Raw genomic sequence first — 69,839 nt, 5'->3', positions numbered from 1 at the left:
AAATTCTGGCTAAAACAACGTAATCTTAATTTTAATTTATATTTATATACATTTTTGCATAAAATCAAACATTTAAATAATTTATTTTCAAACTTTCACAAACACAATATTTAAATATTTATATCAATTTTTACCCAATTAATTTAATTTATATAATTATTCGAATAATTATTTATTATAATATAATTATTCTCAGAATCTTTGTGCCTTAGTCTCAGCCTAATTCTAGTCTTCTTGAGCACCTTTGATAATAACTTCTAGCTATTTCAACTTAGCCTGCTAGAGTCTCTAATTTTTATGCATCAGTATTTACACTAGTTTAGCATTTTATCCCTATTACATTTATGTAACTTATTAAATAAAATTTATTTTAGCAATTGTTTGAATCGAGAAATTTTAGCCACTATTTTACAACCAGCTTTTCTTTATCTTTGCATATATTATAACTTTGGCGTCTTGTTGTGCACCTTCCTAGTTTTGCTGGTTGTTCTGCCACTACTTATACTCTAATTCAGCCTACTCTAGCCATTTCTCTAATTTAGCCTTCTCAAGCTATTTCTTTGTGTCCTCTGTTAGTGCAAAAAATTTACATAGGTTATTTACTTTTTATATTTATACAATCTTATAATTTTATGTATGGATAATGGGTCTTAGGACCTTTTGATACTTAAAATATAGATAGATAGATATACCTTTATGATTATATAAAGGTACACTACAATCTGTTTATTGCAACAACTCATTTTAATAAATTCAAAATCCCATGAGTGTGCTGTTAGTGCTTTTCACTTTATATAAAATTGTTTTTTTCACTTTTTGCTATGGCGCGCCAAAGCGGAAATAAATACTATCTCTCATTTCGCGACACTACCTTTCATTTCACGACACTATCTTTCATCTCGCGACACTATCTTTTATTTCGCGACACTATCTTTTATTTCGCGACACTATCTTTCATTTCGCGACACTATCTTTTATTTCGCGACACTATCTTTATTAAAACGACACTATCTTTTTTAAAACGATACTATCTTTCCAAAAAAAAAATTATCTTAATTGAAACAATACTATCTTTTTTACGGATACTATCTTTTTTATGGACGCCGAGAAGTGCCATCGACAAAAATATATTTAATTTCAGAAAAAAATAATTAATTTTAGAATAAAAGAATATTTAATTTTAGAAAAATATATTTGAATTCAAAAGTTCGAAAATCGGCCTAAAGTGCCTAATTCAGAGAAAAATATTTGATTTTAGAAAAACGATTTAAATTTAGAAACAAAATATTTAATTTCAGAAAAATAAATTTAAATTGGGAAAAAAATATTAAAACCTTAAAAATTAGTAAAAAAAATAAAACTTAGAAAAATTATCAATTTAGAGAAAAAAATTTAATTTTACTTTAGAAAAAAAAAATTAAAACCTTAAAACATACCTTATCAATTGGAACTACTTCTCGCGGGTTTTAATTTTAGCGCTTTTCGCGGTTTGTCATGTACATTAATTTTTGTTACCGAAATCTAACGCAACCGTTAACTACCTATTTATGATACTCTACTTTTATGCAAAAAATCAGAAATTTTTTTACCTACGTTGTTATTTATGGGTAAAAATGTCAGCGGAAAGTGACGAAAATTTTGAAGGGTTGACGAAATTTTTCCCCAACAAAATTTATTCCCAACATTTCATCACCTGACCAAAACTTTTTTTACCCGATTTTTTTACTCCCGACCAAAAACTTTTACTCAATTTTTCCCCCAACCAAACTTCAAATCCAAATTTTTTACACCTTTATTAACCGAAATTAGTGTTTTATAAACGTCGAATTACAAGATCTATTTTCGAGCTAAGTGAAGAAAACCATTTCATTTGGACAGTTTAGTCATGTGAAAGTGACTAACTAAATTGTAAATTTGGTTGGGGAAAAGTGACGAATTTGAAATTTTGGTCGGGAGAAAGTGAAGAAAATACCTCTTCTAGGTGACGATTTTTTTCCCTGACGAAATAAAACTTCGACATTTTTTCCCCAATAAATAAAAGGTATTAAATATTGAGCATAATATCGGTTCTGTCAACTTGAATTGTTTGTGGATTGACATCTATGTGATGTGCAAAAAAATAATCTGGTCTGAACAAAAGTCAAATCCAAAAACAAATCCAGGAAGTATGAAAACGAAAGTTGTAAGTAAGTGTGTGGCCCGGGAGGAATCAGGCCAAAAAGTTTTGATGCTGGTCAAAAATAGAGGGGGTCTTTGTGACATTTTTGTCGAGGTTTACATTTTGCCCCATAAAATGTGCTAAGTTTGAGGTTGACAACTGAAATTTTAGTATGGTTAGGCTAAATAATTTTGCTTTCTAGACATATAAGTATCTTTTTATGAGGTTTACCCTAACTCGAGATATGCTTTTTTGAAGTAGGAGCAAAAGTTGAGGGTAACATGGACTGAGGTTGACACTGTTAGGGTTCTTTGACTCCCTGTAAGTTGACTTTTGAATTAGATTTTGGATATGTTATAGCTCTGAAAAATATCTCAAAGGGTTGAAAATTGCTATGAAGGGTGTTATTTGAGGTTGACATTTATTAAATGGATCCAAAAATGAGGTTGACATTAGTTTTGTGCATAATTTTGACAAAGATAGATCAATATGATGACTTTGGCTTACAAAATATCATTATTGACCATCTAAAAATCTTTTCCCAAGGAAATGTCTGTTATTTGAGCAAGTTTTGAGGTTGACAACAACTTTTATTTCAATGCAAGGTAAAGTGCCTTTTGATGGAAACAACCAGAAGCTCTTTTAAAATCATTTGTAAACCTCAATTCTATTTGTTTTTAAGACAGAAAGACTATGGAATAGGATTCGAATGGTTATTGAAGAGTTTTTTGAGGTTGACACCCCAAAAAGCCTTTTTTGTCCAATTTTGACTCAATACAGACTTTTCCGGCTTGTCAACCTCAAAAACAGCTCATTTAATGGGTTTTGTTGGAAATTGTGTCTTTGCTTAGCACTTTTGCATTACTTAAAACATATTGTAATGTTCTAAGTCCAAATTTTGAGGTTTACAGTGCATTTTAATAACATCGATTTTGTCAACCTCAAATTAGGTAATATAACAGGAAATCTTGGTTCTTTTAACACTTTTTGTCCTGTATAACTATCCAGGGAGCTATTCTCACCAATTTTTGCATTTCCTTTTTAGTTCCCTTTTCTGAGGATGACATTTCCTTGAAATAGTCATTTTCGGCCTGTCAACCTCAAACTGGGTCGAATAAGGGAAATACTTATATCTATGTCTTTGTCTTCATTAGCTCTATCACCTCTTGAAATCTTATTTCAGGATACCAAGTTTTGAGAAAGATATTAACAAAATTCTAAATTTGGTGGTTTTTTTGAGAAATAAAAATGTCACACTATTTTTGACCAGCATCTTTTTCTTTTTTCAAATTTTTTACAGACGGTGGACTTTTGGTGTAAGCATGCACGGAATCAGGCTCTCCCAAAAAAAAACTTTTTTCTAAAAACAGTTTTTTCTGAAGTGAATTTAATTTTTTCTCTAAATTGATATTTTTTCTAAATTTAATTTTTCTTACTAAAATTAAATATTTTTTTTCTAAAATTAAATATTTTTTCTTGATGGCACTTCTCGGCTTCCATAATAAAGATAGTATCTTAACTTGTGAAAAAGATAGTATTGTTTCAATTAAGGTAATGTTTTTTTGAGAAAATAGTGTCGCGAACTGAAAGATAGTGTCGCGAATTGAAAGATAGTGTCGCGAACTGAAAGATAGTGCCGCAAAATGAAAGATAGTGCCGCGGAATGAAAGATAGTGCCACGAAATGAAAGATAGTGCCGCGAAATGAAAGATAGTGCCGCGAAATGAAAGATAGTGCCGCGAAATGAAAGATAGTGTCGCAAAATGATAGATAGTATTTATTTCCGCTTTGGCGCGCCATATTTTGCTGTGAATTGTTTGTTCGCGTAAATTTAATTTTGTGAAAGAGCAATGCAAAACGATTTCGCAAAAATGCCGAAAATTCGCGAAAACGCGTAAATTATATTTTGTCCGAATTTCGTAAAAACAGGTGGAATTTTTCAATTTTGTTTCAAGGGGACTAAATAAAATTAGTTTTAACGATTTTTAGTGGGAAAGCAATATTGTTTTCGGTGAGAGAAAAAAATGACGAAAGATTTTTTTATGCAAACAACATTTTTACAATATTTTCGCCAAAACGTAAAAAGGTCCATCAAGTATATGGCACCGATTACCATTAGAACCCGGATAGAAACCGAATGGCAATTTATCTTTACCCCTAGCTAGTGACTCCAGAAGTCATGCAACTTTCGTTGACGTCAAACCAAATGTTTCATTTTTCCGTGAACTTTGAACCCTTGGAACTTTTTTTCTATGTATCCTAAAGCGTTACGGTTTTTACTAAATGAAAGCCCGTGATCTTAGCTTTCCAGCGGTATATAACACTGTGGACACAGGCTAGACGGCAAATTGATAAAATGCCGAATGTTTTGCAACATTTTGAAAATTGTTTGCCAACGGGAGAAAAAAAATTTGCAACTATCGAAGAACAAATGTGTCTGGAAACGGAGGAAAATGTGTTTGGAGGCTGAAACTTTGTATATGTTTATCAGAAAAAGGGTGAGGAATTCAAAAATCACAATCGCTAATTCTAGTTCTTTCATTTTCATGTAGTTTTTTTTAACTTTTTTGCTTCTTTAGCATGGGAATGTCCCAAAAAAAGTTTTTATTTCTGTTGAAATGGATTTTCTTTTCATTTGGGTTTCTCCTTTCAGGAAAACTTATTCTTTACTCTTAAGTTTTTGTTCCTCCATTTCCAGAGGCCCCTTGAAAATGGGTCCTACCACCTTTTTTGACTCATTTCATTTCAACCTTTTCCAAGCTATTTTTTCTTCAAAAACAAAAATAAAACAATGCAATGCAATGTCTTCTTTTTCAAAAAAAGATATATCTTTCGTTAATTTTGATAAATATACTAAATATTTTACAAATATTTTTATTTATACAATAATATTTTAACACCATCAAAGAATTCTCCCTCCAAATTTGAGGTCTCTCTAGCTACACTAGAAAAAGAGATATGCAAAATTTAAGAAGCATGACTGGAAAATTTCTTTTTTTTCTTTTTTGACACATTTTTCGAATTTTTCCAAGCTATTTTTCTAACCTTTTTTTGACATTTTTAGTCAATTTTTGACACTAAAATTTGAATATCTTTACAACCACTAATCCTCTGGAGGCCTATGACCCCTCATTTTCTTTCTTTTTCAAAGCTCTACAAGATAGGATAGATTTTGAAAAAAAAATTAAAACTTGAAAAATCTTCTGGAGTTGCTACAAGAGCAGCCACCAGCTAGAAAATATGAAATATCTGTTCTTGAGGTCCCTTTCTCCTGGAAAAAACGAACTGTTTTGTATTCTGGACTCTCCTAGAATATACCATCTGTTCTGGAGGAAAACGGGACTCCTGGAAAATGTATATCTGTTCTCTAGAAAGATTATGCTCCTGGAAAAATATAACATCTATTCCCTAAGAAAGTTACAATGTTCCTAGAAAATGAGACTGTTTATTAATAAAGTTACGAAGTTCCCTTGGAAAAAAAATCTGGCATCTGGTTGTGTTTTTCACAATTTAGCTCCTGGGTTTGTTGAGCAGATTGTCTGCTGGAAAATTACACGCTGACATGTGTTTTTCCGTAACATGTGCTCCTGGATTTTAAGAGCAGATGTTTTTAAGGCGACTCTTGGATTTTAACTGGGTGTTAACTGTGCCGTTTGCATTCGTTTCCACTAATTTCCCACCCGTTTCGGTGTTTAGTATAGACCTTTTTTCAAAGAGGATGTCCTGTTGAATAATTATGTAGTCTAGCCATAAAAACAATGATAGAGCCATGCATAATTACTGTATCATGCATATTGTAATAATTATGCATGGTTTTATCATTGTTTTTCTGCTGGACTACATAATTATTCAACAGGGTGGCCTCTTTGAAAAAAGGTCTATAGTATAGTCCCTTTCTCGCCCCCAGTTGCAGTAGATGTTTTGGCGTGGCCAACGCGACAGTCTTTTGGATAACTAATTACTCCACATACACTATAGCGTAGATAGACCTTTTTTCAAAGAGGCCACCCTGTTGAATAATTATGTAGTCCAGCAGAAAAACAATGATAAAACCATGCATAATTATTACAATATGCATGATACAGTAATTATGCATGGGTCTATCATTGTTTTTATGGCTGGACTACATAATTATTCAAGCAACAGGACGTTCTCTTTGAAAAAAGGTCTATGGAAGTGGAACGACTCCTTGCTTACCTTTTTATCCTTGCTTGTCCCAGCTTGAGTGATGTTGATTTATACCTAAGCAGTGTGCAGGTAGCTATGATAAAGAGGTATATAGATGATTTCTTTGTCAGCAGGTCAGTCTTAAAAAACTTCGGAAAAACCAAACCAAAAACTGCCAAAAAACGTTTAGTGTATTTTTGTGAAGCACGAAAAACGATTGTTATGTTATTACATTGTCTCGTTGAGGTCCGCATTAGGAAAATAGCCAATCAAACTGTAGTTATGTATTCAATCCTGTAAACACAGAATAAGTCCGGCTAAAATCTGACTTTTTGCCGTGTTTAGAGGCTAGAAAACATTTTCAGATATTGAATATAAAGAATTGCACAATTTTATTCAAACTTGTCCATTTTATGGGATTCCCATTTTATGCATGTGCCTGCTCGTGCTGCCATGCTTTATGCTAAAACGTTTGAACTGTTAAAGGTTTTAAAGAGATCTTTTCAACTTTTAAGTTTGGATGACAAGATTGTTTGCAAAGGTGAGTAAAGTCTTGAAGATTTGATTCTTGCATATCACCCAGGCGCCAGGCCAGGTTAGTTTTTTTTATTGTTTGGTTCCCGTCACCCGACCGACCGTGATTTCTACTGAAAGATTAGAGTCGGAGAGTTGGAAACCATTCTTCCTGACAGCTGAAACTCCACCATCACCCTCCATGTTTTCTTTTTTGAGAGAAAGAGCAAACGCTAATCTCGCAAAAAAAACTATTCAAAACCCGTTAATTCCGTTTTTCCCCGATTTTCAAGACCGATTTTTCCTTGCGGACGATATGGTAGTCTACACAATAGACAGATCCAGGCTTTTAGGCCTTACTCTTGGTCTATAGGCACTGCTATAGGCAGTGTGGCTGGAACTTCGATTTTTGAGGATTACGATTTTACCAGTTTTTTAGCAATTTTTGCCTCGCTAGCCCAAATCTCGCAACCTCTTTACCTTAAGGAAGATTGAAATTAGAGTTTTTCAGCGTTCCGAAAAAAACTCATAGCAGAAAGTTTTTCATCTTCACAGGATCGATTCTCAACAACAAAATACATCTTTTGGTCTTTGGGTTTGTTTCTGACGTTTTTCCTTCAAAGAATATCGATCACTTTCCTTTTCCCCTTGAGCGCGCGAGAAAAAAATGATTAGCCCGTTTCCGTGCGGGTGAATAAAGATGAGGCGGCAGTCTTGCACTGAGGGTGCTACTTAGTTTCCGCCCTATTTTGCGCCCACGATAGAATGGTCCAAACACGTGGGTAGTCCAAATGATAAACTATGTCGTTCTGTGAGTGTTTATTTGCTGAGAGATACAAATATATAGTATATTTTGAATATTATTAACTTATTTATTAAAGTATTTTTGAGCGCAAATTTAAATATAGGGTTGAATAAAAAACGAATGATAACAGTTCTGTTTATTCCTCAAACCCCCGAGAAAAGTTTTTTTGCCGACTTAGCTATTTTACAAATCTCAGAAAAGAACTCCCATAGGAATTCCGATACCTAACCCGATTGGTTAATTTTGCCCGGAACGGCTTCAAGAAAGTCATAATGGCAGATAATTTTAAAAGTTTCTGATAGTAGGGGCCACTATGTCGCGAAAAAGCTTCCCGTGTGCAGCAGCTTGTGCAAAGGGATTTTATGATTGAATATTGTTCCTTGAATGTAGAAGATCAAAATTTGAGAGGTGGAGCCGGGTGTGACCACCCGTTGCCATGGAAACTGACGTCATTGGTTACTATGGCAACCAAAATAAAAAGTCATCAAAATTGAGAAATTTTAGTTCCATTCGAAAGAGCATGAAAAACTGATAAAGAAAAAGGTCCCAACCTATATCTGAAAATGAATATATCAGGAGATATTAAAGAAATAAGGCAAAATGACGTCATAAAACGATGACGTCATCGAAAAATAAAAATTTACCAAAACTCGAAAAATTTTGGTTTTTTGGAAAGAAGACCCTCCAGTGAACATAAAATATTATTACGAAAACGTTTGAAAATTCGTTAAAAAAAGTCTATTGGCCAAAATTGACATTTTAAATGTCAAAGGTTGGAGCTTGGGGTAGCGCAGCCCAGCACATTACAGGCAAAATTTAAAAATATCAATTTTGGCTAATAGACTTCTTAAAAAGGATTTTCAGACTTTTTCGTAATAATATTTTATGTTCACTGGACCAAAAATTTTCGAATTTTGGCAAATTTTTATTTTTCGATGACGTCATCGTTTTACGACGTCATTTTGCCTTATTTCTTTAATATCTCCTAATATATTCATTTTCAGATATTCAGGTTGTGACCTTTTTCTTTATCAGTTTTTCATGCTCTTTCGAATGGAACAACAAAATTTCAATTTTGACGATTTTTTATCTTGGTTGCCATAGTAACCAATGACGTCAGTTTCCATGGCAACGGGTGGGCACACTCGGCCCCACCTCTCAAATTTTGATCTTCTACATTCAAGGAACAATATTCAATCATAAAATCCCTTTGCACAAGCCGCTGCACACGGGAAGACATAGTGGCCTCTACTATGAGGGAATGTGTGTAATTTATCGATGTTGATGGCTTGTTGATTCTTTAAAGAAAGAAGATAACAGGTATAGCTTTTTCTAATCCTGGAATATCGAGGTTCCAGCTACACTGATAGGCGGCCACTAGTGGCCCCCACCAGGAATTGCTTATTAATAGGTTTAAACATAATAGAAAACATTCACAAAAGATGTTTATCAATAGAGATTTTAAATAAAAGAATGTTTAAAACACAGCTGATTGGCTTAAGTTGCGAAACTCTCTATTATTTCATTAAAACCTCAGTGCGCATGCGATTTATCTGGAGAATTTCAATATTCAAAACAAGAGCAGTGCTCATAGCCCGAAGAGTAGGAGTTTTACGCTCGAAACGAAGGAAGATATGACGTAGCCTAACCATATGGAAGCATCGAAACAAACCTTATTTAGGACTTTTTTAGTCTCCTACTCTCGGGTACCTAATAGCCATGGGGATTGGAATAAGCGGGGGGTTTGGAAAAATCTCAAAACTTAATAAGTGGGGGGTTGGAATAAAAAAGTCCTGGGTGGAAAATTTTTCAAAAGGAGGCTAATACAGCTGAATTGGAACAAAAGAGGGAACTTTCAAAAAGAATTTTCCCAAAAATTAATAAGCAGGGGGTTAGAATAAGAATGTCCTGGGTGGAAAATTTTCGAAAAATTAATTAGTTAATTTTTAAAATTTGAGTGAATGCGTGAATTTCAAAAAAAAATTGCATGATTGCGTGAATTGAGGGTCCGCTGGTGGGGCCTCTATAATGTTTTATAAAAACCTCGTGTGCATGCAATGTACTATCTGTGGAAAAATTCAATATTCAAAACAAGAGCAGTGAGCATATCCTGAAGTATAAGTTTTACGCTCGAAAGAAAGGAAGATATGACATAGCCTAGTCCATCATTAAAATTTTACAACTTTGGGGCAAATTGTTTCGCTTACACTTTTGCCACTTTTGCCCTTGTTCCCACTTCTGCCACCATCATGTTGAAACATTTTTAAAAAGTGTGAAAAGTGGCTCCTTCAGCTAACTTGTGTCAGGCAATGTGTAAAAAAGAGACCATGTTCCTTCTAATACGGGCCCGAAACAGTGGTCCTTCTAGGTAAAATTCCGACGGCAACAGAGCCTTATTCTAGGTCTTTATATTACATTTTCAATCAGTACAACATAAATTATGCCTTCTGCCATCTTTGAATAAATTTATTCTCTAGTTACATAGCTACGGATAATTAATGCAAAATTAAAATCAAATTTATGCATTTGAAAGCTGCCATTTTGTTTACCACTTTTCACACAAACTGCGCGAAACAAAACAAATTTGTTTTTTGCTTGGTGGAGATTGAGAATTTACCACTTTTAACACAAAGGTACGGTGGCCGAGAACTGCACAAATACTATTTTTCGATACACAGGTTCAAAAAATACGCAAAAAAAATAAAAAGTACGCAAAAAAATAAAAAAGTACGCAAAAAAAATAAAAAGTACGCAACGAAAATAAAAAGTACGCAACAAAAATAAAAAGTACGCAAAAAAATAAAAAAGTACGTAAAAAAAATAAAAAGTACGCAACAAAAATAAAAAGTACGCAACAAAAATAAAATCTACGCACAAAAAATAACAAGTACGCAAAAAAAATAAAAACAAAAAAGTACACAAAAAAAATCTTTCAGCCGGCCGTCGTGAGGGCCGGAGAGGTCCAAGAGGCCCCCCCAGCGGTTTGCGTGATGGCGTGATTGGGACTTTTTTCTTGCGTGATGGCGTGATTAGAGATCTTTTTTGGCGTGATGGCGTGATCAAGATTTTGGCGTGATGCGTGATAGGGCAAAGATTTGAAGCGTGATGCGTGATTTGGGCTCTTCCCCCTGGACACGCTTTTTACCCCCGGACAAGCATCAAATCGACCCCCTGCACACTAAAATTTACCCCTGGACATTAAGAGATAATAGACGATATCGGATTTAGATAAATACAATGCATTCTGGTTTCTAGGGACTCTCAAAGGAATTATAACAGATCAATTATAATAGATTATAATTCATTTGAGAGTCCCTAGAAACCAGAATGCATTGCATTTATCTAAATCCGATATCGTCTATTCTATTACCCTTTTCTCCATATTCCTATGATCCTATATTCCCTTTCTTCCCATATTCCAATATACCCCCATTTCCTTTCTTCCCTTCATTCCCTTCCTCCCCATATTACCTTTCCTCCCCATATTCTTTTCATTTTAACGTTCCCTTCATTACCTTCCTCCCCACATTCCCTTCATTCTCAAACCCTTCCCTTCATTCCCTTCCTCCCCACATTCCCTTCATTCTCACATTCCCTTCATTCTTTGATTTCATTTGATTTCAAGAACGCGTGGGTACGAGGTTGCGTGTATACGTTTATTGAGGCACGACTGGCTAATAACGCCGTAGTAAAAAGAAAATAATTGATTAGGTATGGGTACGAGGTTGCGTGAATACGTTGATTGAGGTTCGACTGGAGGCTTCGTTCTAGGAATGAAAATTTTGAAATAATTACTCAACAGATCGAATTTTCCAGGAATACTATCTAACTGGGGGGGGTTAGAAATCGTACTTCTGTAAATAGGGGTAGGGGGTAGAGTAACTTTTTTGGGGGGTATCTTCAGATCTTCTTCGCCTAGTGCTTTTTCTGTTCCATATAATGAAAGAAGACATATAAAAAAATTTTTGCCTGAAAAATGGCTCTTAGCAGGGATTTTATTTCCATAATGGGGGACATAGACGCATCCCAGACCCAAATAATGTTGATTTCCCTGTAGTATCTTCAGAGTACTATCACTGCAAAAAAAAATTTCAATCAGCATTTAAACTCAGTTTGTAGAAGCTTGCCTTAGAAAATGCTATATTTTGATAAATCTGATTTTTTTTGCTAAAAAGCGATTTTTGAAAACGCCATTATTATATTTTGAAAAAAGTGAAAATCTTGAAATTCATTTTGCTTAAAGACTTTACTGAAGACTTCCATCTCTGAAATTTTCAGACGTGTGAATCAATTAGTTTAAAGTTTATGAACTTGCAAAATTGGCCTTAAAAAGCATTTTGCTACACAAAATCGGCTTAACACAGCTCGTTTAGCGCTCCAACGGGCACAATTTTCAATCCAATATGATTATTTTGTTTTTTCTTAATAAAATTTAGTACAGCAAGTGAAAAAATAAGATTTGCAATAGTTTTGACATATTTACAGGGCTGAAAAGGCCAGAAAATGCCATTTTTTTCCAATTCTTGCCTGTAGTGCAAATCAGTACCCCCAGGGTGGTTCGGCCAATTTTGGACTTCTGACCTTAAAAATTGCCCAGAATGCATCACAATAGGTTAAATTTTCATAAAAACACACTACATCTTGAATTTGAGCAAGTTTTGGAAGAGATATGAAGAATAAACCTCAAAATAGCTGATTTTTTGGTAAAAAAGCCCCCCCCCCCCCCCTTCTTGGCTGGAATTCGTCAAAAATACATAAAATTAAAAAAAAAAATTTTTAAATGTCTTCTTTCATTATATGGAACAGAAAAAGCACCAGGCGAAGAAGATCTGAAGATACCCCCTCAATCAACGTATTCACGCAACCTTGTACCCATACCTAATCAATTATTTTCTTTTTACTACGGCGTTATTAGCCAGTCGTGCCTCAATAAACGTATACACGCAACCTCGTACCCACGCGTTCTTGAAATCAAATGAAATCAAAGAATGAAGGGAATGTGAGAATGAAGGGAATGTGAGAGTGAAGGGAATGTGGGGAGGAAGGGAATGAAGGGAAGGGTGTGAGAATGAAGGGAATGTGGGGAGGAAGGTAATGAAGGGAACGTTAAAATGAAAAGAATATGGGGAGGAAAGGTAATATGGGGAGGAAGGGAATGAAGGGAAGAAAGGAAATGGGGGTATATTGGAATATGGGAAGAAAGGGAATATAGGATCATAGGAATATGGAGAAAAGGGTAATAGAATTATCTCCTAATGTCCAGGGGTAAATTTTAGTGTCCAGGGGGTCGATTTGATGCTTGTCCGGGGGTAAAAAGCGTGTCCATGGGGAATAGCCCAAATCACGCATCACGCCTCAAATCTTTGCCCTATCACGCATCACGCCAAAATCTTGATCACGCTATCACGCCAAAAAGATCCCTAATCACGCCATCACGCAAGAAAAACGTCCCAATCACGCGATCACGCAAACCGCTGGGGGGGGGCCTCTTGGACTTCTTCGGCCCTCACGACGGCCGGCTGAAAGATTTTTTTGTGTACTTTTTTGTTTTTATTTTTTTCGCGTACTTGTTATTTTTGTTGCGTACTTTTTATTTTTGTTGCGTACTTTTTATTTTTTTTGCGTACTTTTTTATTTTTTTGGGTACTTTTTAATTTTTTTTGCGTACTTTTTATTTTTGTTGCGTACTTTTTATTTTTGTTGCGTACTTTTTATTTTTGTTGCGTACTTTTTATTTTTGTTGCGTACTTTTTATTTTTGTTGCGTACTTTTTATTTTTGTTGCGTACTTTTTATTTTTGTTGCGTACTATTTATTTTTTTTGCGTACTTTTTTATTTTTTTTGCGTACTTTTTATTTTTGTTGCGTATTTTTTGAACCTGTGTATCAAAAAATAGTATTTGTGCAGTTCTCGGCCACCGTACAAAGGACACAAACGATCATTTGGAATTAGGTGGCAAAAAATGTAAGCACTTTTGCCACTTTTAGACACATTTTGTAGAAACAATTTGGAACCTGGTGGCACTTGGGGCAAAGATGTGAAAAATAGCAGCGAAACAATTTGCCCCTTTACACTTCAGGTCACGTGATAAAAATAATCCACGCGCTTAGTCGACCTGGTTTCCCTGCCTTATTATTTATCACAAGCACACGCTTTAGGTGCTAAGAGGCCTCATGCACATGAGACTTCCTATTTTTTATTTCAATCATCATGATGGCAGGGCAGAGTTGGTTGGCAGTATGGCGGTGACACATTTTTAAATTCAAAAGGAAACTAGATTCTTTTTTTTTTGGTTCATGATAAAAAGGCCTACTAAAATTCCTTGTGTTCAAATACCGGGTGACCCACGAAAAAGTTCGGACCTTTCTCGGCGTCTTGAGACCGAACAAATGTCACAAAGTGCTCGGAGTTTTGGTATTTAAAAAGTAGATATCCTAACTTAAAATTTGAGCTATCACTTTTTAAATTTGACCAACTAGTTCTCTACTTATGACCTTTTAAACTCAAAATTCACTTTTCGGAAAGTGTAAAAAATACGTAAAAAAGAGGTATTAAATTAATGCAATCAATTAGAAAATCTCTTATAAATTGACTTATTTAACGAGTTTTATGACATTAATAATTATCAAAAACACCTTTGAAAGTAGTTTTTGTTTAAAACAAGACTAGTTTTTATCAAAACTGGCACTTTCAAGGAATATTCTCAAAAACTGTATATCAAAAACGTCTAAAAATACCTAATTTGATACCCCCTTTTTACCTGTTTTTTACACTTTCCGAAAAGTGAATTTTGAGTTCAAAAGCTCATAACTAGGGAACTTGTGCGTCAAATTTAAAAAGTAATGGCTAGGATTTTAAGTTAGGATATCTACTTTCTAAATAATAAAACTCCAAGCACTTTGGGACATTTGTTCGGCCTCAAGACGCCGAGAAACGTCCGAACTTTTTCGTGGGTCACCCGGTACTTGTTTTGATTTTGATATCTTCGTACAGAAAGCATGCTCAGTTACTTTTTTAGCAATGAATTTTTTCTTTTTGAAAAAATTACTTCACATTTTTTATATATCAGCACTGTGACGTGATAGGAAGGAAGAGCAAAATTTAGTGATTGATTGTTTGGTAACTTTGGTTTGTGTTTGTTTATGTTTGATTTTTTGTTTTGAGGACCTGCCTACAGCTATGTTGAGTTTAGGCTGCGCGCATCCCCAGAATTTATATTGTTATAGGGGATGCGTATCGTGTATGAAATTCTCATCCGAGGTAACATTGAGGTAACAAAAATTTGCATAAATTTACATTTACAATTTCGTCACATCCAATCAAAGAAAGAAAAAAATGAAGTCATTATGCTGTTGTTTTCATAATTATCAATTTTCATTCATTGAACAAAGAAAAAAAGAAGTCATTGTATTGCTATGACGCATAATCAAAAAAGAAAAAAGAAAAGACGGGGGTAAGTTGGGACAGAAATATTTTAGACGATACGCATCCCCTATATCAAATCATATCAGAGGGGATGCGTGCAGCCTATGTTGAGTTTGAAGGAGGGTCGTTGTATTAGCAATTGCATGGGTGGTAGAAAATTTTTTACTTAAGAAAAAAACCCCTGTCTACGCGTGAATTATATGATGATGTTTCAGAGACATTTTGTTGTCCCAGTCCTTGTCTTAACTGGCTTCTGTCAAATGGTTCTAATGAAAACATTTCTGGCAATTTTTCATTAAATTCTGTTGCAATATAATCTGTAGCAAATACAAAAAAGACTGGAATTTTTTATAGAATTCTAATTACTAGATAAGGCTATTGTGCTTGTTGAAAAGAGTGGAGTGGAATATTATCAAAAAGAAAAAATTAAAAAGATCAGAAAATGAAGAAGAAGAAAATCAACTTTTTGAATAATTGTACTGTAATTATCATTTTCACACGAGTGGTTCTTTTATTATATTATAGAACATAAGTGAAAAACTTTTTCAAAAAAATTCATTCAATTGAAGATACATATCATTGACTTAAAAAACCATCAAAAAATAATAAAAACAAGTCCTTTTTTTGAGTTATAGTTACAGCTTTATCCGTCTCCACTGCAGGTTATTTTGAGACAGACTTTACAGTTTTATTTCAAATGAATGGAAAACAGTGAAACGTAAAAATGATTGGCTGAGGCTAAACTTACCAGGTAAACAAATACCACAGCTTATAGTTATAGATTGCGAGGACATAGTATAAGTTTAATAGAAGATACCAAAAAAATCCTTGTGATTTCAGCTTGCTTTCTTCAATTTCATATATCTGAAAACTTCCTCTTTTAGCGTTTTAAACATGATGTCAAAAGTAAATGAGTATTATTTTTTTATAGAAATATTTTTGAAAGTGATAAAGATATAAAAATATAAAATGGCTGTACCAAATATGAGTCAAGCGAGTATGCAAACTCTTGCTGAACTAGAAGTTGAAATGATGACAGATATGTACAATAGGTAGGTGTAAACATAATAATACATGATTCCATATCTTTTCCGTGGTATAAAAACACTTTTCTTTGCATTTGTCCTTTTCGCCAATCTAGTTCTTTTTCACATATAATTTCTTTCGCTTTGCTAGGAATTTCCATTTCCAATTTTAATTGTTCATGCGAACTGGATTTTACAAAAGTGAAAACTTGCAAAACTTCGATGAGAGGGTCATTGAAGTTTTTAATAAAGGAAGTGGGCACAAATCTTGGACAACGCCATGTTAGTTTCTATCCATTGCTTTCTACAGATTAACAGGTGCATGTCAGAAGAAATGTATCGCTACAAAATATAAAGAGGGTGAACTGACGAAGGGAGAATCAGTATGTTTGGACCGATGTGTTGCCAAATATTTGGACATTCATGAGAGGATTGGTAAGAAACTCACCAACATGTCAATGCAAGATGAAAAACTCATGCAGAAATTCCAGCAACAGAATCAACAATAAGATTTAGAGAGAAATATTGAGACTTCTGTGGAAATTTGTCAGAGTTAGAAGTAGTATAAAAAGAGAGGTAACACGTGGAAAGAATAAAGTAAGTCATTCATTTTCGAATTCTTTGTTACTCTCCATTTTTGCTACCACCTCACAATGAGCTGATTTTACCTAGATGCATAATTTTTTATAAAAATGTATCTTGAGCAAGGTATTTTATGAAATATTTTCACTTTTTTTGTGGAATCTAGTTTTTGTTTGGATAGAATTTATTGAATTTTATTAACTTCAGAATTCCTGTATGTTTGACTGTACATATCATGATATTTTTTAAAGAGGAAAAAATATATTTTGTGAATTCTCAAATTACATTGCTTTTTCTTAAATGATAAAATACCGGGTGCGCCACAAAAAGGTTTCTCTCTTTCAAATGAATTTTCTCTCTAAAAATTTTAAAAGAACGAATTCTTTTCCATTGAGAAGAAAAATGATTAACTTAAATTTTGTAGGGTCATTTATTAAATTTGGTTCATTAGATCAAAACTTATACTACATTGAATGAATAGTGGAACGTGCGCACTACACTGGGCTCAACTTCAGATATTTTGTTATTCGAAAGCCCAATTGTAACATTTCAAATATTAAGTATTAGGTAGCAAATATTATAACTTTGTCCGTTTTGGCTGAAATTTGGTACACTTGTTCCTTGGGTTTTTTTCCACTTTCAAGATATTATGCACCACTCATATTAACTAAAATGATAGCATATTCACTCGGTGAAACTCGCCCCCAGGCCCCAAAAATCAAATTTTTTTGAAAAATGAAAAAGACACCCTCAGATATTCACCCAAGGAGCAAGTGAGCAAAATTTCAGCCAAATCGAACAATTTTTGAAGTCTCCAGGCTGCCCCAAGTTTTAGCCTCGTTTTGGCGAAAAACTCGTCACTAGGCCACAAAAATTAAAATTTTTGAAAAATGAAAAAAGTCCCCCAGATATTCACCCAAGGAACAAGTGTGCAAAATTTCAGCCAAATCGAACAATTTTTGAAGTCTCCAAGCTGCCCCAAAGTTTTCGGACGAACATACAGACATACAGACATTGTCAGATTCTAGCTCAACTGAAGTTGAGAAAAAGCTACATTCAAAAAGTGTGCTTGAAAACGTTTTAAATCAGCCTACCAAATTAAACAGAAGCATAATCACATGATACATTCTGTATTGTTGTTTTAGGCATCAAAAATTATAATTAGCTGTCAAAGGGACCTTTTGTTATATAAAGGAAAGTTGAATTTCAACTTAAGGAAAAAATTAAGCCTTACTTTGACTATCTAGTCTAGAACCAAAAATCTGAAGATAAACTCGATAAAACAAATGAAAGTGATTTTGATGAAGATTTTTAACCCTTTCTAGGCCAAAGTTCTAAGATTTATGTACTTAATCACAATGAAATGCTCTTATTTGTACAATAGCTATCGCGACTGCGATAGTTATAAAACTCGAGAAAATCAAGTTCAAAGAAGGAAACATTTTTGTGGTGCATCTGGTACTTTAGTGGTTTTTGTAAGGTAAAGAATCTTTTCCTTATTTTGTATCATGGGATGGTAGCATTTTTTGTAATTTTGGCGAGAACTTAATTTGGAGAATGACCTAAAAAATAATTTTGGTGGGAACTAAATTTGGCGAATTTCGAGTTCGCTCGCTAATTTCGCCAAAATTAGTCCTCGCAAAAATAAATCCCCTTAAGGTAGGTTCTGACAAAAATTTGAATCACGTGCAAGAAAACATTATTCTTCAACAATTTATTTTTCCAAAGCAAGCAAGCAAGATTCTACAGAGAATCTGCTAAAAGTTTTCAATCAAGTTTCTTTCTCATGTTTTGCTTTAACCAAACGAAGTATTGATAAAACAAGAAACTGCATAATATTTCGTATCACTGGAAATAGCAACAGTACAATTTCTTATTTACGCTGCCTCTTGAACGAATACCATCATAAACTACAGTACCTTTTTACCGCTTTGTACAAGCAGGCAAATAATTATATGTAATAATTCTTTCCCTTTTTTTCATATATTGTTAATTATGCTACATTAGTTGTTTTCACCAAACTATACTAAGCCTTGTTGAGACTTTGTTTCATTCGACTCATCACAGATGGTGATTGTTTAAAAGGTAAAATTTGGTTGATCATACATTAATCGTACCCTAACAACCATGAGAGGATTGGGTTGGACTTTACCAGGTTTTTAATGACGTCAAAAGTTCCTGTATCTTTGAGTCGTATGTCGTATACGATGGTTTCAGAAATTCGACCTTGATTGACCCTAGAAAACTTAAATCCGATCCCCTTGGACAGTTTTTTTAAGATAGGTTGATATGTTTGTAATTCATTTGAATCCAATACATAGTTCCAGGAAGTAAAGTGGATGCATTCATAAGACTCAATCTCACTTACTCAATTTCACTGCCATCTCAATAAAGATCCGAAATGTAAAATCCACGTTCTGTTAGTAGTTCCAGCTAATACAATATTATTTTTTATGAAGCAACCACGATCAAATCTGGTGGTTGGCTGGTGTTACACGTATCACTGGAGCTTCCACAACCATCCTTAATTGTTGCGATATCCATCCAACATAAAGGACATTTTTTCTGTTCAGCAAGCCATTTGACTATACACAAAACATGAAAGAAATGATTACATTTAAACGAGCAGATTTGTTTATTAGTATCGAAAGGTTCTTTACAAATTACACATTCATCCATTGCAGTTTTGGTAACAGCCGTCTGGAAACTGATCACATTTATCTTGTCGTAAAACTTGATTATATCTGCCGAACGGTCGTTGGCACTCCAGCAACAGTATAATATAAAGTCGCAAAATTTAACAGTTAATCCTGAATCGAGTGTCACGACAATGTCACCGTTTAAATGTTTTGATTTGCGGAAGACCTTGTATCGACATCTCCCAAGTATCCATAGAACCACTAGTATAACGGAAAATACAAGGACCAGTGGTATCAAGAAGTTTTTGAATTCCATTGTAGATGCATTGACCATATTATTTCTGCCACCAAAATGTTTATATTATGAGGTGTTTGAATTTTTTATATAGTTTTTAAAGCTCTCTTTATTTTATTTGTTTTTATTTTCTCATTTTCTGTCAAGAAGATTTATTTAGGAGTAAGGGAAAAATATTTTTAACAGAAACTATTTTTCATTTCTCCTTTTTTCCGGACTGTGAAGTACTCGCTTCAAACACCACGGTTCCATATTGTTTTAGGATTAATAATCTGATTCATTAAATCATGAAACAATATAGAACCGTGGTGTTTGAAGCTAGTAATCTACAGTGTGTCCGGAAAAAAGGAGAAATGAAAAATAGTTTCTGTTAAAAATAATTCAACCACCCGGATACAGACTTTGAAGAATTTTAGTATTTTTATTGAGATTAATGAACGCTTGTGAAAGCAACACTTCCTCTCACAGTGTGAATTGATTTGAAACCCGACAAACTCCCACTCCACCATTATTTCAATCATTTCAGATTCACGACTACCTTCCAAAACTATTATCTTATTTATAATAAACAAGCTCCGCAAGCTAAGGAAATTTGAAAGTTTGACAAAATTTACTATGCTGCCAGTCCTTGTTACAATAAATCCTTCATAATTATAATGCCTATTTTTTATAATGAAAAAAAAGTTCTGTAATTCGAACAAATTATAGACTTTTCGTTTGCGACTTTGAATCAGCGAAAGTTAACTCAGATATAATTTGCACCGAAACTCATAATACTAGCAGAATGAAACTTATGTTATATTATGTTTGTTACAACTTTCTTTTTCACTCAATGTTTGTCTGTGTTTATAAATAGCGTCCTCTAGTTTTTTTTTGTATTTGGTCCACTATCGTTCAGTTCTATATACTCTTTTTAATTATTTTTACCAATTTTTTTGCTCTTTTTCTTCTTTTTTTAACAATTTATCTCAATTTTGTCTACCTATGTCTGTTGATGAAAAATTTATTTTTCCCTTTTTCTTTCTTCACTGTGTACTTCAACTTCTTTCCATTCTTCTCGCTAAGAACTAAGAAGATGATGAGAATTTTTTTCACATTTGTTTTCTATATTTTTCGCTTTCTCTCTTTTTTTCCAATATGCTCCAACTACTGTATACAACATGAAACTCCATGATTTTTTTTATTAGAGGTCGTTGTTCTGTTCCATCTTTTAAACTTCCTTGTTTGAAATAGAAGAAAATGGCTATAAGAAGTATTGAGGGAAAGATTAAGTCAAAAGTCACAATTCAGCATATCATTATTTGAAATTTTAAAATTACAATTATGACCGTCACATACAGTTCTAACTATTCCTTTTTGACGCTTATAAAAAAGAGATTTATAAAATGAAAAATTCTTAACAAAGACAAAACACGAGAAGCGCTTCTTCTAATTCTGTTTAAGGGCAAAAATTTAGAAAATAGAAGCTTTGATAAATGATTGATAAGCTCTCGAACATTTCTCTTCTATTACGCTCTTTAACTGCTCTTTAGTCTTTAGTCTTCACCACAATTTTGCAATACCACCGTACAGTATCATTACTTGGCAATCTCTAAGAAGACCGTATAAAAAAAGTTTTAAAACTAAAGGGAATTTTACATTATCATAAATAAAGCAAAGAAAGGATAAGGTATCTTCATAAAACTTGGATAAGAATCTTCATAATCAAGATTAGTTTTTTTGAGCTGGTCTTATAGTTTATAGGTTATAGACAACACGGTTGCGTAATTTAGAAATTTTGGATCAGATTAAAATGTACAACTTGAAAAAACAGAGATAGTTTCAGTTTCTTTTTTATAAGCAAGTGTTCTTCCCCATCAGACTCGTATTATGCTTAGCATTCTATTGTACAGTCTGTTCTTCTAAAGAATTCTGCATTGTAACACGCATGCCTGATTTGTCATTCTTTAATTCCCGTGATAACCAAAGGAGAATTAATACGTAAGTGTGCTACAGTCACTTTCGGGCGGGGTTATGGACGGCGAAATTTGTCGTTCTTAATGAAATTTGTCGTTCTTTTTTTGTCTGTCTATTTTTAGTAATCCAGGATTCTTTAGATAAACTCCCTCGTATTCAAACAATAGAGCCATTGTTTAGGTACACAAAACTGAGCCTGCATATGCTTTTAAACGTTGTGCTTACATAAAAAACATGTATCTCAAGGGGAGGGTAAAAGGCTTACGAGGATGTCTATAGCAACTGTTTTGGTTTGGAGTAAAATAGAAATATAAATGTAAATTTCAAAATAACGAATATAGCACCCCCCCCCCCGCCCAATAAACAATCGAATTTGCTTCGGATGCTGAGACGCTAAATCCTCCTTCTTAACCTTATAACATCGTATTGAGTTAAAATATTTCAAATTATTATTTCAAAAAGCAATATCAGCTCAAAGTATAGACGGATAAAACATTTAGGATTTTCAAATTAATTAAAAACATTAAAATAATATATAACTGAACCAATACTGTACTCCAATGATTAATCCTAACCAAGTAACTACAGGGTGGAAAATGAAAAAAGTCCTTTTTAGAAATGGTAGCGATAAATGTTCAATAATTATTATAATAGCTGGAATTCCAAAATTCATACATATCTGTCTGATTTTACTCAACTTGAGTTTCTTCATTCCCTAACAGGATCCTGAAAACCCTTTTTATAATGAAGGAAACACAACGTTGTTTTGACGTTCATCTAATGTTGTGGATCTTATGGTTCACAGCGTCCCTTTAACATTTTGTGCCTCTTTGGTAGACGTGTTAAGTCGGTGTTTTTTACACTTTTGGCGAAAACGTGACATTGAATTTTCTAAAAAACGGTTTTTCTTGAATAATATAAGTTTCAACAAGGATTTTGGGATGAAATCTTCCAAAAAGGTGGAGCACACGAGCTTAGAGCTTTGGTTTTGGTCCCAGGAGCGAAGAAGGATTCAATATTCCAAAATATTAGATTTTATGAACTTTGGAATTATGAGAGTTACGTGGCTCTTGGATTTATTCTGATGGTCTCAACATGTCACACGATCTCCATATTTTATGAAACAATTATGAAGAGCTCTTTTGGATCCGAAATTCCATCCGGAAAACATCTCTGAACTTGAACAATTATAAAAGATACATTTCATCGTTAAAATGGGCTGATTACAATCTAAAATCAATCAAAAGTCAATTGCACTTTACGTTAAAACATTCTCAGATACCAAAAAGTGCGGTTTCACGAGCGTTTTAGGATTAAAAACTCCAATTTAAAGCGATTGAAGTGGTGCACCCAACCCCAGCCCCAACTTTTCGCAAAATGGAATTATTAATCCTTTGGGGCTCTATCTGAGCTTATTTTAAGGCATTGACGTAACGACATATCACGTATAGCGTAAAAAAATCAGTTTAGAGCCTTGTAGGATATTTCATTCCAGACTAATATGCTCATTTTGGATAAGACAAAGTATGCTTCTTTCAATGAAGGATTCCATAATCCTTGGATGCTCTATTCTAGTGGAAAATTTTATTTTCGTGGTCTTAGGGACCCAAACCTTCCAAATAGTTAAATTCGAACTACTTAATGTCAAATAAACATACTCCAATCCTCAGTTCAAAAAGACTCAAACTCAAAAAGAAATCAGGAATAAGTAATTCCAAACTGCTCCCAGCTGATTTGTGATACAATCCTGTATCAAACTCCCCAAACCTTTGTTAGCAAAAAGTTCCTGTAGGGTACCATATACTGACTGACTAAATAATATCTCGGCAATAAGAGTTCGTGAGAAATTTTTGAATCGTAAGAATACCCTCTAGGGTGAATTTCACATTTTGATAAGAATACAGTCATTGTGTATTTGGTTAACAGAAAAAAACTGCTTCCTTTGTTAGAGAAGGATTGAAGTTTTGAGGAAGAAATGTAATTTTAACCCAAATATTCACTCAAAAGTCCAAAACTTTCAAATTGATCATTTCTCATGTTTGTAAAAAAGTCGAGTCTAAAAAAGTAAGAATACGTTAAGAATATTTCACCCTCAATTTTGGCACTTTCTTAAGAATACTTGACCCTCATCCAAAGTACACTATTCTTATAAAAAAACGTCTATACTTTCCATGAATTAAAATGTTTAGCAAATGAGTAACATTAGTAACTCGCGATGCAACAGCTTGCCCTAAACTTTCACTAAAACATCATCCACTGAACATTATTTCTGACATTTTAATTTGTATTCTTTTGAAATTATATTCAATTCTGATAAAATACACTGTAATTGTCATCATCTCGCTGATTTTTCGATTAGGATTTTAAAAAGATGGAACATACGTCAAACTATGTCAACAAGACCATTCTGCAGTACTGTTTAACCATTCAATATTCTATCAATGACTCAGTAACCTTGACAAATTAATGTTACTTTGTTTGAAGCTAGAGGACTTTGGGGTTTGTAGAATTTCATTACTGTAACAATAATCCTGAACTTTGCGACTGACAGGGAATTCCCCTTCTTAAGTTTTAAAAAGATTACCCCTGTCATGAACCAACTTTAAACAAAAATTTGACTCTATCAGGCAGGTTTAATAACAGACAGAACTTTCTTTCTGTTTCTAAAACGCACCCTAAAAAACGTGATGGAAAGGCGATAATAACAAAATGTAGTGTTTCCGGAATGCGGGTGAAGGATAAAAGCTCTCATCCGGCCGGCCGAAAAGTTGGTTTTTTCGCGTGGATTAATGTTCGCGGTTTTCGCGAATTTTGGCCATTTTCGCGAAATTTAGTCCATGCGAAAATTTTGAAGGCCTTTGATTCGCGAAAATTAGTCCACGCGAAATTATTTAGAATTTTACAATCGCGAAAATTAAAGTTCGCGAAATCCAGATAACATTTTACAATTAAAAAAAAATATGAGTTCAACTTTTGAAAGCATTTGAGTGAATTTGTATGCCTTTGTTCAATTAAAAAAGACATTTCTTTTCTAGTTACAATTTATATAGTGGTGAAATGAAATAAAGAAGGCCATTTTCGCGAAATTTAGTGCACGCGAAAATTTTAAAGACCCTTGGTTTGCGAAATTTAATCGACGCGAAATCTTTAAATTCTCGTCTCGCGAAAATTAGTCCACGCGAGATCATTGAAATAGAACTTTAAAGGTAACTTTTATTTACAAACAGTATGAACTAAGCCCTGAATACTAATGCATCGACTACTAACAAACAAAACTTGATTTACAAGCGGGAATATCTAACCAAACGACGTTTGATAGCTTTATTGGTCAACTTGATTTTCTTTATGATGAACTATTTAGTTGAACCCATAGTCTGCGGCCGGGTCAGAAAAAAAAATTCACCCGGACGGTTTCCGGAAACACTACATTTTTTTTATTTTCGCCTAATAATGACAAATAAAAGACATACAAATATCAAAATTTAGTGAATTTGCAGCCATGTCAGATATTTTCACGAGCTTAGAAAAGGCTTGTGGCGGGGGAGTGACCCCGACTCCTCGGTTTAACTGTTCGATAATGTTTACTTGCTACTACTGAGCATTAATCTTCTTGTTGCTTTTTCAAGGTTTTAAGTATTTTTACATAAGTGTTTCTGTTTCATATCAAACACATATTTCATATCAGGACAGTGTCTTCCTGTTGTTGATATGAACAAAAAATGTTTTTTCTTTTCCTGACCAATCTTGCTCCACATCTGTGTCAATCCAATGTGAAAAGGCTCGTGAATTAAAATTGATGAGTAAGCAAACGATGTCACTCTTATTTAGAAACGAAACCTATAATAAATTCGTATTCGTAAATAAGTTCTTGATTTCCAACAAACTGTGTAGTTTTTTAAGGTGGTTTATTTTTAAACTATTTTATATACAGTATGTTTATCTTGTCATCAGAGGTTAGATACTGTGTTGTTGTTACTTTTGTAAAATATTTTACTAGCCCACAAGATTAACGCAAAGAAGTATTATTTTAATGAGTTATATTTTGCATTTTATTATTTACAATAAAAATATTTTGATTTAGTCGCTATTCTCACTAAAAAGTTTAAGATTATAATAAATTTAGTCACCATCCTTTTTTAATTTTTCTTATAAGATTATATCATAGCGATAAAATAAATAATAGTTATCACACGGTACCGAGTACAATATGGGATATATTTTTGAGTTCAGATCTTTCGTCTTTAAGCGAGGAAAATATAGAAAACTCTAAACGAGAAAAATATATCCTATATTGTACGAGTAAAAGTGTGATCATCAACTTGAAAAATATCAACAAACTTTTCTCTCTCCATTTTGTCTCTTCTTCTTTGTTTTGTTTTTCTCTTCCAATATTTCTTCTTTTACTTTTATTTAGATGAAATCGACATTAAAAAATTCGAAAAAGAATCGAATTGTCATTAAAAAGATTCTTTCGATCAGGTGTTGTGTATTGGAAGCGAAGAGAAAATATTTAAAAAAATTTTAAGAAAATAAAAATATTTCTAATCATAAAATTGTACGAAATATGAATTTTCGCTTACCAGGCCCTCTTTTTTGAACGCGGTCTTGTATTTGTGTACGTCTTGTATCTGTATTAAATACAGCATTTATGTACGCGTTTTTAACCAATCAGATTGCTCATATTTTTCATGTTGATAATTAAAATTACTTTGAAGGTCTTATATGTGATTTAACATTTCAAAGAATTAATTTTAATACAGGTCCTTTCATTTTTTACGAATTATCAACTAACAAATTTTAGATGATACTTACAATATAAAATTAATTTTAGAAAAAACTTTCATTACCTACATAATAAAATTTTAATTATATTAGACGCAGTTTTAGACGCAGTTTAAATTTATTCTGAAACGGCGAGCGTGAAGAGTACATGTTTTTTTTATAAGCAAGTGTCTGTTCCTATATCAGGCTCGCATTATGCTTAGCATTCTATTGTTCTCAAACAATAGAGCCATTATTTAGGTACCAAAAGCTGAGCCTGCGTATGCTTGTGAACGTTATGCTTATAAAAGTAAAAATATATAGTTAAAATGCTCTTTCTAAATTGACTTAGCTATATTTAGTTTTGACAAGGATTAAATTCGGAGACTTAAGTCTTAGGTAAAATACAAAATTTCAAAAAACTGCCAATATTTCAACACAATCTCTCAAATATAACATATTGACATTTTTATAAAAATCTTTTAATAACTACAGTATACCTACGAAGTGATTTAGAAAAAGCATTTCAAAAACTTTCTCATCCGCCTAATTAAATCTGAGTAAGATTTAAAAATTCTACACGTTTTTGGTTATGAACATCTAAAATTTTCTTAACCTTTGAATTTAAGCCTAAAATCGTTTTTAACGTCCTTATTTTCACCATTTTGTGAGTATTTCTAAGGAATAGGATGTTCTAGTGTTCACAAAGCCTTAAAATGTTCTTAACTTGTTCTTAATATTATGGCCATCAAAGCCTGTTCTTGTATAGTTTCTATTTAAAAACAAACGTGTATCTTCCAATGAAGTTTAAAACCGAATGGCTATAATCGTATCTTTAACCTTTCTCAAGCAAGAAAAAGTGAAGCGTTAAAATATGCGCCGTATTTTTAACGATGGATTGAATCTAGCGACTCCTTTGTTTTCGAGTGTATTTTTCGACATTTAGGTGTAAATTTTAGTTTGAATCTGTCATTTGTGTAAAAACAGTCGGACTGCGCTAGGCCGCGCAACTTTGGTAGGATTTGATAGGCTTCAAATCCTACCAAGGAGACTCATTTCATTGATATCTTCGCTATCGTGCATATTTCATAACAACAACAAGGATTATGATTAGTACGATGCTTCCAACAACTCCAAACAACATAATCTTTTTCTATCAAGAAAGAGAAATATAACCAGATATCACAAAACATACATACATGTTATTTTACTATATTCATGATATTCATGACGTAATGTTTTCTATGGAAATACCCCGGTTTTAGCCAGTAGTGGCAGATTTAAACTAGACAAAAGTTGTATCAAAATTGCCACTTCTGGCAACAACCGGCGTCTTTCCGTAGAAAACATTACGTCGTGAATATCATGAACTGGTATTAAATTTCTCGTAGATTGAGGGGTCATCCACAAAACTAAGTCGAAAATTATAATATTTTGCTTTTAATGTTTTAGCTGGCAACGAGAAAATACCATAAAATGCTTATAATGCGTATTTAAAAGATCAACATACATAACTTGGAAGTAAAAGGTACAAAATAAATCAAATTGTTATCTATCAGTAGCAAAATACAGATATAGAATTATTACTACATGCAGCTACATTGTACCCTGTTTGCTTTGTTTTTATATCGAACAGCAGCATGAATCTTCGGTATGGCACTCGCAATATATTCTGTTGCATTTTCTACATTCGTCTCGATATGATCTATCAAATCACCCTGAAATCGAAAACAAACACTGCTATGAAAACTTTTCGCTACTTCAGGAGCTTCAAAAGCTAAAATTGACGTCAAAAAATCGAACGTTTAGAGCCCGAAAACGAAAAATATTCGAAACAGTGGAATAGACGTTAATTGTGTAGAAAAAACGCGGGTGACGTCTAGTATAGGCTAATGAAAAGCGTGTACCTCATAAGTTTGATACGGGTAGGATATTAATAGAATAGCAACCGTAGTGTAGTGGAAGAGCATCAGGCCTCTGCCTGCTCATACCAAAGATTCGTACTTAGTACAAATATGGTACTTGATACTCAGCAATTAAGAGAAGGATCGAGGGTAAGTGGAGCAATCCAGGGAGAATAAGTGGCGCCCTCCCCTACCTTCGGGTAGATAACTTATCCCTATTCCGTAGCCAGTAGCAGTAGTTAAAATCTGGTCATTATTCTTTAGAGCAACTATCCCCTATTTGTTTAATTATTTGATTTTAATTAGTTTTGAGTTATTCTAATGATATTTTATATATTTACTACTCCTGGACATTCTGCAATTCCAAGTCATACTCTTGTGTCACTCTTACATCCCTCGTCAATCGTATTTACTCTACTAATTTCCTAGATATAACAGCCTACCTAGCGTCCTGGTCTGGTCGTACTTTATTTTACTGTCCATGGAGGAATTAGTTCTATTAGTTGTTATCAATAGTTGTATCAATTTTGTAGTATTTCATAGCTTAATCTAAATTCAAACTTTGGTTTTACACCGGATTTGCACAAGCCACTAGCACTACGTTCACTCAGTCTACTTTTGCCAAGCTCATATTACTCTACAACGGTATTTGATCGAACGTACTTGGCTTTACCAACTTTTAGCCTTCTAGTCTCTAGTTACAACCGGTCTCAGTATTTTTAATGAACATCATATTTTTTATACGCTACATATATATTAATCATACTCAATTTCCAGGTGAAGAGCCAATTGTAAAACTTTGGAGATACTGTGAAATATATCGTTGTTATTATTATCGACCGCCGGAGGCGGTTTCTTTCATAGTGGTACGCTAATCTCGTTTTGCCTTGGCTCATTACTTTGTCTACCATTTACTTTCGGGTTTTTTAACTAGATTACCCAGGTGATTCTCTTTTTTTTCCCTGAATGTCTTCTATTCGGAATTGAATAATCGAGACGTGAAAAATGACTATATTGTATTCTGCTTTCAATGAATAATCTAAAATGTACTGGAGATGACATGTAGGCGTTAAACGTGCACGCGCTTTTTCGCGTGATGCGTGATGCGTGATGGAAGGCGGTCGTTTCAGTGTGGTTTAGATCCACGCTGTGACCTAGTTATTATTATCTATATATTAATAGCGGTATTCTGTATGTCGTTTTGTTTGTTTGTCTGTCTGTTATACTTTCGTTTTCGCACGCAATGTTTTTGTTCTTCCAAAAGATAACTTTTAGTTCTTGCTCCACAAATGTGTTAAATCAGATTCGCGCCGTTTTATAAAGACTTTGTTTTGATTGATAGATTAGACTTTTTCTTTTTTTTTCTTTCTTTTCTTTTGTTTTATGTTTTCGAATGTAATTAACGACCTTATTTGATTTGAGACATTCGAATTCTTTTCAAAACAAAACAAAACAAAACAAAAGAAAATCTTCAAACAAAATCTGTTATAGAAAAGAACAAATTTAAAACATTTAAAACATAAGAATCACAAGACAAGTTTGTTGGAACAACTAAACAGCAACATTAACAATACATTCGAAAGGCGGTATAAACAAGAGATCTTTCTTCGTAAAAAGGGACTTATAAACATGTCGATAATTATATTGCTGTAAATCTAAGTCATTCATTGTTAAATTCAAAAAGTTATGACGAAGGTTTATAAAAAGCAACATAAAAATTCGCTATCACGCTTTTCTAGCTGCGTGTCCTAGCTGCCTGACTTTCGGCCCTCGGACCCTTAGCGAGACTAAAGAGAAAGAAATTAGACTAGAGAGAAATTTTGCGAAGTTTACTTCCCTTATTGGGACTAATTTGATTAAATTTCTATCTTTCTGGGGGTAAAAAGTTGAATTTTTTTCCCTATTTTTACCGACTCTTAGTGGGACTGAAGTTTGATTTTCCGATTTTTCGAACTGCCATGTTTCAAAAAAGGCACCCTTAAGGCCGGCACATACCCATACCCATACCCTTCTCTTGCCTAAATACCCCCCCCCCGGGCTGCTTTTTTTCGACGAATCGCGTGTCATATCTATTACTTCACTCCGCTTATCTTGACATCAAAGTTTTCCTAAACATCAAAAACTACGGCAAATATAACGCAAGCGAAGCGAGAAAAAAAATCTAATTGCAGAGCCGTCTCGGACGTCGCTGGTCGCCGGTATGGTGTAATTTGGGAATGACGCCCTTTCTGTTTTCTGATCATTTTTGCCACAAAAATCTTTTTCAAAATATGGTTAAAAGTTACGTCACCCGGGAGGGATAGAGTCAAACTTTGAAGAGAATTCTTTCCTTTAATTTTGATTTCATCGTGTTTAAGCCACCTTCCCAACATCTCAAAGGACTTTAAATGCGTTCAGCAAACAGCTAAACCGACGCCGGGTACCGGCTAGTTGTTATTATTATGATAGCTATATCGTTCGGTTCGCCTCCGATTGCGGTAGCAGACTAGTAGTGTCAGTTTGTGTGTTCGAGTCAAAATTGCTTCCCCTCAGGGAATCATCGAAATGGGCAACAACTCGAATTATCGTCATGAAGCCTGAGTAATAATATACTGCTTACCTGCTTATCGATAAGAATTGAAATATCTTTAAAAATTGAGTGCAATTCCTGTAAAAAAAATAAGAAACGCATAAAATTTCAATCTAAATATCTATTTCTTCTCTTTCAGGGATTTGCCAGTTGCCATCATATATATGATGTGGGACAAAGCTATAGATTGCGTAAGTTTACCAAGATTGAATGACGTCAAATGTTTGAAATAATTATATTCGTGGTCACAGATGTACATAAATTTGACATCATACCACCCTGCTAGAACAACTCAATTCATGTTTGGGTTAATTGATAAGAGTATACTTTAGACGTACAAACTTTCGTGAGCAGAAACTTTCGCTATTTTCGCGAATATTGGTCTTTTTCGCGAAAGTAAATGTCTTTGAAAATTCTTAACATGGTAATTCGCGAAATTTTATACTCGAGAAAAATTCTCAAAAAAATTGGAAATCTATAAAACCTCGAAATCGTAGTAAATATCCAATTTTCGGCATATTATTATTCTTTAATGCCTTTTTAAAGTCGGAGAGCAACCGTCTGTAGTGGATTTAAGAAATATTTTTCACTGTTAAGGCAATTTTTATTCGAAATTTCGGGGAAATTCTCATTTTTATCCAATGATTTGCGAAAGTTTATGCTCGCGAAAAACATTTTTTCCTCAAATTCACGAAAGTTTCTGCTCGTGAAAGTTTGCACGCCTAAAGTATTTGCTTCGTCCACTTCCTCGGAAAAGGATAATTACAAGGTCTCAAAAGAAGGTTGTCTATTGCTCATTCCGACATTTTAAATTTTCCGGGGGTTTTGTTGTTTGGAATTGAATAAGTAACAGTTAGGTAGGGTCAGGGTTGCTAGTAACGGCTTGTCACTGTGCCGGGTGCATACTCGGCGCCTTGGGCCCCGCAGGGTTGCTAGTAACGGCTCGAATTTCAGTCAGGTTATAAGTCGATGTCGGAATGAGCAGTAGACAACCTTCTTTTGAGACCTTGTAATTATCCTCTCCCCACTTCCTCTTCATGAAGATAGATGACCGACACTGCTGAAATCGTCTGATATAAAGTCATAAAAGAAGGAGATCGGTGCAAAGGATACGCACGTTGCTGCAAAATTCATAACACGGTGAGTGAAGATTATTTAAAATTAGCAAAAAAAGCTCTAAGTTTGCTCTCACTGTCATATTCTAAATTTATTCCTGGATATGCGCCCATACTCTCTGCTACCTAATAAGCCTCCCCTTGCTAATTAATTTTTCGAAAATTTCCCACCCAGGATATTTTTATTCCAACCTCCATCCGCCTCGCCGCTTATTAAGTTTTGAGAATTTTTCCACCCAACCCGCTTATTAAGTTTTGAGAATTTTTCCACCCAACCTGCTTATTAAGTTTTGAGAATTTTTCCACCCAGCCCGCATATTAAGCTTTGAGAATTTTTCCACCCAACCCGCTTATTCCAAACCCCCTGTTTATTAGGTATATTCCCGAGAGTACTTTCGACACTTTCTGGACCATCAAATTCAAAACAAAAGAACGACTTTTTTTCTCCCACGCGAGTAAAGATTTCCTTGATTTCTAATGTTAGTTATGCTTCTAAACATAAAGATACTATATTTAATTTTTAAAACTCCTGAGGGGCATCTATAACAGATTACATGCTTTTATAACCATTTGAATATGTAGAGTCCATTACGATCTAGATGAAAAATCACATTACATTATCATTTTTTTCTTATGCATAGGGTTCATATTAGATGAGGCCGACTAGCTAGCAAGTATTTTTCCACTGAACCAAATTTTTCATTTGTTAAAACGCATTAAAAAACGGTTTTCATTTAAGTGGTACGTTTAAGATACCGACCTGTACACTCTTTTCTAGTTTAATGATATCATTATGCCGATCTTCGACTTCTTTCAGTCTTCGTTTTGCATCATCTGTATCTGTGACTATCTAAATAAAAGATAATAGAACTCTAGAATCGTAAATTTTGGACCTACCCCGGTAGGTTCGTTCGTTCGTTCGTTCGTTCGTTCGTTCGTTCGTTCGTTCGTTCGTTCGTTCGTTCGTTCGTTCGTTCGTTCGTTCGTTCGTTCGTTCGTCGTTCGTTCGTTCGTTTCGTTCGTTTCGTTCGTTTCGTTCGTTCGTTCGTTCGTTCGTTCGTTCGTTCGTTCGTTCGTTCGTTCGTTCGTTCGTTCGTTCGTTCGTTCGTTCGTTCGTTCGTTCGTTCGTTCGTTCGTTCGTTTCGTTCGTTCGTTCGTTCGTTCGTTCGTTCGTTCGTTCGTTCGTTCGTTCGTTCGTTCGTTCGTTCGTTCGTTCGTTCGTTCGTTCGTTCGTTTCGTTCGTTCGTTCGTTCGTTCGTTCGTTCGTTCGTTCGTTCGTTCGTTCGTTCGTTCGTTCGGGATTGGCTCATTAGTTTTTTTCTGATTTTTTGCACGGTGATGCAAAATTGCAATTCCCAAAATGTGACGGAGCCCGATTTTGAATTTTTTTGTTGGGCAAACTTGGGCCAAAAAGTCTCTAAAAATGGGGTTTTTGGACTAAGTGTGAAATTGCTTTATTATTTTTTTTTTTGATTTTTGGGACTACTCACTACACTTTCTTACTCTCTTGCTATTTGTCCTATTTTTATATGTTAATATCTGATCATCATCAGGTAGGTATATTCAGCATGTTGCTTGTTATATTTTAGATCAGTGAAAACTTTGGCTGGGGGTCGGTTATTCTTATTTGTATTGTAATTTTCAGGCTTCTTAAAGGTAGTATGTTGGGTTACTTCATTTGTTGGCGAAAAAGGGCCTTGGGTTGACCATTCCTAAAATATTAGGCTGAGATTGTTTTTTAAGTATTGGCCTCTATGTTATTATTTTATAAGATTGTTGTTAATGAAAAAGGGTGTTTTATTGGGTCATTCTATTTTATATTCCACAGGTGCTGGACGAACAATTGTTCAAGGGGGTGATTCGAGCAGAATTTTCAGGGGCTAAAACATTATTTCAAAATTTCCAGGGGGTAAAAGACTCACTTTCATGTATGAAAAGAATTTTCCAAGGCTTTTTTTTGCAATTTTTGCCATTTTTCAGGGGGGACCAAGACGTATCTAAGAAATATTTTGAATTGAAAAGGCTCGCTCAAATCCCCCTCTTCCCTCAAACAACAGAAATTTAATGAAATGGCCCATCTTAATACTTGGACTCAACTCATTTAATAATAGAAAAAAACAATTCTAATTTTCGAGTACACTTCCACTTAATTTGGAAAATATTATTTTGCTAAAAGTTGCTTACGCCTTGTGTAAAAATGTTGATGGGTTCTTTATTTTCCAGCATTTCTTCGAGCTCTTCATCACTGACCTCTGTCTTTTTCGCTGAAAACAAGAATAAAGAAAACGTGTAAGAAGGTCAAGATGTGCGATCGATACCGATTTGAGAAATTATTGTGGCGACATCTGGTATGTTAATTCTTTTTCTCCACCATAAATGCCCAACTGGAACATAGATGAACGTTGAAACAACATGTTTTGTTCCAGCTCGGCAGCAATTTTTTCCTATTGCAATTTTCCTACGAGGACTGTTTCTTAAACTTTAAGACCCTTTTCGAGGTATATCTGACAGCATAATGTTGAAATTTCTAAGTGATTGAATTATGAAGCTTCAGGATAAAAAAAACTCACTAATATTTAGCTGACGCTTGATACGACTTTTTGATTTTGCTCGAAAAAGTTCCTGGATGGCATTGTATCTCGTCATATTGTCCATAAACTCCAATGAAAGTGCATTAAACTGAAGTGAATAGAAAAAATATTTCCAGTCGTTACGTTGAAATCAGATGCCTCATTTAGACTGGGTTGGATGTCAAGAAATTTTTGTATATGGGTATGCTCCACTTGTAGAAAACGCAATATTCTTGGACTATCTTTTTCGGGGTTATCCAGAGAGCTGAATTGTCCGGTATCTCGGGGGTGCTACCTTTGCTGACGGACGGGGATGTTCCGCGAACTTGGTTTTTGAAAATTCTAACCAAATTTGCGAAAAAATTACCCTTAATGGGACTGAATACCAAAATTTTCTCAAAATTGTTCACCTTTTTCCCAAAATTATACAAATTTTCCCCATATTCTCCCGAAAAGATGCTCTACGAGGGACTGATTTTTCTATGTTGGTTTTTTTCGACCCTTCCCTGGAACTCATTGGGGTGAGAAAGGTACCCTGACCAGCAGCACATCCCCGGCTCCCTTTCTGTTCAAGAACCCCCCTGGTCTGGTATATCCTGGTATACACGCTTTTTTTATAAGAATAGTGTACTTTGGATGAGGGTCAAGTATTCTTAAGAAATTGCCAAATTTGAGGGTGAAATATTCTTAACGTATTCTTACTTTTTCAGACTTTTGAATGAACATTTTGAGCTAAATTACATTTCTGCCTCAAAGTTAAGTCTAACAAAGGAAGCAGTTTTTTTTCTATTAACCAAATACAAAATGACTGTATTCTTAGTAAATTCTGTGAAACTCACCCTAGAGGTTATTCTTAGGGTATTCTTACGATTTGGCCAATTATCACCCTGATATTCTTATACCTTAAGGTTACTAATTTTTGCGGGAACTAAATTTTGCGGTTTTTGCGGATTTAGGCCCAAACCGTAAAATTAAGTTCCCGCAAAATGTTTCAAATGCGAAAAACAAAGGTCGAATAATTCACAGCACGCCTCTAATTCTCTTTCAAGTTATGCCAATTTGAAATCTCGAAAAATGGGACTTTTCAGGGACTTTTCACACTTTTTTCTATTGTTTTCAAGCAAAAGTTCAAAATTTCAAAGTGGTATAACTTTAGTTAGGAAAATAAGTACACCAAAAAATTTAGAAATTTTTCCTAAAATCCTAGAAGCTATCTATAGGCAAAATATCTCAAACCATCTGATTATCCCTTTAAGTTCCCACAAATATTAAATATTAAATCTTGAACTGCGAACCGCAAAAATTAGTTCCCGCAAAAAATAGTTCCCTTAAGGTAGAAGATATTCTTATAAAAAAAAGCGTGTGTATGTATTTTCTTTTACCTGGCACCTTTTCATTCTGCAATGTGAAGAATTGTCTCCGTTTTCTTGGTCTTCTTCTACCCCTTCCTTGATTTCTTTGGAAATGAAATAAGATGAGTATTATAATTAACACTAATAACACTAATCTTAGAAGAAGGTTAAAAAATGTTTATTTTGAATATGTTTAGATTAGTTAACTAAGGGTTAACTATAATCACTAAATATAGCTCATTCCCGAGGAACCGGTTTTGGGCGCTTTTAGAAAAATTTATGTCCATTCTTGAGGAATAGTAAAAGGACGTTTAAAATGGAATGAATAAGCAGCTCTGATGACTTAGGAACACTGAGGAATGAGTTAGGAACACTGAGAATTGAGTTTGGAATACTGAAGAATGAGTTAGGAACACAGAGGAATGAGCTAGGAACACATAGGAATGAGTTAGGAACACTGGGGAATGGGCTAGGAACACTGAAGAATTAGTTAGAAACACAGGAATGAGTTAGGAACAATGAGGAATGATTGAGAAACACAGAGGGATGAGTTATGAACATATAGGAATGAGTTAGGAATACTGGTGAATGGATTAGGAACACTGAGGAATGAGTTAGGAACACTGGGGAATGAGTTAGGAACACTGGGGAATGGGTTAGGAACAATGAGGGATGGGCTAGGAACACTGATGAATGAGTTAGAAACACTGAGGAATGAGTTAGGAACACTTAGGAATGAGTTAGGAACACTGGGGAATGGGTTAGGAACACTGAGGAATGAGTTAGGAACACTGAGGAATGAGTTAGAAACACAGAGGAATGAGTTAGAAACACAGATGAATGGGTTAGAAACACTGGGGAATGAGTTAGAAACACAGAGGAATGAGTTAGGAACACAGAGGAATGATTTGGGAAAACAAATGAATGAGTTAGAAACACTGAGGAATGAGTTTGGAACACTGGGGAATGGATTAGGAGCACTGAGGAATGAGTTAGGAACACTGGGGAATGGGTTAGGAACAATGAGGGATGGGCTAGGAACACTGATGAATGAGTTAGGAACACTTAGGAATAAGTTAGGAACACTGGGGAATGAGTTAGGAACACTGGGGAATGGGTTAGGAACACTGAGGAATGAGTTAGAAAGACAAAGGAATGGGTTAGAAACACAGAGGAATGAGTTTGGAACACTGATGAATGGGTTAGGAACACTGGGGAATGAGTTAGAAACACAGAGGAATGAGTTAGGAACACAGAGGAATGAGCTGGGAACACAGATGAATGAGTTAGAAACACTGAGGAATGAGTTTGGAACACTGAGGAATGATAGAGAAAAGTGACGAACGGGCGAGAAATATTGAGGAATTGAGATGGGGACCATGGACCATATGGTGTTTAGGTAATAGTTTCTCTCAAAACTTAATAAAATGCTTAAAAGCAAAACACGTTTTTTCTTTAAGAAATTAGTTTTACCAAGCAGCCTCAATGTTTCTTAAGAAATCGGCATTTTGAGCCTGAAATGTTTCTTACATGTTTCTAAACTTTTTGACATAATCAGCCTCATGGAAGGCTGGATTGGAAAGTTCTTTAAAAAACCGAATTAAAAAATGTTGTTTTCTCATTCTCAGCCTCAGCATGTTTCTTAGATGTTTCTTAGTTTTTAGGCATTCTGAGCCTCATGTTTCTTAAAAGTGTGTTTCTTAAAAAAAACAATGTGAAATCAATCCATTTTTTACCTTTCAGTAGACGTTTAGTTCTTTGTGATCGTTTGGAGATATCAGCCATCGTTTGATCCAATAGTTCTCTTGTTTCTTGTTCAGTGGTAATGGTGGTTGATGTCAAAATAACATTCTGTTGTTTATCAACGTTCGTAATGTTTATCTTAATAATGCCAATGTCTTCCTTGATAATCTCGATCTGGTGGTTACACGAAAGGAAAACAGTAAGTCTCTTCCCTCCATTTAGCTTTTGACTTTTATTAGAAAAAGCAATGAGAATTTCAACGTATGAACTGCTTAAGAACCCATATTTGGAAAATTTTATGTTGTGATAGTCTCGAACTGAACATTTGTCGACTCAAAAAATATCAAAATTAAAGGTTTTAGTTTTATATCAGGCCGATGCCTCCTTCTGTGCTAAAATAAACCAAAAATTGTTCTTCTTTCCTTTTTTCTAACCAATATTGCTCCACATTCATGTCATTTCAATGTCAAATTGCTTGAAATTGATGAAGTAAGCAAACGATATCAACTTAAACCAAAACCTATAAGAAAGCAGTTTACAACCATAGATTTGTAAAGCCTAAAGGGCTAGATGTCGGGTTTTAAGCCATAGCAGGCAAAAAAAAAGTGAATATCGGAAAAAATATTGTTGCTATTGTTTTCGAAAGGCCCGCGAAGCTTCTCATTGGTCAATCGCTGAAATTTTATTGTAATGTCACGTGACTTAGATAGGATTTCCTACCTAACCACGGCACACTTTTCAGCAAAAGCTTTATATCTAGCCCTTCGTTCGGGCTTTACAAATCTATGTTTACAACTGGGTGATATCCAGGCTAATATTTAGATTACCTTCTGAAAGAAATCTTTTAAATCAGCATCTTCACTTTCAATCTCATTTAATGCTTCGTCGTTGATGATGTCATCAAACGTGATTTCTACATTCCCCCTTTTCTGAAAACCAAAAAAAAATGTGTACCCTCGGGTACCTAATGAATATACAAGCTAGATAAAAAAACTCAAAACTTAAAATTCTTTGAAACAATAATCCTATCCTATGTGAAAATTTTAAACGCTATGAGTCTAGTGCCAAAGAATCAGAAGTAATTGTCGTTTGCAAACTAATAGGGGTGATTATAGTAGGGGACCAAACCTTAGGATACATGACAACTTTTCTAGCACGCAACCCACATGAATTTCTTTCGAAAGTTGAATATAACGTTAGCCTTTGGCCAATAATTCTTTTGCCAGACCCCCCCCCCTCGCGAAAATGTCTTATTAGTTGAATAAGAAAGTTAAGAGTGGAAAATGATTTTGGACGCATGGGTGAGGACGCTTATTAGGTACTGTACCCAAAATTGTTAAATACTGAGCAATAACATTTTGAATTGCATTTGCATTAGATCTATTTTGAAAAAACCAAAAACTTATCATAAATCGGTCAACAGTAAGACCTTTTATTTTTATTATACACACCCCCTTCTCACAGACCAAGTAGGATTTTTTAGTCAGTGGGAGGGGGGGGGGTAAAAATAAAGGACTGAAACTCGATGGAGATTGATATTTTCATATTTTTCATGGCCGGAAATTCAGGTAACTTTCTTCTCAAAAATTCATAGGGACCCATCCCAAAAAAGCATTAAATTTTGCAGCGAGGTTTTGTTTATTTGATTATTTTCAGTGGAGACAAAAATCGGAGTATAATGCTCTACTGTGGACGATATTTAGGCCAAACTTTTCCAGTGGGAAACACCTATCAAGACATCCGAGTTAACTGATCATTTAATCTAAATTGAAGAAACGTTTTGTCGGTGCACAGAATTTCTTTTATAATACCTAGAATAAACGAAGCAAAGAACCTCTTTCATAGATAGTGAGATCTATTATTTGAATTTAATAGACCTTATCGGAGTTTTTTATTTTTCTAAACAAGTGATGCATTGTGGGATTGTTTCGACTATATTACAATAGAATTCCCTCGATGAATTCCTAAGAGATTTCTTTTGTAATACACTCGAAACAATCCCACAATGCATCGCTTTTTTAGAAAAATCAAAAACTCCGATAAGGTCTATAGTTAGATTATTGTTACCTTTTCAAGTTTGTGCATCAAATCCCTCATGACGGTTGTTGTGGTAGTCTACTACTTTGCTCATGTTTCACCCCACATCAATTTCATCTCTAAAGGATCCAAAATTCAACAAAATTATTTTTCCTCATATTTTTCATGTAACGGGAAAATTTTTCTTCCGAACAAGGAAATGTAAAATGGGAGTCCTTGATGATGTTTTTTTGTTGCTAACCTGAAAATTTTATGACAGTCAAAAATAGGCCATATAGTCCTGGGAAAGTGTGAACAAAATAATGGGTGCAAGTGTGCATTTTTGAGTTAGAAACATAAATTTTGGTACAGTGGTACTTACCGTCGGTAAGAAACGTTTTAAATCTCAGACCCACTTCCAGAACACCTGTTTGTTTCCAAAACATCACAACATATGTCTGAAAATGGACTGGGTCCGAGTTATAGGCCGCTGAATTATTTTGCAGACCAGACTTCTTGTCTGAAATATTTTTTTTACTTGTGCGTCAAAACATTTCATATCATATACCGTTGGAATTTTTTTTGACATCTCACCAGGTTGATTTAAAAATGAAGCCTTTTTTAACCATTTATCAGAGCCTTTTTTGAAAGTTTTAAAACTCTACACCAATCATAATCTATTATTTGCTTTTACATGCTGTAAAAATCTCAATTTTTAAGAAATATAGCTTGAAATTTTAGTCTTATTTTCAATAACTTAAGCGCTAACAGGAAGCACTTAGGGTCACCTAATTTTTTAAATAGGCTTTTTAAGACCATAAATTTTCAGGGTTTAGCTAAATGAGAGAGTTAAAAGTTTTAAATGTTCTCTGTCGACGCAAACCGGTTGCGCCTCAGCTATAACACTCACAACGATGAAATTTCCCAAAAGGAACATAAAAATTAAAGGATATAAATGAGATTGTAAAGTTCAAGAAGCGATGTTTGAAATCCAATTTCACATTTAAGCAACTTTGATCTAACTTATGAACAAGGCAAGGTTGCACGAGGCGGGGGTATTTAAGATTTTTCTTAGGGGGGGTGGTGCGAAAATTTGGCTTGGTAAAGGGGGGTGCGAAATTTCTTTCCGATTTTTGGAAAAATCCTCCATCCCCCCACCCCTCTAGTAGATACTTTATGACCACTCCCTTATCGTCAACATGAAAAATGTGAGCAATCTGATTGGCTCCTAAATCATATTACAGTAGAGTCTCTTTAACTCGAAACTCTATAACTCGAAGTCTCCTAAACTCGAACAAGTTTTCTCGTGCCTTTAGTTAGCAATACATTATAAACCTTACTTCATAACTCGCAATTTCCTTAACTTGAACAAATTTTTGTTCCCCGTGCGGATTCGAGTTATGGAGACTCCACTGTACAAAAATCGTCCAAAATGTAATATACAACTGTACACAATAAGCCTCCTAAAGGTATAACATTGGCTAAATTTCCTTCTTGATTCTTAAGCTAGACTTTCGAATAAATATAAACGGATGCGAAAACGGATAGAAATACCTTCAAAATTCTCACATTCTTCTCTCAATTCTTAATCTGCATCCTTTACACAGCTTAAAAAAAACTATAATGCAAAATGCAAGTCCACACGTTTTCATGTTGGATTTATTAGAAAAGTTAACATAATGTAGAATGAATTAAAAATCAATATTCTAATAATTCTGTATCATTCATTCTCTTGTTATGATTTTCTAAATAGAGGGAATAATTTTGATGTCATACATTATCAAATATTAATGAAGAATTATTATTGAATAATATTCATTTCAAAAGAAGCTGCAACAACGTGGTAGCCTTTATGAATGTTTGATTGAAAGTCCTCACTTTCTCTTAACACAATTCATTCTCCTCTGCACCTCTCCCATTTGGAATGAATTTTTTTCTAAAGTTTTCTCTAAAGAAATTACTTTTATCGTAGAAATTTTAGCGTATATTAGCGTGTCAGGAAAATCTTGATTTTTTTGGATTTATTTTAGCGAATCACGATTTCAAAAAATTTCGCGTGGATAAATTTTAGCGAATACTCGTATTACATTATTGACTGACCTCGTTTTCTAGCATTTCTTTGCACTGAAACCCTTCCTATTGATAAATATAAACAGAAATTTCGCGCGGATAAATTTTAGCGATCTGTCGATTCGGCGTGTTTTAGCGAGATTTATTTTAGCGAAAATAGGGAAAACTCGCTAAAACGCTAAAATTAGTCTCGCTAAAATTTCTACGATTAAAGTAGTAGAATGAATTCATTAAAAACCCTCATCATTAATTACTAATTTTGCTCATGGGAGTTTCATATCACAGGCTCGGTAGGATTTTTTCAGCCAGTTGGTATAAAAATAACGGACTGAAATTCGATTGAGATTGATATTTTCTACATTTTTAATTTTGCCTTAGCGAAAGTATTACGATAGCCTTTCGCGGTGGTCGTCGGTGTAGAATAAAATTTAGATCAGGTGACGTTAGCGTGATCGGTGTCGTTTAAGTGAACTAGTATATTTTACAAGTTCACTTAAGCGACACCACCCAAAATGATAGTACCGAACTGACGATGGCACATTTCAGAAATTGGGCCACCGTCTAAGATATAATTTACTGACCAGCCAGAATTCACTCAACCAGTTCACTTAAGCGACACCCGCTAGTTCACTTAAGCGACACCCACTAGTTCACTTAAGCGACACCCACTAGTTCACTTAAGCGACACCCACTAGTTCACTTAAGCGACACTCACTAGTTCATTTAAGCGACACCTACTAGTTCACTTAAGCGACACCTACTAGTTCACTTAAGCGACACCTACTAGTTCACTTAAGCGACACCAAACCTTACAAGTTTACTTAAGCGACACCCGCTAGTTCACTTAAGCGACACCAAACTTTACAAGTTCACTTTGCTGGCTTGGATGTTCTGCTGGCTTACCCAAGCCTCGCAGCAAGTTTAGTTAGTTCCGGACCATCGTGCCGTATTCATAGCGGCTATATCGTCCAGGATAGATTGATTTCTCTGGCGGGCTTGCAGTTGCACAGTTGCACCCAATTTTCACATCACTGAGATGCTGTTTGAGATGTTGTTACAAGGGAGTTTTGTACAAACATAACGTCAATAAAATCAAATGCAATGCAATGCTTCGCCGCCAGGAAAAAGTAGGTAAATCGTAATTATTTTTTGAAATCTGAGGCTCAGTTTTTTCTTAATTTGTACTTAGGTTTTTGCCTAATTTTAGCCTCTTGTTCTTATACATATGTTCTTATAAAAAAAGCGTCTCTGATTTTGTTTTTCAGGAGATGTGCAAAATCCAAAGGGAAAGTTTCAGTGCGAAAAGATTCTTTTTTCGAAAACAGCAGACTCACATTGGAACAGTGGATCAACGTTATGAGAGATTGGTTTATTGAAAAGAATGTCGATGTAAGTGGAAGATTGCTGACTTTCAAATCAAATACCCTTTCACTCCCAGTAACCCATCTAACGAATATTTCCGGGTCTCAACTTTGACGGGACGTATCTCTGGAAAAAAAGAGGTTTCCGAAATTTTGAGGAAAACAGGCTTTGTTTCAGACCGCCTTACCCCTTAAGCGATGTCTTGTTGACGCGAGACGTCGGTGCGAAATTATTGAATTTTTTTTCAAAAAGTGCAAAGCTCCGGGAGTGAAAGGTTAAAAACTTTATTGTGAAACAAGTATATAGGGCCGGCGTAAGGGGCTGCAATTAAATTAGGGCCGGGCCAAAAATGAGCTGTGGCGTAATAAGGGCTTGTGTAAAAGGGACCGGTGTAAAAAGAGCCGGTAAAAGTGGTAATTAGACTATACAACAATATATTGTCAATCATTATCCGACGCGCGACATTTTATTAATATTTTAGTGATCAGCCGATTATAAACCATTTTATTTGGACGCAGTCTCATCGAATGTGAAAAGTATTGGATTCGACTTTGTCCAATAACTGTTTAATACGGATCAAGGGAAGTTAGTATTTGAATATTATTGGCAGGTAAGTGTAAAATTCCCGAGAATTAATGGCATTCCCAAGCATTTTCGCATTTAAATTGTTGTGGTCCCTCAGGGTAATTCCAAAAAAGTCATAAAAATGTTATATTCTTTTTTGAGAACTTAATCTTCTTCCATTGCCCGCTTTTAGTTGACTTTTTTTGAATTGGTCATCGAATCAAACCACTTTGGCTTTGGATAAGATTTGGCCTCTCTACTGATTATTGTATATTATTGTTTTTTTAGGAGATCAGAACTAGGAATAATATTGGTAAAAGAACTGCAATTGAGATGCTAAAGGCCTTTGGAGAACAATCACAGGCTTGGTTGGAGGCCCATCCCATTTCCATTGGTGGCATTGGACAGAATGTTTTGGTTAAGAGACTCAGAGTAAGTAGATTGCCGATCTAACCAGAAATTTTACAAATCATCTTCGTTTGTTAATATCTGTCATTAATCAAATTTTTAAGTTTATAGTGCTTGTCAGTCCTGAGATCCGAGGAAAGGGGTCAAAATGCCCCTCAACATGTTCTGCACATAAAAAAATAGGGGTTAGTATCAATTTTATTACACACACTAATCATAACTCAACGATTCTTTATTTAGGAATGCAAGAGTGAAAACCCATGCCAAATTTTGATCATCACGACCACGATGGAAGATATAGCAACCGAAGTCAAATTCCAATCTTAGCACAAACTACCGTTTTCGCCGAAAACAATTATCTTTTTCCAGACGGCGTCATTACATCCAACCAGGTGGAGCTTTTTATTGGTGGTGCAGAAAGTGAAATTCGTGCAAACAAGTGACTAGGATCCCACATGGGAATCCAATGCCATAGGGAAAGAGGATACCTGGCGGAATATAATACCCGCCACGCCCCAATTGGTCAAAGAGAAGACCTAGAGGATTTTTTTTTGTTGATCTTGAGAGATCAACAGATATTTTTGAAGCTTTATGATTTTTTAGGCTTGTAAGTATCTTGTTAAACGGAAAAAAGATAAGAGCAAACGAAATGAAAAATTCTCACTAACATTTCTTCTTTCCCTTGACACAGGCAAATGATGTGTGCTCCTTCTAGCCCTTATTGAAGTCATAAAAGTCGTGAATGTTACTTGAGAAAAATCCAGTAACATGTTGGCATGTAAAACAAAAGGGAGTCAAAATGGGAAGATTGGCAACTTGGCGTCCCTTTTTTTTTTTTGCTAAAACCATGCAAGCGAAGCGCTTACCTAAGTTTCTCGACAAACTCTCCTATTTTAGAACTAAAGAGCCCCCGAGTCAACCCTAAATCCACGTATTCATGCACAAATTTTTGCTTATTCACGAATTCATGCGCTAATTTTGCTTTTGTAAAGTTTTGTGACCTTATTTTTTGTGACCTTCTTATGGGCTTACCTTGACCACCAGCGTGAAGTTGTATAGCGCTTTGTGACCTTGTTCGACTAGTAGCGGTGACAGGTGGTAGGGGCGGGAAGGAACTGTAACCCCAATGCCGATTTTTTACGGAGTGCCGAAAAGGAAGGAGTGCCAAAAGGCGCCTCAGAACACTAATTTTGCTGGCCTTTTTTAAGTCACAAAGTTTTTAGCCTAAAAAAAAACTCCCTTGTAAAAGCATCTCAGTGACGTGAAATTCGCAAAGAATTCGACCTATCCTGGACGATATAGCCCAGTGTACGGTTTCTGGCTGTTCAGTTTCGAACGTTTCAATGGGTTGCTAGAGAGAATGCCTAGAAACAACAAAACCATCGAGATGCAGCTTATGAGACGATTTGACCACGATCTTCAGGCGCAGAACATTAATTGGTTTTTATGACAGCTTCCGACAGTTTCCGGCCTAGGTCCATTTGGACCTATGTCGAAGGATGATAATGATGATCCATCATTCCGCGTTTAAAAGAATAAAAAAAAGTGAACTAACGAAAAAAAACAAAGCAATGAAAGATGTCATATAACTGACAGCCATGGCAATCCTCTCGTTCTCTTTAACGTACGCAAATCGAGGAGAAGTACTTTAGCTTTACTTTTTTGTTACCTAAGCAGACAAAAAGAGATATTTAATAAGCTCCACATATTTTGTTTCCAATCATTATTTTCCCCCTTTTTATGTGTACAGAGGAGTAGATAAGAAGCGGAATTTCTGGCGGTTTGAAAAATAGCCAGAAAAGTAGATTCTTTTTGGTTCCGGCAGTTTGTTGCGCAATGCATGACGGGTTCAGAAGCGTACAAAAATGGTAGCTCGTAGCTCTCTTGTAAACAAACAGGTTAGGATACTTAACCTAATCTTTTCTTTGTTTCTATTTCTTTCATGTCATTGATGCGGAACGATTGTATTAACGTACATGAGATTCTCGATTACGCATACGCAAATATACACGGAATTGTCGATCAATCATAAACGAACGCACACGGAATTGTCGATCAATCATAAACGAACGAACGAGGAATTCGACCATACGATTAACCTATAGACTTACCTGATGAGACAATGTTCATATATTGAACAATTTTGATGACAGACATTTCTCGATCGGTAACTATCAGTCTGTCCACAACTATGATTTATGTGTATTTATTAATACTCTAGTCACACGGCAGGACTAAGCACTTCATGACAATTTGCGAACTAGCGATACGGTGCCGGAAAAGATGATTCGAGAGTCAATACAGAACTGAACATGGCAGCTTTATTTTTGATTTATATTTTACTTAACGACCCATGGTTTTTTGTCCTGTCAAAAGATCGGTCAGATTGGCACAGAGAACCGACCCCTATTAGCTCGAGGGAGACAGGTTTTTAGTCCATGGAAGAGTCTCATTAGGCTTTATCGTATTACTATATAATTTTATTAAAAGCTGATCCATCTAACTGCAACTCTCAGTACACACTACGATGCAAAATAAAAGACTTTACTTTATTTGATGTAGGTAATATATATTTTTTCTTCTTGTACTAGTAATTTTCACCTTGCCTCAGCAGATAAAAAGAGATATTTCATAAGCTCTACATATTTTGTTTCCAATCATTATTTTCCCCCTTTTTATGTGTACAGAGGAATAGATAAGAATCACGCTTTCGAAGTAAAATGATGGGAACGAAACAGTTTTTTTACGAACGGCCTCTAATGACGAGTTAGAAGGTTTGATTTGTCTGTGCTGCCATTTTGGGCACACACCTACATTGTAGCCTTTTAACATGTAACATTGCAACCACATTTCAGGTCTTCAGCTGCAGGAAAAGAAAATAGAAAAACAAAAACCTCAAAACCAGCTTTGAGCCCCTTCATCATCAAAGAATTGATAAGTATAAAATAAAGTTTGCCTGTAGTTGTATGCTAGTTACTTGCTTTGTGTCAATGCACACATGTGTTAGTTTTGACCCTTCCACATAACATTCATTGCCTTTACATGAGACTTGCGAAATTAATATAAATCTTATCATCAAATGGACTAACCTGAGTTGAACTTTCAAACCTATACAACAACAAAGTGGCCATATAAAAAGGCTGAAGGTGACAAACCAGTGGAGGGATGTTCGGAATCAATGTGTAAGCGATATCGTTAAATAACAAATGTGGATCTGCCAGAAGTAAGATTACTTTCAGTCACGTTTGATTAGTTTGATATTTACAGATTTCTACATATGTATGAGCCTGTCTAGCAGAAGCTGAAAAGAACGACATGTTGTGTTCATTTTGTTTTGATTTGGATGTTCCATTTCGACTAATTTGCAGAATGATTTTCACTTCTCAAAGTTGACACATTCCCGAGCCTTTCTAGTCTTGATGGCTATTTTCCCAAACATTACCGCCCACGCGGCGATTCATTTCTTTTAGCACTAACAGCGGGCTTCTTGAATTTTAGAACCACCCAAGCACAAGTACGACGAGTAATCACAGACTGGAACCGACGAACGGGGCACGGAAAGGAATAGTTTATGACGACTGGATGGCAATAGATAACTAAAACTATATTCACTTTTTGTTTGCTTTTTTATACATTCAAATTGTTCTTATTTTCGGTAAAAAATCGTTCAGTTTGATATAAAACCAATTTGGTCTTTTTACTTCTTTGATCTCCAATTCAAGTCTGTTAGCTTAGTCTTCCTGTCATACTACTTGTCATACTATTTTGTGCTTTCATTCAAACTTGGTGGAAAGTACATAAAGTATGATTTTTCTCAAATGCATACTATATTTAAGTATGCATTAAAAATCAGGCATACTACAAGCATGCAATGTCAAGTATGCTAAGGGAAAATTTTTTGCATACTACAAGTATGAATTTTCTCAAATGCTTACTTAATTTAAGTATGCATTAACATAATGTTTGAGTATGCATTCCAAGTATGACAAATTTTAGTCTGCTTTCACAAGTCTGCATTTGAAAAAAATCATACCTAATTTCTCATACTAAATGAATACTTCAGTTATTTCCTTTTAAGGGGGCGGGCGTACGGGTTTGACGGTGTGACGGTATCAACCCTTTTTTCTGTCGGTGTTTCGGTGTTTGAAGAAAAAATATGGTATTTCGGTGTCAAACATGCCATGCGGTGACAAAATAAGGATTTTACCAAATTTTGCTGTCGGTGTTGACGGTAATCCAAGAAATATGCGTTGGTATTTGCGGTGTCTGCGACCCCCGTACGCCCCCCTCCTTAAGGGTCACCTATGAATTTGTATTTCTTTGAGAGACTGTTAAGATATGAAAAAGGGTACTCTTATGGCTCGCACGTACCCGTCACCTATTTTGCTCAAGTGCAACCCCGGGAGTATACTACATTTGAAAAAAACCTCTGAGATTAATAAAAGGGTTAGGGTAGCCAAGGTCACTGTGAATGTATGCCATTTATAAAAATAGACTCAAAAGTCTTGTGGCAAGAAAATCTCAGCAACAAGAGGGAGTTAAAATTTGATATTGGCAATATATAGTCACACTAGTGAACTACTATGTTTTCAGATTTTAATTTGCAAAATCCAAAAAATTAGAAATCTTATAAGTTTGGAATGAAATTATAAATGTTGAGGCTGGTGCGTGGAGGAGGTGTATATTAAACATAACAAAACTAAATAGTTTTATACTACAATATTCAAATATTATTAATTTGATGCACAAGGCTGGTATATAAAGCAAGAGCCTCCTCAGGATTTGTAGGCATACTAAAAGAATTTTCAAGCATTATGATACTACACAATTCAAAACACTCTCTTGAGCATATAAAGTCTTTTGGGAACTCTTTAGTACACATGTCCTTTACAATTTCAACATCATTCTCTTCCAAAATAAATTTATAATCCTGTATTGATTCATCTGACACAGATGGACTAAAATAAAGAAAATTTGGCTAAACGGCTGGTCTAATTCTCCTATTTTATGTCGAAAAGAGCCTTATTCTATGAATATTCCAACTTCTCATTGCAAGATCTATATCCTTCTTCAAAACTGGATAAAAACTTAAGCTGATGATTTTTCAGTGTGACTTTTAGTCGTGATTATCTCCTCATAGTCCTATCATCCTCTTTCAAACTATTCCCTGACAAGAGAGTCTATATATTAATAGTAATAAAGGTTCATTTTGGCAGCATTTTGACATAATTAGAAATAAAGGACCAATCAAATTTGCGTAAAGATAATTTATAGCAAAAAGAATGCACCGCCTTTAAGGGTCCCTTTTTGCATGTTCAGAATTATGCTATAAGGATTGTAAATCACAAACTTTAATTCCAGCCCCCTCCCCCCTCAAAGAAGGGTCGTAAAAATAGCTAAATCTGGTTTCTTGACTCTTGAAAGCCTAATCCTAATAAGCATCCCAAACTTTAAAAAAAGTTAGGTTTAGGGGCACAACCTCAAAGTTGGGACTTTGGATTTTTATAAGCACGGGGTTGCTTATAAAAGATGTGCCTCCTCTTCGGCGATTCATATTTCGTGTTATATGTTTTTTTTACTTTGTCGGAATACTGGCGCATTCGTCAAATCCAACGTCGGGCATTTTTACTGTCAGACTAGAAAGAGTCGGACTACTGACGACCTCCCCATTAGACAGGAAACTTAGGACGGCCTAATAACTAGATTTTCCTTACTTACTCATCACGCAGAATTGACGTTACAGTTTTTTACATGAAACAAATCCGGGATTCTGACGTAGATTTTTTAATTTTTCTCTCCCCTTGTTTATTACACTGCTTCCTGTGTATAACGTTTTCAGACATAAATTTGATATTTTTGAATCACTGAATTTATCCTCTTTTAAGAAATACCAAACTTGTTTAATTTATAAGTTTGTAAAAAAGTTTGAAGCGATAATGTAAAGTTTACTTTTTTTTTATATATTTTTGAAAATTTGACAAACTTTAAGAGAGCAGAAAAGATACAAATTGAGTAGCTTTCAATTTCCCACCCCTCTGGAAAGAAAGTTTAGCCCTTTCTCTTTTCAACAGTGTATAAATATATGTATCGATTAAGACAATTTCCATCGACTTTTTTGTCCTAAAGATAAGCACTGTCACTCTGACGAAAAAAAATAATGACAGCGATTTAAGTATATTTGGACAATTTTCCCGCCCACAGCAGGTGAAAGAGGATAAAAAATGCTAAAAAATGATATATAAAAACGTACAGGTTGTAATCCAATTTTCATCGATTTTTTTGCCTTTAAGTTATATGTATATTTGCATTGAAAATATTTTTAACGTCAATTTTTGTAAGAGAAAGCGCAAGTTGTACAGTACAATATTTTGGAAGACGAATTTACTCAAGCATTATCATTAGAAAAAGATTTGTGGCATTACTCAAGAATTTAAACTTTCAAAGGTATGAATCATTTATAAGTTGAATTTTCTATCAAGATGTATCGTGCAATACTGTGCGCGATATTTTGCCGAGTATTTAGTGAAAAATTTTTTTGAAGACTAATGTCTTTTTTGTCTACGTGACAGCTTTATTTTTATTATAGGAAACTTTATTCCTCCTGCCTTTTATATAGGAAGTCTCTTTCCGTAGAATTTTTATTTTCGCGAAAAATTTTTGTATGGGATAATTTTTGAATGCCATTTTTTATATTTTACGAATAATATCACGAGAAAAGAATTGCAATTTTATCGTAACTTATGTGATCTTCTCAATTCATATTCTAGCCCTTATAAAAACAGTGAAATATTTCGAATGTTTTCGTTCGAATGGGGAATCAGGCTTTGGTATAAAAGGAGAGATTTGAACATTTAAAAACAAATCAAAACATTCGAAAATAAGATTTTTAGGACGACAGATATATCAGGAAAAAGTTTCTTGTTGCCCCTCTTTCTTCGGATGAAAAATTTCGACTTAAGATTAGTGAGTTGCAAAAGATACATGAACAAACTATTGACGAGACAAATAAAAATATTGTTGAAACTTTGTCCCTTCACACGTTAACCTTGATAGACGTTGACAAAACTGCTAAGTGTATTCGGAAAATGGCCACTAAATTTAACGAGAAGATGAAAGGCAAAAATTCCAAGAAAAAACACCAATTTTGAGATCAATGGCACTTTGTCAACATCGACGACAATTTGAAAAAAATCTATCAGACTGAAACGGTACGTATTAGTGAAATAAGTTTTATTCTATAAGAATTTTTTATATTACAGAATTCATGGAATATAAATCAAATATCTGAAAGTTACTAATTTCCCACACACCAAACTATGTGCGCAAAAATAACACATTTTAGGAAAGTGTTTTCCTGCCGGCATTAAAAATTTTGCGGCAGTGATTGATTTTTTCTCTTATATTGTTTCAGAGTTGCGTCACATATGTTTCATTCAGCAGTAACATATTTTTTATAAGCATATTAAAATTCGAAAACCGATTCGGTGATACACATTTTTTTAAGAACATGATGCTGAGAATGCCTAAAACTGAGAAACATGCTTTTAATTCGTTTTTGTTTAAGAACCTTTCCATCAAAACAAATGCTTTCTTCTTTGCATGAAAAATAGGCTGATTATGTCAAAAAGTTTAGAAACATGTAAGGCTCTAAAGGCCGATTTCTTAAGAAACATTGAGGCTGATTGGTAAAACTAGTTTCTTATAAAAAAACAAATAAACGTGTACATGTATGTTTATTTTTTTCATGTCAAATTTCCCGCCTGTATACACCTTATTAGGACCTGTACGTTTATTCCCTCCTGTACGTTTATTTATTTTGACCCAAGATCTCCCGATTCATATTGTACTAATGTTGTACTACGTTTATTTTAGCCTGTCAATTATTTCAGCCTGTACGTTTATTGATTCCAATTTTATTCCCCCCTGTACCTTTAAATTTGGTCTGTACGTTTATTAGGCACCCGAGAGTACTTAGGTTTAGGGCAACAAGGCTGTACGACGCTTACAAGGACAGTTTATTTCCAAGAGATTTTTAGGATAATCAGGTCAGGTTACCTGCAGTACCCACACCCTCTGCTTATTCCACCCTTCCCTACAAAGCACAAAAGAGTACCCTATGTATATATAAAAAAGACGATACGAGATATATACAGTATATATTATGAAAATATTTCCTTGTATTCACTTTTGGGCTTTTAGATAATGAATCGGTAAATCCACTACCAGGTCAAAAACATTGATTAGGACCATGTTCAATGAATTTCATTGACTGTTATCATGTTTTATTGACTGTCAATTGTACATTATTGACAACAAATTGTTTGCAATGACCATCAATATTTCCTTTCTTACAGTCAATGATTTATATTGGCTGTCAATTATTTTATTTCCAGCTGTCAATGTAAGTAATGAACGGTCAATGCAAAACAATGACTGTCAATATTGACAGTCAATATATTCTTTTGGTTTTCAAGAAAATTGATTGACAGTCAATAAAACTTGCTGACAGTCAATTAAAAGCATTGAACATGGGTTTGACCTAGTAGTGATTCACTTAAGGGCTCTGACCATAGTCAAAAGAAATACTTCTCTTCGTAAACGTCTTCATTTTCTTCTTCGTCAATTTTTTTCAATGCAATTTTTGAATTTTCAGATTCAGGAGTAGTTTGTTTAACAGAAAATGTAAAACATGTCATAATTTTGTTGGTTACATTAGTCAGAAAGTACACTTTAAACACGACAATTATGAAAAATTCACTATGATCAGAGCCCTAATTTAAACCACAAAAGAATGAACATAGACCATTCTAACATCTTTTTTAAAGACCGACAGTTAAGACTCCAACTTGAAGAGTTGGGGCAAAGGCAAAAGTACAGGCGCTTAACACAAGTTCGGTAAGCTATCTTTTATGTCAAAAGCAATTCATTGGTCTCGTACATGTCGTTCTAAATTTAGTAAACCATGCTCTCGTAACAAAATTTTCAGAAAAAGTGAATCAAATGTATAAAGAAAGGAATGTCTGAAAGTGAATCTAAATGTGTACTATTTACAGGGAAAAGGTAACGAGAACAGTAGAAAAATATGGTTTTGCAACGACTCAAATAAAATTAAAAACATCAGCAGCTACAAAGATCACTGTCTCGTGTGATAAAGGTTAAAAAATTTTTAATATTCTTTTACTTCTCAATTGATTTAAAAGTTTCAACGTCTTCCAATGAAAACTACTTTAAAAACAGAGGAAAAATGACGATGTGCGTTAAGGGCTCGAAAAAGGCGCGTAAAAATCAGGTAATCGAAATATCATTAAAATGTGTCTAAAAATATATTTAGAATCATCCTTGTGGTCAGAGTCGTCGAACAGCCAAACGTCGTCGAGCAATCAAACGTCGTCGAGCAATCAAACGTAGTCGAGCAGCCAAACGTTGTCGAACGGTCAAACGTCATTCGAATCCAGCCAAACGTCCTCAAGTGATATTCATCCAAATTTCCAATGGAAAACAGGTGAAAATACCATTCTTGCATCATTTCTCGATTTAGATAATGCAAATCAGCGCGACCCATTCCATTCATTCTGATCATTTGATAAATGTGTTTGGTCCAATGAATTCTTTCATTAGGTGATGTTATGTTTGAAATGGATAGGACAAAAGCTGTTTTGTACGTGTTGGACAGATATACCGTTTCTATGAAGACATACATACTATGAGCTGTCACAGATAGCCTTTGATCTGCCCAGAACCCATCAAGTTGAAAGGACCCAAAAAGAACTCTCTGCTTTGATATTGACCACACCCCAGGAGACACCATTGGAGCTCAGTGTTAACTGATGGGGGAAGTAAGAAGAGATTCACGAGTAAAGTCAGTAGATAAAAGTATCACGGTATGTATAATAATCAGTAGCTCTACTGGTGTATGGGAAATACCTCAAAAAGGTCTCAACCTCGAAAAAAGTTCCACGAGTCAAAAACTTTTGTTATTTGTATCTCAAGGCTTGAGAAAACATAAAAAATCTTAATTTTTTAACTAAAATACCAGTTTGTCAATTAGGATCATAGGTATTAAAGTTTGATATTATTAACTTTGGCTAAAAGTCAGTGGTGATGGCACAAAACTTACTCGAAAGTCATACCTTGTAGTGATGTCGTACACTATTATAGAGGAGTCTGGATCATTCTACAAAAGCTTTGGTGAGAAAATGTTTAAGTAAAAATAAATTTAAAAACAAAACGATTTAGTTTACCCACACAAAACTGAAAAATTGCTTGGTAATCAGGCTTTTGAACAGGCCTCTAAATAATAGATGGCAATTTTCAAATGTTAAAATAAGATGCTTCTTCATTTACAGGAAACAATGCTGTTGGTGTAGGTATGGCTAGTGAATCATATGATTGTATGAAAGACAGTTTTCAAGATTTAATTACCGAGGTGGGCGAAATTGCGAGAAATCCAAAAATCAATGTGGATGGAAAGAATCTAGACGTAAATCTTTTGATTGGTGGAGAATACAGAGTAAGTACATTTTATTAGCTGGAGTCTAATCAACCAGTCTACTGTAGTCATTTTTGTTGGTAAATTTAAAATGGTCATGAATTTCGTTAGTGATAGTTTTACTTGTTTCTATATTCAGTTTCTCCTGGTGCTACTTGGTATGAAGCAGGCAATCTCCAACAAAGCATGCATATACTGCGACATTAACAAGAATGACCGGTAAGTGTGCAACCTAAAATGTTAGATTGTAAGCTTGATTTCAACAAGTGCAAAATAAAAATTGGTCTGCATTGACAGCTTGTTAAACTCTGAGAGAGCCACAAGTAGGAAAAAGATTACACAATATCACCAAGGATGATTTATATAAAACTCTCACCAGCTTTAAAAAATCTCAACACTTTAGAAATCTGAAATCAATTTTTAGCCAAGATCCTTCAAAGTCAGGAAAAAAAAGTACCATCAATGCAAAATGGAGCAAGCAGCCATCTTCACAGATGTGCCGATAGATCACTATATTGATGAACTGCATCTTTTACTAAGGGTCACAGACCGGTTGGAGGATGGAATGTTCCATACCATTATTGATATTGATGAAGTAAGTGGACTTCGTAAAATTCGAGTTATAAAATGTTTCAAATTATTACTACTGTTGGAATTCATCATAGATATGAATTTAGGCTGGGTATATTTTTCACAAATCAAAAACTTATCCCCTAATAATTTCTCTTTAGAAAAATGGAAACAATGATATGCAATCAAAACTTGTGTCTGCAATGAAATAATCAATCGGCATCACTTTGAAATTTTGGAGAGGCTGAAAAATAAATTGGAGTGGACATCATTAATGGGTACTGATAAAAAGAGAATGCCGAAGAAGCTGCCAGCATAATTTGGTGAATTTTTGCTAAGCCAGGATGTGGCTCCAACACAAAAACTGTGTAAGGTAAAGGTTAATAACTTATATGGGTTTTAAAACGAGAAGATCTTGAAATATTTCTTAAAGGAAACCAACTTCTGGCAAATTTAGAGATTAATGAATATTTACCTAGATTAGATATTAACTTTAGTTTTCCAGGACTTTGAGGAGCTCTACACCATCATGAACCACCCATAATTGACAGACGCTGAAATTGATGACTTTGAATTGAAGGTATGAAGATTTTCCCCCAATAGAAATGTCTACATTAGGCCAAAGAAAAAAAGTTTTGTTTCCGGCAATCGACCAGGTGAACTATTTTATGAGAGTCACCGGCGCTAAAAATAGTTTGTTTTTTTTTTGGTTGGAGTTGAGGAAAAAAATTTTTTTAACTAAAGATTCCAAACAATTAAACGAAAACGTTCCTGTCATCAATTAAGACCTCTTTTGTGTAAAAGAGTAAAATAACATGTATATAAAGAAAAGACGAAAGATTTTTTTTAATTTTTGTGACGTCAATAGATTTTTCCTTTCTTTTTATTTTCTTTTCTTTGTGTTTAAAAAAATACTTTCTGTTTATATTTCACAAAGACGTTTAATCGCAGATATTTTGATAAAAGAGGAAGAGAGTGAAAGCATGAAGGAGTGAAAAAGAGTAAAATAACATGTATATAAAGAAAAGACGAAAGATTTTTTTTAATTTTTGTGACGTCAATAGATTTTTCCTTTCTTTTTATTTTCTTTTCTTTGTGTTTAAAAAAATACTTTCTGTTTATATTTCACAAAGACGTTTAATCGCAGATATTTTGATAAAAGAGGAAGAGAGTGAAAGCATGAAGGAGTGAAAGTTAAAACTCCTCGCATTTGATTTAGGTTACTGTATTTGGAAAAAGAGTTGAAAACTTTAGCAAAGTACTCTTGCTGGGGGTACTGTCTCTTTGATTGATGTTCTTATTATGCGTGTTATGTCTGTTCGCAAAATTCACAGTTCTGATACTATATTTTTTAATATTTTAGCAAGATCAAAAAGAGGATAAATAATGTCTCAGCAGGAAATTGTTATCAACGTAGCTGTTGTTAAAAACAAAATTAAAAAAGTTTTTACTTGTGAGACTTTTCCGGAGATCCTCATTGGAGCAAAATGACGAAGCAGAGATGAATCTTTGTCTATAGCAAATGATATATTCACGGTTAAGACAGTTAAGTACACTCTAACTTTTACAACAACAGAAGAAAATGTGGTTGAAAATTCTCTGCGTTCTATGGTGGACGTTTTAATGAGAAAATCTTTGGCAATTCTAAAGACTCTTCCAGAAAAGGATAAAAAGATTGCACTTCACAACGAAATTATCAGGGATGTACAGCAAAAGCCTATCTTCGCTTCAAAATCCCAGGATGAAGGACACAAAATATCTAGATGGCCGTCCAGAAACAATAAACCAAGCCTCGAGCAAGAGAAAATCAGTGGTTGAGATTCCAAAAAGGTAATTAAATCTGTCTAAAATGTTTTCGAAGGGCTTTCTCAAGATCGAAAGGAAAAGGAGTGTTTTATCATTGAAAAGATCTTACTCAAAGAATTTCACATTTTATTTTATTTTAAAAGATTAAACATTCTATGAAGTTTTTGCAAATTAAGGTGTATTGAATTTTTTTAAATTGAAATTAAACTTTCGAATCTTTCAGTATATATACACTGGGAATTATTCACTTGACAATCCTACATTGACACGACCGGACGACAATTACATTTACCTACGGTGAAACCTTTCCCTTAAAGTACTATGTACTCTAATTTTCGGCAACGAAAATAAACTTAAGTGACTGTCGTGACTGTACACTTTTAAACGTTTTTGAAGACCTGCATGGTCTTTTCAGTTGAAATAACATAGACCGTTTCCATTAGATGAGACGATTTGCTTCCTTCAAATATTCGAGTTCTTTTTCGCTTTTTTACAGGTTTCATAAATATAAAGGCTACCAGGATTGGAAGAAATGGAGAAAAAAAACATCACCAATTGACATGAAAAGCTGTCAATCACACGCAGGTTCAAAAAGTACTTTTACACTTTTATACTAACTTTCCTGTTTTGAAAGTGAATTTGTATTCACCCTTATTAGTAGCTTTTTTGGACTAAAATTTCCATCTAAAGCTTGACGGAGTCTTGCTTTTATTTCCAGGATAGCAGTTTTAGTACAGCAGTTTTTCCTAATATGTCTAATACTAAATAAGCATACTTGTTTCATTTTAGGTTGCTTTGATGGAAGTATTAGAAAAACGTGCGATTGTTTGGCCTGAAGACTGGAAAGAAGACATTGTTGGCCTTTGTACATCATTTTCTTCATACAGTGATGAATTGAAAGTGGCAAATGAGAATCAACAAAACAGACAATCACAATTAAACCCTTCACGAGAGGTAAAAACTGAGAGATTATCACTTTTTCGTTCATTAAATAAAAAACTTGAGAAACTTATATATCAGTATCTTTTTGAGCAGACCAGCTTTATATGCAAGAAATTGAAAGGGTTTTTTACACAGAACTTGAGTTCTGTGACCTTTTTTATATAAAGTTATAATTCTATTTAGATTTGAAAATGTGCTAACTTTCAATACTGGTCTCCCGTCCCACGAGACCATGTCAACAAAGATTTGGAAATTCTATCAAGCAAAGTGTCGGAATCAAATAAAAACGAACCTTTTCTATTGTCAGAGGAACATTTTGATGAAACCATTCCACGATCTCGCCAATTAAAACGACTAAAGGAAATCGCGTTAGAAGTTCCATGCATTTCTTTAAGGTAAGGAAAGGTTAAAAAGTATTCATTATTTTGTAACGTTTTGTTGATTTTATTGCTCTCGTATGTACCTTTTTTTTTCTTCAAAATCCTTTGCTAAAGGTAAGTAGAGGGCAAAAAGTAAGGAAATTAGATTTCTATGTTTTTAACTGTAGAAAAGCTTTTTGCAAACTGAGTTGCGAGTGAACTGGTGTTTTTATTGAGTTGATATTTTTCTTTGTTATAAAGATCAATTTAATCTTATTCTCTTCTTTTTGTTTACACTATTGCTTGACGTTTCAAAACGTTTTACCTATTTTATCAACATAAGTATTTTACAGCCCTGTATCATCAACCGTATCAAAAGAAAAAACTTCTCAGAAAGTGGGATTTCAACGAGACAGGGTTTAGCAAGTTAAGCTTGTTCTTGTTCTTGGCTTTGATTATTTTTTTTTAACATTCAAAATGTTTCAATATTGAATTTCTTTATATATACGATCCTGGTGGTGTGGTGGATCCAGCACTTTACTATTCATACAAAAAGTTGCCCCACTGGCTAATGAAAACGAAAGAATGGACACTGTTACAAAAATGCTGAAAGCTGTAGAACCTGAAATCCCTATCTACCATACTCGAGCAATGCGTAAACAGTTTCATGAAGAAGTCAAGCTCATTAGTTCAAAAACTCCTGCACATGTCATAAGACATATCTACAAGACATTGACTGGGGATCTAAGTTCAGAACCAATATCCCAGGAAATTGACGAGCGTGTACAGTTAGCCATTGAAACTGAAGATCCCGACCTGTTACTTGATCTCCGTCATCTGAGCAAAGGAAGACCAGGGGACACTTTTGATATCTTTTTTGCAGAATTGGAGAAAATGGTGGATGAAGTCACAGCTGCTGATGACCGGAGACATGGAGTTGTTCACATGAGCGAGTTCTTAAGTATCCATCACTTGATTGAACAGGTGAAAAAGCGTGTAGAAAAATTCCCTCCCAAACAACAGTAATACACGCTTTTGCCCCAACTAACATCCTCAAGAAAACTTCTCAGTATTACACTTGGCGCATCAAACTCAAACACGCTATTCAAAGAAGACAGTTACATGCCTTCCACACAGATGCACATTGGTGCTCCGCTCTTTACCGATACCTAAGAGAGATGTCCATCGAGAACAGGGAGAAATGCATTTTCATCTCTTGTGATAAGGCAAAAGTTGACTTTGGTGAGCCAGGAGCATTGGTTTCATATGGCGTACGTGGGAGAAAGAGCCCTATTTCAACCACATCCATGTTAGGTGCCCTCGATCATGATGTGAATCAAAAAGGTATACATTCTTTTTAAAGCGGCCAGAATGAATTTTGAATGATTTTTATGGTCCTTTTTAAATTTTAAAGGAGAGATTAAGCGATTTCGAAAATTGAGTTTAGATTCTTAAGCTTGAAAAAGAGTAATACACCAATTCGGAAAAACGGCGCGTATTTTTGAAAAAAGACTGGGTAAGAGTTTAGTGTGGTCGCAAAATCAAAGCATTGAAAAAACCTGTCATTGAAAACCCACTTATCAGTGTGGATGATATGTTGATGATGTCGCAGTCAAAAAAGGTCTTTTTTTGAAAATTTGAAGGCAAATGTCAGTGCAGCATCAGTTGCTACAATTGAATGTGGATAATCCATTTGTTGGTGCTAGCCCTGTTGGTATAATTTCCTGTTCATGCCACGAAGATTTTTGTTTGGAGATAAAATGTCCTTCATCCATAAGTCATTAATCGCCAACCGATGAAAAAACAAAGTTGCCTTACATTAAAGATTCTAAATTGAAAGACACTCATGGTTATTATTCCCAGTGCCAGCTACAAATGGGTATAACTGGTTTGAAAAAATTGCTCCTTTTTAGTTTAAAAGTGCTACTTTTTAGTTTATACAGAACATGGATATCTGATAGACATTATAGAGTTTACATTCTTGACATACACTATGAAACTTCATTTAAATAGTGATTTCAAATAAAACTGATCATAGAAATCAATACAGTCCTTAATCAAACCAAGGATTTTTATTTTGGTTTGATTAAGGACTGTATTGATTTCTATGATCAGTTTTATTTGAAATCACTATTTAAATGAAGTTTCATAGTGTATCTCAAGAATGTAAGCTTTGTGTATTTTTAGGTTGTTGTGTTTATCATGATTGATCATATTTTTCAAATCTTCTTTACCCATCTTTTTCTAAGGACATGAATTTCTAGCTTTTGAAGTTTCCAGTGAGTGTTTTATTTTGTTAAATCAGAGTCTGGATTGTTTAAAAATTTTAACTCCTGAATCAAGTCTATTTGCATAATTCTAAAATTTAACCATTTAATTGGATTTGGAAGCCGGCAACAATGAGGGCACCTTGGCAGTCGTGATACCCCCACCTTGAGTGGCTAATACGCATGAATGCGGGGGACCGGTGGCCTAATATTTCATTTACTATGTGTGTATCTATTTATATCATAATCAATCAACTTTATATTTGTTTTTCAATTTTTGTATTTATCAAAAATGCTCTTTTAGGTTTATTTATCAACTACTGTATAAGTTGGTCTAATGTCGACATCCCTCGTGTAATTCCAACACCCTAGAGATAAAATCAAAAGGAAGGTCAGAATTACTGATTGAAAAAGGATGGTTTCCTCTCTTACCGCTTTAATAGATATCAGGGATTCTGACCTTTCCGTTTTTCCAAGGTTTAAGGATGGGTGTCGGAATAAGATGAGAGATTAGACCAACTTATGGTAATTAGGTGGTTTTAAAATCTTCTTTGTCAATTTCTCAATTTATTTTATTATTTTTTTTGCGAATTAAAGATATTCAGCAACATTTCCATACTTATTCATTGCGATTCAACATGAAAAAATAGAAAATTGCTAGCATTTGGGTGGTTTCACGAAAGATTTGGTTCATAAAGAAATGGAGCTATCGACCTGGCCTGAAAATTTGAGTTATTGAGCCAGGCATTTTTTGGGAGTTTGCTCTTTGTTGCATTATTTCAATCCACTCAGTGAGCTTATATTCAAAATTTGAAGCAAATCTGATAAGTTGTTTGGTGTTTATGAAAAACAAACCTTCGATTTGATTCGAATCGTTTTAAGCAGAAATTCAAAGATCCCTGGATCATAAAAATAACAGAACGGATTCACCGTTCCATTTTTATACCGTGCTTCCGAGCAATTCGCGATCACGTGGCACACTTTGAATTCAGTTTCAACGACGCAACAGACAAGGATGCGGTGAGTTTTATACCCTGATATTCAAGCATTTTGGGGAGTTGCATTTTCACATAGTACATATGAGAAAGAGAAAGACTGATATTGATTCCGCGTTGTCAGGGGTTTCCATTCATTCCGTCTATTGTTTCGCTGCAACAATGGGTTCCTATGCGCTGATGTAGGGCCGAGTCCTTTTAGCGATGTTTCTTACGAAATCTTTGCATAAATTATGTCTGCAAAAAGTTGCTCGGCTTTACCCGATTTGAAATCAGAAGATTTGAGGGGTTTCCTTTTAATTATTACAGATTTTTTGTAATTATGTCAGGAGAAGAGGCTTTCCCCCACACGTTACAAAAAAAAATGAATGAAAATTATGCATTTATTAGTGAAATATTAATGATATTGTAATGTCCACAGTAATTACCAACGTGTGTTAGAGTTTTCCTAATATCTCGGCAAATAATGATCTGTGTGTGAAAGCTAAGCTATGATAGATGGCTATGAAGTAATGCTATCCACTTGTAAAATTTTTGATGATTTTTTGATGAGAATTTTTCGCATAAATTAAAGTTTTCAAGATGGCGGACGAAAATGGTGGACGGCTTTGCAGGACTTCTCGAAAAAAGTAGTTTTTAACTGGTGTGTTTTTCACTATTTTTTACCTGTTTATTTTTTCATTTGAGATGGAGAAGGGCATTTTCCATTTTACATTAACTGGAACTCTTCTATGTTGGTAATATGATGTCTGTAACTTTCAGCTGTATAAAAGAGGAAAATCTTAACATTATAAAATAGCAGTATAACTGGATATGAATCTTCTGTGAACTGAAAAGAATCTAAAAAGAATGAACCACCATCAATCTTCGCTGAACGATTTCTGTCGGTTGTGTGCAGGCAAGAGAACCACAAACTAGGGTTATAAAAATCCAAAAAAAACCATTGATTATCAAGATATCTTCAGAGATAATTTTCATATAACACTCCCTGAAAACAAACAGGTATAAAATATTTTATTTTCTGCTATAGTCATTTTCATAGACCTAGTAAAAAGGACCAAATACGTTTATGTAAGTTCTATTTAGAGGCGGAGTAAAAGTATTTTTAAACAAAAGTCATTTTTTACACAACTGGTTTGTAAAATGATGATATTGTTGTGCAAATTTATATAATAATGAGCAAATTCTGCTTTTTGGCATTTCATTAATCATTAAAAAATATTATATTTGAAAAATTTATTTTTTAGATATATCCACAGCATCTCTGCCACACATGCAAGAAGAAACTGGACCTGTCAAAAAGGTCAAATAAATTTGAAAATTTCAACCTCCCAATTTTTGTAGACTATCAAGATGGCCAATGTAATATATGTAAAAAACCTCAGAAACTACCATCGAAAAATGAACAAGTTCACTGGAGGGATTGATAACAAATTGAATAAAATATACTTCAGAAAAAACATGAGTGAATCCTCGGAAACAAGAAATTATTTTCAAGCAAACGTCACAGCAAACGTCACATCAGAGGGTGAAATTGAGATCAAATTTTCTATCCGCATCAATACAAATAGCTTATCGTATTCATTTCATCATTTCAATAGATTTGACATATATTAACTTTCCTCGAGTTTTGGCAGATGACACTATTGATGAATTCTGCTAAAAATTTATTCAATTATCTATTTGTAATGGTACAACTGGTTTTGAGGATTTAATTCGAAGCCGGTGCAGTGTAAAAGAGCCATTTCCAAGTAATGCGTCAATTGAGTCATCTTTGGGGCACATCAAGTCATTGAGAAGTAACCTTGCCAAATGGCAAGTAAGCGAACACAGATGCTTATCTTACCACATGAAAACACTCTTAAAAAGTATATCCATTTTACAACACCCCAAAGTGGCTTCAATCCAGATGTTATAGCCCAGCTAATAGAAGATTCAAAAGTCGACACCTTTTGATGAAATCAAAATAAAATCCGGTCTCGTATACAAAAAAGGTTCAGGAGAAATTATAGGATTTACAAAGATGGGGGACCTGAACGAATAAATCGAACGATTCATGCTAACGTGTGACAAAGATGACGATAGTGATAGAAGTCTTGCAACATACGCAAATGTATTTATGGTTCGCGGAATATGCTCAAACTTTTGTACAACTTTTGGCTATCATGCTGGTATTGGATTCACTGGTGATCAATTTAACAGCTTGGTGTGGGAAGCAACTCGAGTACTCGAAAGTATTGGATTTTATGTGAGAGCATGGGTATGTGACGGTGCAAGCACAAATCGAAAGGTGTTCAAAATCAATTCCCAGTTTTCTGATTATTTGACCCAGATCGGAAGATCTACTTCTTCTCTGATGCACCCCATCTCGTCAAAATAACTCGTAACAATCTCGAAAACTCATTGGCTAACAAGAATACAAGAAATTGACATGTAATGTCTATTAATTATCATTTCAAATGATTACAAACCAATGACTCTTTATAAGCATTTTCATATTCCCAGTTATATTTATAATTTATACTCCTCAAACATATGACTAGGCTAACCTAAGTTAAGATTGAGCTTCAAACTAACCTTAAATTTCACAATATGATTGATATATTTTGCTATCTATTTCCTCTGCTTAATTATGTTAATACTCCACTTGGTCTATCAGCTGAAGAAGATATAGAAGTTGATGTAGAATTTTCCACAGGAGTAGTCAATTTTGCCAAATCTATTAGTGGAAGTTCATCCAAAAAAGTTTCTTCTGCCTCTCCCAAATCATCGTAATTCAGGTCATTTGGTACGACTATTTCAGTGTTCTCATACTCTGGAAATTTATTTAAAATGTCTTCGTCGATTTCTTCGTTGTCTTCTAACTGAGAATCCACAAAAATATCATATAAGGTTTCTAACTCAACCATCTTTATTCCTTTCTTAAATTTTGAACATTTTGGAGCGCTCTGCTGGTTTGTATTGATTTTGTAACTTCCCCTCTCTGCGAATGCGCGATATTATGATAATTATGACAAATTCGGTTCCGTAATATTAGTCTATGCATTCGTCACGAATAAAATACAAAAGGAAAAATAATTAGTTAATAAAATACCACCCGCTTCACATCAGCGCATAGAACAAAGGATTTGAATCAATATCAGTTTTTCTCTTTCTCATATGTACTATGATTTTTCACCTGTCAAAATTATCAGGAAAGTGAGGTGAAAGTGAAGTGATGAAGTGCCTCAAAAAGGATGGTTCCAATGAGAGAAAAGCATCTGTGGTGTTGACTCCAGAACGACCGGCTACAATAACTTATGATGTTAAAAAAGCAAAACTTTAAATTGAACTCTCTTACGAGATTACAAACCTATCAAATTAAATATTTATAGAGTTTCTGTTTTATTTTGTATTGTTATTATTATACAGAGAAAGAACGATTTTGTTTAATTACTTCATTCTAGCTATAAGAATTATGTCATGATTACGAAGTAGCAAAATAATACTTATCTATTACTTTTTTATAAAAACAATTCGAGGTTTAAAAAGATTAGGAGAAGCCAAACTCCAATGAAAATTTATTATTTTGTGAGAAAAAAGATTCACTTTTCATACTAATTCCGACTAAAGTTTTGATGTAAACCTGATAAAAGGTTGCCCCTTTAGCCAATCTAGAAGAGTCTATTTTCGAAAATTTTCTGGCCCGTCGGCCCCACGTTCACGTTTAGATGAACGATGTTAAGACACGACTTTTTAAATAAATTCAAAGGTTCAATATGATCAGGCATTACGAAGTCATCTTGCTCCCCAAACTCTTCCACATCGTGGAAAGGAAGAGATTTGAAAATACATGGTTGACATGTAAAGGTGATGGTGTTGTCGACCAGCATACGATTGTAAAGATTTTGAGACACATCAGCATGCGCTATTTGATAGGAGAGTTACACTCAATACAAGAGACCATTCTATGATGGAGGAGCAACAATAAGGTGTTTATTAGTAATGGTTTACCTCTAGAGATGACAAATAGAGAGGCTAAGGCGAGACCAATTTAATTTGTTGTTCTACGGGCAGATCTTTAGCAAAATATGGGTCGGTCGGGCGGTCGGTAAAATAAAAATAAATTTTTCATTTATCAGGGTTGTTAAGGTACCGAAAATATTTTCCAAAAAATATCTGGTTCAAAAATTCAATTTTTTTATCTTTGATGAAGATCATGATAAAATCTGGGATGGTTGATTTTCTAAATTTTTCAATTTCTTAAATAAATTTTCAGCTTTATTCAAATTTGATTCTTACAAATTCTAGGTACATTATAATCTCTTCTCTAGCACAAGCCATACTATTACTTCGGTAAGCAATACATGTTTCTTAATTTCATTCAAACACAAAAGGCTACTAGACAAGGATAGGCAGAAAGCACACAGATATGTCTACATGGTATTTTCAGTTCTTGACGGAATAAACACTGTGAAAACGGCACAGACAAAATATGTACAGGAATATAAACTCAAGCCATACTATTACTTCAGTAAGCAATACATGTTTCTTAATTTCATTAAAATTTTAAACCAAATATGTTACTTGAAATTTATTTTTATATACAGTATGATATGTTCATAGGCACTGGTACAGACCCCTTCGCACTCGTATTTAGTATCTATTCTATATGTCTGTCTATTCAGTTCGTTTACTATCTACATAGTCTCAATTAGCTCAATTAGTATTTACAATTCCTATGTCCCATCCAATTTTGTATAGTCTAACTTAATTTCTTATTTCATCATCTATTTCATTGGTGGTCTACCAGTATTATGTTTTTTGTTGATTTTTTAAGGTAAAGATAGTTAGTTATTTTATGTTCAACCTAAAATATTGAAAATGACAAACAGGCCTTGCTATACCGGTTTTGCTGCATTAGAATTTTATTATTACTTCTGGTCCAGAACTAGATACCAGACGGTACTAATCGAACGCTTCGATTACGGAAGTAATCGAAGATAATCGAAGTAATCGAATGATTATTTATCGATTACTGCTTTCGATGACAGGTAATCGAATGCATTCGATTACAAAAGTCGAATGCATTCGATCACTGAAATTTCGTAAATTGGGTGAGTATTCGATTACCCATTCGATTACTTTTCAATGACCCTTCGATGACGTTCGATAACCCTTCGATGACTTCGATGACTTCGATAACCCTTCGATGACTTCGATAACCCTTCGATGACTTCGATAACGCTTCAATGACTTTGATTATTGCAAATTATTCGATTATCTTCGACAGTCAGGCAAATCCTTGCATTTGCACGGGGTGTGCATTTGCAACGGGTTTTCCCGACCCTGTGCAAATGAGCTAGAACGCGTCAGGCAAATACGTCAATTTCAACTTTAAAGTGAAAACGGGGGAAAATGAAGATGAACGGGGCTTTCATTTTTTCTTTATGAGATTCTTCATTCGTTAATAAAGAATTGTTAGTAGGGGCCACTATGTCGCGAAAAAGCTTCCCGTGTGCAGCAGCTTGTGCAAAGGGATTTTATGATTGAATATTGTTCCTTGAATGTAGAAGATCAAAATTTGAGAGGTGGGGCCGGGTGTGACCACCCGTTGCCATGGACACTGACGTCATTGGTTACTATGGCAACCAAAATAAAAAGTCGTCAAAATTGAAAAAATTTTGTTTCATTCGAAAGAGCATGAAATACTGATAAAGAAAAAGGTCACAACCTATATCTGAAAATTGATATATCAGGAGATATTAAGGAAATAAGGCAAAATGACGTCATAAAACGATGACGTCATCGAAAACTAAAAATTTGCCAAAATTCAAAAATTTTTGGTTTTTTGGAAAGAATACCTTCCAGTGAACAAAACATATTATTACAAAAAAGTCTGAAAATCTTTTTTAAGAAGTCTATGAGCAAAAATTGATATTTTCAAATTTTGCCTGTAATGTGCTTGGGGCAAGCTCCAACCTTCGACAGGCAAAAAATGAAATTGTCAATTTTGGCCAGTAGACTTTTTTTAACGAATTTTCAAACATTTTCGTAATAGTATTTTATGTTCACTGGAGGGTCGTCTTTCCAAAAAACCAAAAATTTTCGAATTTTGGCGAATTTTTATTTTTAGATGACGTCATCGTTTTATGACGTCATTTTGCCTTATTTCCTTAATATCTCCTGATATATTCATTTTCAGATATAAGTTGTGACCTTTTTCTTTATCAGTTTTTCATGCTCTTTCGAATGAAACAAAAAATTTTCAATTTTGACGACTTTTTATTTTGGTTGCCATAGTAACCAATGACGTCAGTTTTCATGGCAACGGGTGGTCACACCCGGCCCCACCTCTCAAATTTTGATCTTCTACATTCAAGGAACAATATTCAATCATAAAATCCCTTTGCACAAGCTGCTGCACACGGGAAGACATAGTGGCCTCTACTATGTGTCCATTGAAAAAAGATTCCACTCATTCAATCTTTTTTAATCAAGCAAAATATTTTTGGTAAATTTGAGTATTTATAAACGCCCGCGTCTAGATCACGCGATTTCGCTACTCGAAAAATTTGCATACGGAACCCGCCCTTAAGGCCGCTACCCACTCAGCATTTTATGGTCGGCGAACAAGACGCACGGCTCGGGCGCTTTGGTCGCTGTACGCTTTTCTCATTCCACTCTGCAGCACATGTTTTTCTCTCTTCTTTTGTTTATCATCTTTTTGCAAATGATACACATCTTTTGCACACGAGACAAGAGAAAAAATCCTCTTTTGTGATTGGTTGATTTAATAAAAACAAAAGGTGAGCAGTTCGGCTGCGCGAAAAAAGTTAAAAAGTTTCAACTCTTCGTGCGCTCAAGGCGACCTTTGAAGGATTGATTTATGTAATTTATGCAATAATTAAGCCGTGCGCCTTGTGCGACGACCATAAAATGCTGAGTGGGTAGCGGCCTTTACCGGCTTTCTTTATGATGCGAACGGCCTTGAGGATCGTTAAAATGCGATTTTCGTATTTGCGTTAGGTCGATATAGAATACTATTCAGTGATACCTAACACTCCTAAAAATACACCCCTGCATCAGAATCATATCCATATTTTCTTCCCAAACATTAGACTTAGCTTCACTGCTAACAAAAACGACTGATCCGATTATTTCAATACTTTGTTGAAAGTTCAAGCTCAAATAAAGTTTTAACTTTTCTTTTTATTCAGGAGAAATGGATCAAATGAAGCGGAGACGATTTGTCAATATCACAATCATTACGGACTGCTTTCACTAAACTCAAGAGACAGTGTAAGTTACATTGTTGTATGTATGAAACAATTATCTCATCTAGATCTATGTTGAAATCTAGATCGATTTTTGTGCTTCCCATCAATAGGTGTGCGTTACTTGTTACCGTAACTTCGGCAGTTTATCCACAGACTTTTGAGCGACAATCACTTTTTCTAGTTTCAAGCTTAAAAAAATCTACTGTACCACGGATCTTCCACAGTCATAACTTCAATTTTCATTCTTTATTTAGTGTGCCGCCACCAATGTACCGATTGTTACCATTATGAGCTGTTCAGGGAGAGCGTGTTGCTCGAGAGTCGTGAAGAAGAAAATAAGAACCATCTTTTTTATTAAAGTTAACAATTTATAAAATAATATACGTTACGAAATAAATACAACATTAAAAAAGTGGCCAAAAATAAAAATGAGGCCATTGATCATTACAATCAAATTAATAGAATATAGACTGTAACTTCGTTGGTCTTTCTTTTCTTTATGGGCGTTGTTTTCATTCTCTCACGCACATACACCACTGTCTCTGTGCCGCCCCGGTGGAGCTTTTTCCTTCAGTGTGGATGAAAATTTCTATCTAATCGTAGTGTCCAGACGATTTTTGGCTAAGTTTTCTAGTGGGGCGGGGGGCTCCACCGGATCTCTGACACAAGGGTATTCTCCAGAGGGTTTCCATCATATTCTCGCCCTCGCCGATGAATGTGTATCATTATGATATTACTACAACGTTGGAAAATGTGGAAAATACACGTCTCACCTGGATATGATCGCAATTGTGTTCCCATAAAAAATGAAAACTGAAATAAAAAAGAAAAAGAAGAAACGGCGAGAGAAGAATTGTTGTAATTCATCCTTGCTTGACCACTGGAGAACTAAAAATAAGTATGGAGTGGCGGGATCGGGATTCTGAAACACCGTTATCTCACAATACCCGTATTCTAAGTTTCGTATGTTCCGCATTCGAAAATCGAAAGAATGGCCGCGCGGATAAACTCCTTCGCTACAGCCTCACGCCAGCATAAAGAAGGAACGATTCTTGTTTTCCAAATCAAAATACAAAGACAATAAAGAAGGATTACCTGGTATATCTTATTGAATTTGATTCATCTTCTTGATATTGATTCTAAGCAAAAAGAA

At 34.5% G+C, this 69,839-nt stretch overlaps 2 protein-coding genes and 2 long non-coding RNA genes across 4 annotated transcripts; 3 read left to right on the top strand and 1 right to left on the bottom strand.

Moving 5' to 3' along the window:
* Positions 1-15,975: 15,975 nt before the first annotated feature.
* LOC136824247 (mitochondrial import inner membrane translocase subunit Tim10-like) lies at positions 15,976-16,956 on the top strand. Its single transcript, XM_067080418.1, has 2 exons — positions 15,976-16,120; positions 16,404-16,956. The coding sequence occupies exons 1-2, from the start codon at positions 16,038-16,040 to the stop codon at positions 16,600-16,602; spliced, it is 282 nt and encodes a 93-aa protein (XP_066936519.1). The 5' UTR covers positions 15,976-16,037; the 3' UTR covers positions 16,603-16,956.
* A 9,797-nt stretch (positions 16,957-26,753) lies between these two features.
* Positions 26,754-41,226, bottom strand: LOC136824244 (syntaxin-1A homolog). The gene is made up of 11 exons (XM_067080414.1): positions 41,150-41,226; positions 39,647-39,735; positions 38,407-38,508; positions 37,573-37,753; positions 35,867-35,940; positions 34,485-34,593; positions 34,099-34,178; positions 32,675-32,764; positions 30,830-30,877; positions 27,934-28,044; positions 26,754-27,479 (listed from the first exon to the last, which is right to left on the bottom strand). The coding sequence occupies exons 2-11, from the start codon at positions 39,674-39,676 to the stop codon at positions 27,399-27,401; spliced, it is 906 nt and encodes a 301-aa protein (XP_066936515.1). The 5' UTR covers positions 39,677-39,735; positions 41,150-41,226; the 3' UTR covers positions 26,754-27,398.
* A 13,139-nt stretch (positions 41,227-54,365) lies between these two features.
* LOC136824240 (uncharacterized) lies at positions 54,366-54,996 on the top strand. Its single transcript, XR_010849104.1, has 3 exons — positions 54,366-54,509; positions 54,628-54,707; positions 54,913-54,996. It is a non-coding gene; the product is annotated as an uncharacterized lncRNA (long non-coding RNA).
* Positions 54,997-56,519: 1,523 nt separating this feature from the next.
* LOC136824239 (uncharacterized) lies at positions 56,520-58,330 on the top strand. The gene is made up of 4 exons (XR_010849103.1): positions 56,520-56,888; positions 57,088-57,449; positions 57,654-57,818; positions 58,114-58,330. It is a non-coding gene; the product is annotated as an uncharacterized lncRNA (long non-coding RNA).
* The last annotated feature ends 11,509 nt before the right edge of the window (positions 58,331-69,839 follow it).

The sequence above is a fragment of the Clytia hemisphaerica genome, unplaced genomic scaffold, assembly GCF_902728285.1.
Source record: "Clytia hemisphaerica strain Z4C2 unplaced genomic scaffold, Clytia hemisphaerica genome assembly, whole genome shotgun sequence".
Taxonomy (NCBI): domain Eukaryota; kingdom Metazoa; phylum Cnidaria; class Hydrozoa; order Leptothecata; family Clytiidae; genus Clytia; species Clytia hemisphaerica.
The sequence above is the reverse complement of the archived record's forward strand: the minus strand, read 5'-3'. Positions and strand labels throughout refer to the sequence as shown.

Bases quoted from the DNA above. Each gene is read 5' to 3' on its own strand.
- LOC136824247 (XM_067080418.1), top strand. From the start codon at position 16,038: ATGGCTGTACCAAATATGAGTCAAGCGAGTATGCAAACTCTTGCTGAA. The intron at 16,121-16,403 runs GTAGGTGTAAAC...TGCTTTCTACAG, and splicing joins ATGACAGATATGTACAATAG to ATTAACAGGTGCATGTCAGA.
- LOC136824244 (XM_067080414.1), bottom strand. From the start codon at position 39,676: ATGAGGGATTTGATGCACAAACTTGAAAAG. The intron at 37,754-38,406 runs GTAATCTAAATA...TGTAACCACCAG, and splicing joins TAAAAGATTTCTTTCAGAAG to ATCGAGATTATCAAGGAAGA. The intron at 30,878-32,674 runs GTCGGTATCTTA...TTTTTTTTACAG, and splicing joins AACTAGAAAAGAGTGTACAG to GAATTGCACTCAATTTTTAA.